The sequence below is a fragment of the Scyliorhinus torazame genome, chromosome 14 (assembly GCF_047496885.1).
Source record: "Scyliorhinus torazame isolate Kashiwa2021f chromosome 14, sScyTor2.1, whole genome shotgun sequence".
Lineage (NCBI taxonomy): Eukaryota > Metazoa > Chordata > Chondrichthyes > Carcharhiniformes > Scyliorhinidae > Scyliorhinus > Scyliorhinus torazame.
This window is the reverse complement of record NC_092720.1, coordinates 210929058-211001146: the sequence shown is the minus strand read 5'-3', so window position 1 is coordinate 211001146 and position 72089 is coordinate 210929058. Positions and strand designations below refer to the sequence as shown.

Sequence of the window (72089 nt, the reverse complement as noted above, 5' to 3'; positions counted from 1 at the left end):
ACACACACTCATCCTCTCACACACTCATCCTCACACACACTCATCCTCTCACACACTCATCCTCACACACACATCCTCTCACACACTCATCCTCACACACACACATTCATCCTCTCACACACTCATCCTCTCACACACTCATCCTCTCACACACACACATCCACTTACACTCTCACCCTCTCACACACTCATCCTCACACACACTCATCCTCTCACACACTCATCCTCTCACACACACACATCCACTTACACTCTCATCCTCTCACACACTCATCCTCACACACACTCATCCTCACACACACTCATCCTCTCACACACTCATCCTCACACACACTCATCCTCTCACACACTCATCCTCTCACACACACACATCCACTTACACTCTCATCCTCTCACACACTCATCCTCACACACACTCATCCTCACACACACTCATCCTTTCACACACTCATCCTCACACACACACATCCACTTACACTCTCATCCTCTCACACACTCATCCTCTCACACACTCATCCTCATACACACACATCCTCTCACACACTCATCCTCACACACACACATCCTCACACACACTCATCCTCACATACACTCATCCTCACACACTCATCCTCACACACACTCATCCTCACACACTCATCCTCACACACACTTATCCTCACACACACTCATCCTCACACACACTCATCCTCACACACACTCATCCTCACACACACTCATCCTCACACACACTCATCCTCACACACACTCATCCTCACACACACTCATCCTCACACACACACATCCTCACACACACTCATCCTCACACACACACTCATCCTCACGCACACTCATCCTCACACACACACATCCTCACACACACTCATCCTCACACACACACTCATCCTCACACACACTCATCATCTCACACACTCATCCTCACATACACTCATCCTCACATACACTCATCCTCACACACTCATCCTCACACACACTCATCCTCACACACACTCATCCTCACACACACTCATCCTCACACACACTTATCCTCACACACTCATCCTCACACACACTCATCCTCACATACACTCATCCTCACACACACTCATCCTCACACACCGTCATCCTCACACACACTCATCCTCACACACACTCATCCTCACACACACACTCATCCTCACACACACTTATCCTCTCACACACACCTCCTCACACACACACATCCTCACACACACACATCCTCACACACACACATCCTCACACACACTCATCCTCACACACACTCATCCTCACACACACTCATCCTCACACACACACATCCTCACACACACTCATCCTCACACACACTCATCCTCACACACACTCATCCTCACACACACTCATCCTTACACACACTCATCCTCTCACACACTCATCCTCTCACACACTCATCCTCACACACACTCATCCTCTTACACACTCATCCTCACACACACTCATCCTCTCACACACTCATCCTCACACACTCATCCTCACACACACTCATCCTCACGCACACACTTATCCTCACATACTCATCCTCTCACACACTCATCCTCTCACACACACATCCTCACACACACTCATCCTCACACACACTCATCCTCACACACACTCATCTTCTCACACGCTCATCCTCTCACACACTCATCCTCACACACACTCATCCTCACCCACATTCATCCTCACACATCCTCACACAAACTCATCCTCTCACACACTCATCCTCTCACACACTCATCCTCATACACACACATCCTCTCACACACTCATCCTCACACACACACATCCTCACACACACTCATCCTCACATACACTCATCCTCACACACTCATCCTCACACACACTCATCCTCACACACTCATCCTCACACACACTTATCCTCACACACACTCATCCTCACACACACTCATCCTCACACACACTCATCCTCACACACACTCATCCTCACACACACTCATCCTCACACACACTCATCCTCACACACACACATCCTCACACACACTCATCCTCACACACACACTCATCCTCACACACACTCATCCTCACACACACACATCCTCACACACACTCATCCTCACACACACACTCATCCTCACACACACTCATCATCTCACACACTCATCCTCACATACACTCATCCTCACATACACTCATCCTCACACACTCATCCTCACACACACTCATCCTCACACACACTCATCCTCACACACACTCATCCTCACACACACTTATCCTCACACACTCATCCTCACACACACTCATCCTCACATACACTCATCCTCACACACACTCATCCTCACACACCGTCATCCTCACACACACTCATCCTCACACACACTCATCCTCACACACACACTCATCCTCACACACACTTATCCTCTCACACACACCTCACACACACACATCCTCACACACACACATCCTCACACACTCATCCTCACACACACTCATCCTCACACACACTCATCCTCACACACACTCATCCTCACACACACACATCCTCACACACACTCATCCTCACACACACTCATCCTCACACACACTCATCCTTACACACACTCATCCTCTCACACACTCATCCTCTCACACACTCATCCTCACACACACTCATCCTCTTACACACTCATCCTCACACACACTCATCCTCTCACACACTCATCCTCACACACTCATCCTCACACACACTCATCCTCACGCACACACTTATCCTCACATACTCATCCTCTCACACACTCATCCTCTCACACACACATCCTCACACACACTCATCCTCACACACACTCATCCTCACACACACTCATCTTCTCACACGCTCATCCTCTCACACACTCATCCTCACACACACTCATCCTCACCCACATTCATCCTCACACATCCTCACACAAACTCATCCTCACACACACTCATCCTCTCACACACTCATCCTCACACACACTCATCCTCACACACACTCATCCTCACACACACTCATCCTCACCCACATTCATCCTCACACACATTCATCCTCACACACACTCATCCTCTCACACACTCATCCTCACACACACTCATTCTCACACACACTCATCCTCACACACACATATCCTCACACACACATATCCTCTCACAAACACTTATCCTCACGCACACTCATCCTCACACACACTCATCCTCACACACACTCATGCTCTCACACACTCATGCTCTCACACACTCATGCTCACACACTCATCCTCTCACACACTCATCCTCTCACACACTCATCCTCACACACACACTCATCCTCACAGAAACTCATCCTCACACACACTCATCCTCACACACACATATCCTCACACACACATATCCTCTCACAAACACTTATCCTCACGCACACTCATCCTCACACACACTCATTCTCACACACACTCATGCTCTCACACACTCATGCTCTCACACACTCATGCTCACACACTCATCCTCTCACACACTCATCCTCTCACACACTCATCCTCTCACACACTCATCCTCTCAAACACACACACACATCCTCTCACACACTCATCCTCACACACACTCATCCTCACACACACACTCATCCTCACAGAAACTCATCCTCACACACACTCATCCTCACGCACACATATCCTCACACACACATATCCTCTCACAAACACTTATCCTCACGCACACTCATCCTCACACACACTCATTCTCACACACACTCATGCTCTCACACACTCATGCTCTCACACACTCATGCTCACACACTCATCCACTCACACACTCATCCTCTCACACACTCATCCTCTCACACACTCATCCTCTCACACACTCATCCTCTCACACACTCATCCTCTCACACACTCATCCTCTCAAACACTCATCCTCACACACACTCATCCTCACACACACACTCATCCTCACAGAAACTCATCCTCACACACACTCATCCTCACGCACACATATCCTCACACACACATATCCTCTCACAAACACTTATCCTCACGCACACTCATCCTCACACACACTCATTCTCACACACACTCATGCTCTCACACACACATCCTCTCACACACTCATCCTCACACACACTCATTCTCACACACACTCATGCTCTCACACACTCATGCTCTCACACACTCATGCTCACACACTCATCCTCTCACACACTCATCCTCTCACTCACACTCATCCCCTCTCACATACACACTCATCCTCTAACACACTTTCATCCTCTCACACACACTCTCATCCTCTCACACACACACTCATCCTCTCACACACTCATCCTCACACACTCATCCTCACACACACTCATCCTCACGCACACACTTATCCTCACATACTCATCCTCTCACACACTCATCCTCTCACACACACATCCTCACACACACTCATCCTCACACACACTCATCCTCACACACACTCATCTTCTCACACACTCATCCTCTCACACACTCATCCTCACACACACTCATCCTCACCCACATTCATCCTCACACATCCTCACACAAACTCATCCTCACACACACTCATCCTCTCACACACTCATCCTCACACACACTCATCCTCACACACACTCATCCTCACACACACTCATCCTCACCCACATTCATCCTCACACACATTCATCCTCACACACACTCATCCTCTCACACACTCATCCTCACACACACTCATTCTCACACACACTCATCCTCACGCACACATATCCTCACACACACATATCCTCTCACAAACACTTATCCTCACGCACACTCATCCTCACACACACTCATTCTCACACACACTCATGCTCTCACACACTCATGCTCTCACACACTCATGCTCACACACTCATCCTCTCACACACTCATCCTCTCACACACTCATCCTCTCACACACTCATCCTCTCAAACACACACACACATCCTCTCACACACTCATCCTCACACACACTCATCCTCACACACACACTCATCCTCACAGAAACTCATCCTCACACACACTCATCCTCACGCACACATATCCTCACACACACATATCCTCTCACAAACACTTATCCTCACGCACACTCATCCTCACACACACGCATTCTCACACACACTCATGCTCTCACACACTCATGCTCTCACACACTCATGCTCACACACTCATCCTCTCACACACTCATCCTCTCACACACTCATCCTCTCACACACTCATCCTCTCACACACTCATCCTCTCACACACTCATCCTCACGCACACATATCCTCACACACACATATCCTCTCACAAACACTTATCCTCACGCACACTCATCCTCACACACACTCATTCTCACACACACTCATGCTCTCACACACTCATGCTCTCACACACTCATGCTCACACACTCATCCTCTCACACACTCATCCTCTCACACACTCATCCTCTCACACACTCATCCTCTCAAACACACACACACATCCTCTCACACACTCATCCTCACACACACTCATCCTCACACACACACTCATCCTCACAGAAACTCATCCTCACACACACTCATCCTCACGCACACATATCCTCACACACACATATCCTCTCACAAACACTTATCCTCACGCACACTCATCCTCACACACACGCATTCTCACACACACTCATGCTCTCACACACTCATGCTCTCACACACTCATGCTCACACACTCATCCTCTCACACACTCATCCTCTCACACACTCATCCTCTCACACACTCATCCTCTCACACACTCATCCTCTCACACACTCATCCTCTCAAACACACACACACATCCTCTCACACACTCATCCTCACACACACACTCATCCTCACACACACACTCATCCTCACAGAAACTCATCCTCACACACACTCATCCTCACGCACACATATCCTCACACACACATATCCTCTCACAAACACTTATCCTCACGCACACTCATCCTCACACACACTCATTCGCACACACACTCATGCTCTCACACACACATCCTCTCACACACTCATCCTCACACACACTCATTCTCACACACACTCATGCTCTCACACACTCATGCTCTCACACACTCATGCTCTCACACACTCATCCTCTCACTCACACTCATCCCCTCTCACATACACACTCATCCTCTAACACACTTTCATCCTCTCACACACACTCTCATCCTCACACACACTCAGCCTCTCACACACACTCATCCTCTCTCACACACTCATCCTCACACACACACTCATCCTCTCTCACACACGCACTCATCCTCTCTCACACACACACTCATCCTCACACACGCTCATCCTCTCACACACTCATCCTCTCACACACACACTCATCCTCACACACATACACACTCATCCTCTCTCACACACTCATCCTCTCACATGCACACTCATCCTCTCTCACACACTCATCCTCACACACACACTCATCCTCTCTCACACACGCACTCATCCTCTCTCACACACACACTCATCCTCACACACGCTCATCCTCTCACACACTCATCCTCTCACACACACATTCATCCTCTCACACACACTCTCATCCTCTCACACACTCATCCTCTCACACATTCATCCTCTCACACACACTCTCATCCTCTCACACACTCATCCTCTCACACACACTCTCATCCTCACACACACTCAGCCTCTCACACACACTCATCCTCTCTCACACTCTCATCCTCTCACACACGCACACATCCTCACACACACTCATTCTCTCTGCATCACACACATACACACTGTCACTGCTGTCTCTGTAACTTCACCATTTCTGACCAACTCGTCTCCTGCCGGCTCCCTCCAAACGTCTCTCTTTGCCGCGGGTCTTTATGCTCAGCAACTACCAGATTGAACAAATCAAATGGGCCAAACACAGTCAGCCTATCACCATCCAGAGCTCCCGGATGCCTTGCTCTGATGGGCCTACTTAAATTTATAATTATTTGAAACTTTGCTTGTTTTAACCGGCGTTTACCAGTCACTTGGCAGCCGCCAGCTCCACGGACCCACTGTGGACCCTTCACCGCAGTTTGGGAACTCCCTGGTCTCGGTCATTAATGTGCATCAGGAGGAACACTGACCCATAAGCGAGGCAAATGGAGAGAGAGGAAAGAAATGGACAGAAAGTCGATCCTAATATTAAAAAGCTGATTGTTATGTATACGATGCAGAGAAGGGGAGAGCACATTTGGCGACACAGTGCTTAGCACTGCTGCCTCACAGTGTCAGAGACCCAGGTTCGATTCCCCACTGGGTCACTGTGCGGAGTCTGCACATTCTCCCCGTATTTGCGTGGGTTTCCTCCGGGTGCTCCGGTTTCCTCCCACAGTCCAAAGATGTGCAGGTTCGGCGGATTGGACAGGCTAAATTGCCAGGAGAGCGATGTGAATGATCGATCTCGGTCTCCTCTGTAAGCCTTCAGTAAATTTGATTCACCTCCCCATCATATCAAGGAACAGCTGAAGGCACTCGAAGGAAAATGCTCTGGACCCTGACAAAATTCCAGCAATAATCCCAAAAACTGGTGCTCCAGAACTTGCCGCTTCCCTAAGCAAGCTTGTCCGCTACAACTATAACACTGGCATGTGGAAAGATTCCCAGCTCTGTGCTGCACACAAAAACAGGACAAATCCAACCCGGCCAATCAGTCAACCCTCCATTATCAGGAAAGTGATGGGAAAGGGTCACCAATAGAGCTATCAAGCACTACTTACTCAGCAATAACTGTGGTGATCTTTGTGAGGGTATCTCCAAGATGGAAGGCGTAGTGATCACAAAGACACTTGAAGCTCTTTTCATGAACTAAACTAATTTTATTTGCACTACTTAAATTAGAGTTTGACACTAATTCCAATAGTAAACAAATATATAATTAAACTACACCCACTAACACTATCTCTATATTCTATCTATAACTATACCCTATCTTCTCTAGCTCTACAATGCACTTAACTCCAGTATTCTCTTACTTTCCTCTCCTCTCTCCTTCTCCTCCCCTTCTCTCCCAGAATCCTAAGATGTGGAGATGCCGGCGTTGGACTGGGGTGAGCACAGTAAGAAGTCTTACAACACCAGGTTAAAGTCCAACAGGTTTGTTTCGATGTCACTAGCTTTCGGAGCGCTGCTCCTTCCTCAGGTGAATGAAGAGGTATGTTCCAGTAACATATATATAGACAAAGTCAAAGATGCCAGACAATACTTGGAATGCGAGCATTAGCAGGTGATTAAATCTTCACAGATCCAGAGATGGGGTAACCCCAGGTGGAAGAGGTGTGAATTGTGTCAAGCCAGGACAGTTGGTAGGATTTCGCAGGCCAGATGCTGGGGGATGAATGTAATGCGACATGAATCCCAGGTCCCGGTTGAGGCCGCACTCATGTGTGCGGAACTAAGAGTCATGAATCCTAAGAGTCAGTGACATTTATAATTTTGTCCCTTAGCTCCATCTAGTGGCTAGTTTTAACACAACGTTAACTCTTCACATGCTGTACATTTGTACAATGTCACAATAACCTGCTCATGAACAGCTTCACTTCTTCCTGATGTTCCTCACAGTGAAGTTTAATTTCCTTCTCTTTCGGATTCAGCTTTTATTTTTGAGCTTTCTCGACCACATTCACTAAGGCTCAATTTATACTGCGGTTTCTTTCCGGAAACTCCTCTCTACATTCCGGACAGGAGTTTTTCTCCTTTGGATTCCACCAGATTCACTCAGCTCCTGACCTCATTACAGCCTTAGTTCAAACATGGGCAACCGAGCTAATCGCCAGAGGTGAGGTGAGAGTGACTGCCCTGACATCAAGGCAGTATGGCATCAAGGAGCACTGGCAGTACTGGGGTCAATGGGAATCAGGGGGAACCTCTCCAGTGGTTGGAGTCATACCTGGCACAAAGGATTATGATTGTCGTGGTTTGAGGACAATCATCTCAGCTCCAGGACATTACTGCAGGAGTTCCTCAGGGTAGTGTCCTAGGCCCAACCATCTTCAACTGCTTCATCAATGACCACCCTTCCATCATAAGGTCAGAAGTGGGGGTGTTTGCGGATAACTTCACAATGGTCAGCACCCTTCACCAATCCTCAGATGATGAAGCAGTCCATGTTCAAATGCAGCAAGACCTGGACATTATCCAGGCTGCAGTTGACAAGTAGCAAGTTATATTCGTGCCACACAATCACCATCTCCTACAAGAGAGGGTCTAACCACCGCCCCATTACATTCAACGGCATTACCATTACTGAATCCCCCACAATCAACATCCTGGGGGTTACCATTGATCAGAAACTGAATTGGACTAGTGTAGAAAAGGGCCGACTGTAGAAGCCAGGTATTTCGAATACAACTAGTATAGGTAAAAGATAGCTGTTTAAGCATAAATGTTGAGCCCCAGTTTTAAATACCCATTTATACAGCATAATTCACTTTTACTGAGGTCCGTTGTTCTGGCAAATGCATATTTTCAAAGACAGTGTGACATTAAAACAGCACAGTTGCAAGATAATTTAACACTGTCTTGTGCTAATTGTCAAGGTCAAGGGATTGAATACACAGCAACATGAAGGCACCATTGTTCACAATGCAGATAACAGCTAGGTCAGAAAAGCTGATGTTGCACATTGAAGATGGACGGCTTGCCATCAAATCAAATGTGTTTGAGTCTAACCCAAACCAATCAGGATTATATTGGGGTGTAATTAGACGACTTAAGACAGATATGAAAGTGTATAACTGAAAAGTTTCTCCCGGCCATTTTAGGTTAGGTTTGGTTTTAGTGTTTAGTTTAGTCAGTTTTGTCCTTTATAGTCTCCATTTTAGGTTTTGGTTTTAGTGTTTAGTTTTTAGGTAATTGTCTTTGGGGGTTCTGTCAGTCTACCAGTCTGTGTCAGTGATGTTAGTCCACTTTTGACTTTGAGTTTGAGTTTAGCTGAAGATTAGCTTTCTCTCTCTCTTTATGTTTCATTGCCAGACTTTGACCTTTTAAAAGTTACTTTCGAGCTGTCTGCCTAAGCAAAAAAGATAATGTCTGTAATTCTCTAAAAGCTTCGAAATGTCTACGAATTGCCTTTTAAATGACTTTCAAATTGTAATCAAGCGACTACAAATAAAACAATTCTTTTTGGCACCTGAGGAGTTTATACTGCAAATTTCTGCTGAGTTCCAGTATTCGCAAAGTGCTACTGATATCCGAATAGCAGAGATGATATAAATTCCTTCAACTTTACACAGTCGAATAATACAAGGAATCGAACAACTTAACACAGTCTACAAATATTACAAATCTTACAACTTGTCGTATTGCGCCAGGACTTGATTCATCAACTAAGCTTCCCCCAAACTTGGCGTGGTTCGACAGGTTAAGATCCCTATAAATTAAAGTTTCCTTTAATTTTGGCGTAGTCAGGCAGTGGGGGGGAGTACTGAGGACGACCTTCGGAGGCCCAGGTGACGACGGAAAGCTTTGAAGATAATCGGAGGAGGTCGGGAACCTTCAGGAAGCTTTGGAGATAATCAGAGGAGGCCCAGAAGACAGCCGGAACCCACGGCTAGACTGGGGTAAGAAATATCTTTTTCACCCATTAAAAGTCTTAAAGCCGCATCAATCAGTACTTCGACCCTTGAAAAGAACATTTTTTATAAACTGTGTTAAATAAATCAAGTGCCAGTTGGTCAGACTATCAGACGTGACTGGAAGATTAGTCACTGCAGTAACTAAAATAAAACGGCAGTCAGCGATCAAGAAAAGTTATGGCTGATCCTAATCAAAGTGCAGATTCAGAGCCTTTAGCAGACAGAAAATTACTCCCCACTACATCCAAGGGGGGTACTGGAAAACCAGATGTTTCTGTTGAAGATATGTTGGGGGATTTTAGATCTTTCATTCGTAGACAATTTGGACTGTCTGAAGTTGCTACAAAAATTGAAACAAAATATGATATCCCCAAAGGACAGTGGTCCCTTGATAATATCAAGAAGGCATGGGGTAAGACCACACGGTTAAACGGTGGAAGACGTATGAAATGGTCTTTTGCAGTAATGGCACAGCTCCAAAAACATCAAGAGACAATTGCAAAAATTAAATTTGATCATGAGTATAGGTCTACTAAAAAGCAACTAATTGCAGTTGTTGAAGAATTGCAAGATGCAAAATCCAAACTTGAGTATTATGATGAAATTAAAACAGAATTGCGAGATGCAAAATCCAAACTTGAGCATTATGATGAAATTAAAACAGATTTGCAAGTTGCAAAATCCAAACTTGAGCATTATGATGAAATTAGAACAGATTTGCAAAACAAAACCTCTGAACTCCAGCAATTTCAAATCCAAGTTTTTAAAGTGGAGTCAAAATACCAACAGTTACAATTCAATACTGAGCGAAGTGATGATGAGTATAGGTCCACTAAAAAGCAACTAATTGCAGTTGTTGAAGAATTGCAAGATGCAAAATCCAAACTTGAGTATTATGATGAAATTAAAACAGAATTGCGAGTTGCAAAATCCAAACTTGAGCATTATGATGAAATTAAAACAGATTTGCAAAACAAAACCTCTGAACTCCAGCAGTTATCTTTTCAAATAACAGAATTCCAAAATCAAGTCTTTGAAGTGGAGTCAAAATACCGACAATTACAATTAAAAGCTGAGCGAATTGAACTTGAAAATTGCAAGATAATTGAAGAAAGATGTGTTTTAGCTGAACACTGCAAAATTTCTGTGCAGAAATTTGCACAAACTCAGAAAGCAGCCCAAGCACCCCACCTAGTGGCACAATCGGCAATTGCAGAGCCAAGAACAAATGTCACGAATAAATCAGTTACTTTGTCAGATGAATCAGACGAAGATAGTTTTGAAATCCAGCCCATGTTACCTGCTGCTCCAGCGGCGGCTGTTGCAGCACCTGCAGGAATATCAGCAGTAACTACAATTTCACCACCAGCGCCAGAGCACACATGTACCCTTGCTCCATTAAAATCATGTAAGAAAATACCACAATGTATTTTCTGTGGTAGAGTAGGACACTGGATGGCAAAATGCTATCAAAAACAACAGATAGATTCAAGAGTTGATAATGAAGTAGACAATGTTCACTACAATACATCTCCACCTCGTGGTCAACCATGTAACACGTACCAACAAGACACACCCAGTATGGCTTCTGGTCAACAACACTGGCTAAGCAACTACAACCATGGTTTGCTTTTACAGTTAATCAACAACAGTATCATAATAGCCCAACTGTTTACCACATGGCTTTACAGAATCATCTCAGGCAACTGCCTGTTCGGCCTTCCACCATTATCCAATATGAAGATGATGTTCTGATAACCTCCATCAATAAAGATGATCATGACAAAGACTTACGGGTGGTCTTGAACCACCTCAGTACTAACAGTCACAAAGCTAGCTTTCACAAAGCACAAACTGCCCAGAAAGATGTTTACTTGGGACAGAAAATTTCCAAACGAGAAAGGGAACTTACTCAGAAGAGAACGGCTGCCATCAAAGCAGCTAAAGAAACCTCAATGTATCGCTAAAAAGTTGCCAAGAACTGTCAACTTAAGAAAACTGTCATTATTCTGAACGTTGCTTTATTAATTTAAAGAAATTAAATTAATTTATCTTATTAGCTGTGTTTCCTTTAACAGAATCGACAAATTCATCTACAGAAAAATCAAGATAAAGCACAAGATTGGTTCAGTTATATATTTAATAAGTTATTGTATTTGATATTTTAAAATAAATGTTTAAAATTAGCCTGGAAATTAAAACTTCAAACAATGTGGAAGCTGGTTTAAAAAAAAAACAACAATCTTTGATTAAAAGCCAAAAGAACAGGTTGTTCAAAGAAATTTGATAACGGGAATTTGGCAGCAATCCAACTTTTACTCCCAGCAATCCAACTTTTACTCCCAGTCCATTTGAGTGACAAAAAAAAAGTTTAAAGATGCGAATGGCATCATTCCAAGCTATACGCCTCTTTTTGTCTCTGTAAGAAAATTAACCCTTTCAACAAGCTTTTGTGCATAATCCAGAGGATGTCCATTTTGATAATCATTTTACCATTTATTACTAGATCATATGTTCAACTTTTATTGTATAATAATTTTACATGAAGTTATTATTAATTACCAATGTGATCAAATTTGATTAATTTATTAATTATAATAATTATTTTGAAATGCCTGTTGCAATGTTAATTCCATTTTATTGTTTAAAACTGCAATGATTCTTTGCGCTTTTACCTATCCTATCGCATTAATGATGTATTTTAATCTTTTCTGATATATCTCAATTTTTCGATTTATCAAAGGGCCGACTGTAGAAGCCAAGTATTTCAAATACAACTAGTATCGGTAAAAGATAGCTGTTTAAGCATAAATGTTGAGCCCCAGTTTTAAATACCCATTTATACAGCATAGTTCACTTTTACTGAAGTCCGTTGTTCTGGCAAATGCATATTTTCAAGATAATTTGACACTGCTTGTGCTAATTGTCAAGGACAGGGACTGACTACACAGCAACATGAAGGCACCATTGTTCACAATGCAGATAACAGCTAGGTCAGAAAAGCTGATGTTGCACATTGAAGATGGACGGCTTGCCATCAAATCAAATGTGTTTGAGTCTAACCCAAACCAATTAGGATTATATTGGGGTGTGATTAGATGACTGAAGACAGATATGAAAGTGTATAACTGAAAAGTTTCCCCCGCCATTTTAGTTTAGTTTTTCGTGTGTTGTCTGTGGTTTTATTGTCTTTGAAGGTGTGTTGTGCTGTGTTGTCTTTCTGTTAGTTTAGTCAGTTTTTGCCTTTGATTCTAGTCTCCAGTTGTTTTTTGGTTTTAGTGTTTAGTTTTAGGTTTTGTTGTCTTTTAAGTGTGTTGTCTGTAGTGTATTGTCTTTGGGGGGGTGTGTGTTGAGGAGATGTCTTTGTGTTGTCTTTCTGTTAGTTTAGTCAGTTTTGTCCTTTATAGTCTCCATTTTAGGTTTAGTTTTTAGTGTGTTGTCTGTGGTGTATTGTCTTTGGGGGTGTGTTGTGCTGTGTTGTCTTTCTGTTCGTTTAGTCAGTTTTGTCCTTTATAGTCTCCATTTTAGGTATTGTCTTTGGGGGTTCTGTCAGCTTGTCAGCCTAACAGTCTGTGTCAGTGATGTTAGTCCACTTTTGACTTTGAGTTTGAGTTTAGCTGAAGATTAGCTTTCTCTCTCTCTTCATGTTTCATTGCCAGACTTTGACCTTTTAAAACTTACTTTCGAGCTGTCTGCCTAAGCAAAGAAAGATAATGTCTGTAATTCTCTGAAAGCTTCGAATTGTCTACGAATTGCCTTTTAAATGACTTTCAAATTGTAATCAAGCGACTACAAATAAAACAATTCTTTTTGGCACCTGAGGAGTTTATACTGCAAATTTCTGCTGAGTTCCAGTATTCGCAAAGTGCTACTGATAACCGAATAGCAGAGATTATATAAATTCCTTCAACTTTACACAGTCGAATAATACAAGGAATCGAACAACTTAACACAGTCTACAAATATTACAAATCTTACAACTTGTCGTATTGCGCCAGGACTTGATTCATCAACTAAGTTTCCCCCAAACTTGGCGTAGTTCGACAGGTTAAGATCCTTATAAATTAAAGATTCCTTCAACTAGCCATATTAATACTGTGGCTACAAGAGCAGGTCAGAGGCGAGTAACTCACCCCCTGGCTCCCAATGCCTGTCCACCATCTACACCGCACAAGTCAGAAGTGAAATGGAATACTCTCCACTTGCCTGGAAGTGTGCAGCTCCAACAACACTCAGTAAGCTCAACATCATCCAGGACAAAGCTACACTTGATTGCTACCCACATCCCATAATTTATTTTTAAACTTAAGGCTCTGACTTACTAAGTGTCTTTTATCTGAACCAGTGTCAGTGGGAATAATTCATTGAATACAGAGGCCTGTGTTATAGAATTTACACTGCAGAACGAGGCCATTCAGCCCATCGGGTCTGCACCGGCTCTTGGAAAGAGCACCCCATTTAAGCCCATACCTCCACCCCGTCCCTGTAACCCAGTAACCCCACCTAACGTAAAGGCAATTTAGCATGGCCAATCCAACAAACCTGCACATCTTTGGACTGTGGGAGGAAACCGGAGCACCCGGAGGAAACCCACGCAGACATGGGGAGAACGTACAGACTCCACACAGACAGTGACCCAAACAGGAATTGAGCTTGGGACCCTGGAGCTGTGATGCAACTGTGCTAACCACTGTGCTACCAAGGGACTTGGGAGTCATTGTTCACGATTCTCTCAAGGGTAACGTGCAGGTTCAGTCGGCAGTTAAGAAGGCAAATGCAATGTTGGCATTCATGTCAAAAGGGCTAGAATGCAAGACCAGGGATGTACTTCTGAGGCTTGGTCAGACCCAATTTGGAGTATTGTGAGCAGTTTTGGGCCCTGTATCTAAGGAAGGATGTGCTGACCTTGGAAAGGGTTCAGAGGAGGTTTACAAGAATGATCCCTGGAATAAAGAGCTTGTCGTATGAGGAACGGCTGAGGACTCTGGGTCTGTACTCGTTGGAGTTTAGAAGAATGAGAGGTGATCTTATTGAACCTTACAAGATACTGCGAGGCCGGGATAGAGTGGACGTGGAGTGGATGTTTCCATTTGTAGGAAAAACTAGAACCAGAGGACACAATCTCAGACTAAAGGGATGATCCTTTAAAACAGAGATGAGGAGGAATTTCTTCAGCCAGAGGGTGGTGAATCTGGAACTCTTTGCCGCAGAAGACTGCGAAGGCCAAATCACTGAGTGTCTTTAAGACAGTGATAGATAGGTTCTTGATTTATAAGGGTTATGGGGAGAAGGCAGGAGAATGGGCATGAGAAAATATCAGCCATGATTGAATGGCGGAGCAGACTCGATAGGCCGAGTGGCCTAATTCTGCTCCTCTGTCTTATGGTCTTATGGTGCTGCCCCCAAAGTTACAAAGTTCTCTGGGAGGTCACAGCATTGACAGAATATCCACTCCCACTGTGTCATCTCTACAGATTCCCTCTGCAAACAAACATTACAGAGATGGCTGGGAAGCTGGGTTGGCTCCAGTGGTAGATGGTAGCTGTGGTTCAGTGTTTGTGCTGTTAATCTCTAAATCAGGTCAGGTAATTAAGATCTGGACATATAATTCAGACGGACGCACCAGATTCTCGGATGAAACAGTACGCGATCGCCCAGTCTGGCCTGTCAGGCAGGGGTAAATAATAGCATGACATGATTCCAACATGAAAATGAGGATATTTTCCTCACATCGTGACTTAAATACCCCCTCAACAACCCCTGTAAACAGCTGGATGGTGTCATTTGTTTCTTTGCTGTGTTCAAGGTGACTAATGTATTTCCCAACATTAGCTGCTGCCACATTAGTGAATAATCGTCCTGTGGTGCCATTATTCCAGAAGTGAAACAGGGATGAACCAGGGAATTACAGACCAGTGAGTCTGACATCAACGGTAGAGAAATGGTTGGAAAAAATTCTGAGGGACAGAATTAATCTCCAGTTCAATTGAGAACGATTAATCAAGGATAGTCAGCATGACATTGTCAGGGGAGAAACATGTCAAAAAAATTTAACTGACTTTTTCGAGGAGGTAACTAGGAATGTAGATGAGGGAAGTGCAGTTGATGTAATCTACATGGACTTTCGACAAGGTTCCACACGGGAGGCTGATCAAGAAAGTAAGAGCCTGTGGGATCCAGGGAAATTTGGCAAATTGATCCAAAATTGGCTTAGTGGCAGGAGGCAGAGGGTGATGGTTGAAGGTTGGTTTTGTGACTGGCAGCCTGTGTCCAGTGGTCTACCCCAGGAATCGGTGCTGGGTCCCTTTCTGTTTGTAGTGAACATTAATGACCTGGATCCGAATGTGGGGGGTATGATCAGGAAGTTGGAAGGTGACATGAAAATTGATGGTGTGGTAAATAGCGAAGAGGAAACCATTAGATTACAGGGTAATATAGACGGGCTTGGCAGATCGGCAGAACAGTGGCAAATGGAATTTAACCAAAATAAGTGTGAGATGATGCAGTTTGGGGGACTAACAAGGCAAGGAAATACACAATGCACCAGAGGATACCAGGAAGTACAGAGGACCATAGGGCCCTTGGAGGTGCGTGTCCATAGATCCCTGAAGGCAGCAGGACGGGTAGATAAGGTGGTTAAAAAGGCTTTTGGGATAATGTCTTTATGAATAGAGGCATTGATTATAACAGGAGGGAGGTTATGATCGAACTGTATAACACGCTCGTTACGTCACAGCTAGAGGACTGTGTACAGTTCTGGTCATTACAGTAGGAAGGAGGTAATTGCACTAGAAAAGGTGCAGAGGAGATTCACCAGGGTGTTGCCTGGGCTGGAGCGTTTCTGCTACGAAGAGGGGCTGGTTAGGCTGGAGTTGTTCTCCTTCGAGCAGAGAAGGCTGAAGGACGACCTGATTGCGGTGTACAAAATAATGAAGGACATTAATGGGGGAGATAGGAAGAAACTTTTCCCCAGGGATCAATAACCAGGGGGTTTAAGGTAAGAGGCAGGAGGTTTAGAGGGGATTTGAAGAAAAGCTTTTTCACCCAGAGGGTGGTTGGAATCTGGAACTCGCTGTCTGAAAGGGTGGTAGAGGCGGAAACCCTCACAACATTTAAGAAGCATTTAGATGAGTGCTTGAAATGCCAAAGCACACAAGGCAACTGACCAAGTACTGGAAAATGGGGTTAGAATAGATAGGTGTTTGATGGACAGCGTGGGCCCGATGGGCTGAAGGGCCTCTTTCTATGCTGTAAACTCTATGTTGCTATGACAACAGCATCTCCACATTGGAAATACTTTGTGGCCTTTAACACATCTGGGACACACAGAGGTTGTGAAAGGCGCTATATGAATGCAAGACTACCTTGCAAATAAATTTGAACCTCACAGACCCAATCCCTGGAATGATCTTCTCTGTATCGATCATCGAGAATAACTCCGTGACTTTTCCGTCTCTTTGTGTTTCCGGCTGAGTGGCTGCGATCATGAACACGATTCAGTTTCTGGATCTGGATCTTAGCCTGTGTTTCACCAGAGGCTCTGTATTCGACAGCGAGTTCAGTCTGGGGCAGAGGGCAATGTAATATCAGTCCCCACCCTCCACCTCCTTCCTCCTACACTGCCAACACCCCATGGACCTTAACCTGGCAGCCAGGGTTCAATCCGCACTCCCTGTTTTAAACCGGGTTGTCCTTCAACAGAGTGCGGTTTTATTTCTGTCCGTGAAACAGTCACCAGGACAGTAAATAGTTTTTAATAATAATTATCGGAGTGTTCCAGTGAACCTCATCAGGAAATCGCGGAACTGGATGAGTTCAGGAATGCGGTAACATCCAAATTAAAACCAGTTTGGATCAGGAAGTGCTGAGTGTGAACATGGCTCTCAGACAGCAGGTTCAGAGTTTGACCGAGGAGACAATTTGTCCCATTTGTCTTGATTTCTTCACTGATCCGGTAATACTGGATTGTGGACACAACTTCTGCCGCTCCTGTATCTCCCAGTGTTGGGAAAAGAAGGAGGTACACTCCTGCCCGGAATGTAGAGAGGAGTTTCCGGAAAGAAACCTCAGGATAAATCGGGCCTTAGCGAATCTGACCGAGAAAGCTCGAAAATTAAATCTGAATCCGAAAGAGAAGGAAAGTAAACTTCACTGTGAGAAACATCAGGAAGAACTGAAGCTGTTTTGTCAATCTGACAAGAAATTGATCTGTGTGATTTGTAAAGATTCGCAGGAACACAGAGAGCACCGCTTCCTGCCCATCGATGAAGCTGTTGAATTCTACAAGGTAAAAGAGAAATTATTTTATAAACTGATATTTTCTCCCATTTCCAGCTATAACATTTTCATTTTGCTATTTTCTCTCCCAATCCCAGGATCAGCTGAAATCCTCCTTAGATTCTCTCACAGAGAAGAAATCGGCGGTTCTAGAAACGGAACAGAAACAGAAAGGGAAGATTTCTGAAGTTAGGGTAAGGTCTCCCTGTGCTGATTTTCTGGGATCTCCGCTAGTTTTGTTCCCTTTATCGCGGGACATTAATTATGTTTCACATTTCATTTGGTAGGAACAGTCGAGCAGTCTGCAGACCCACATCACATCCGAGTTCAGTAAAATGCACCAGATTCTCACTGAGAAAGAGCAGCGTTTACTCAGAGATCTCAGGGGAGAAGAGGAGAGGATTCTAGAACCAATGGAGAAAAACCTTCGAGAGATTCAGGAGAATTTAAATTCTATTGAGGAGAAACTCTCCAAGTTGCAGAAACAGATGGAGCAAAAAGACGAGCTGATATTTCTGAAGGTGAGGGAATATATTGCGGCCCAGTTCAGTGAAACTTCACAGCCACAAAATAACTGATGCTAATTCTGAAATAAATGTAGAATTTACTGAAAAAATACAGAATTAAACTGAAATTGTTTCCCTTCCTGAACTGTTCTGCTGTTGTCTCTGAACTAACGGCTCCCAAACTGTCTGCAGAACCCAGGGACCGAAATGTGTTGCCCTGATTTCCACACTCGTTTTGTGATTATTGCCGTGTTTCTCAAGTTTAATTTTCTCCTGGAACTCCCATTGTAATCCAGTTCCAGTTCCATGTTGTGAGTGTGTGGGTGTGTCTGGTACGGTGTGTGAGAGTCACTGTGTCTGTGAGCGGGGCTGATGCTCAGTTCCAGCATGTTGTGTGTGTGTCTGGTACGGTGTGTGAGAGTCACTGGGCGTGATTCTCCGACCCCCCGTCGGGTCGGAGAATCGCTGGGGGGCGGCATAAATCCCGCCCCCGCCGCCCGCCGAATTCTCCGAAGGGTGAAATGTCGGCGGGGCGTCAATCGCGCTGCCCACCTCGGAGAATGGCTGGGGCGGGCGTGAGACAATAGACTCCGGGGCTGCCCATATTCTCCCGGCCTGATGGGCCGAAGCCGACCCGTGGTTACGTCGGCGTAAATCAAAACACCTTTTTAACGGCGTCAACCAGCGCTGATGGTTGACACCGTCCAGCGTGGAGGTGGGTCACGGCCTGGGGGGTGGCCGCAGGACAGGTGATGGCGTGGCCGCAGTCTCTGTGTGCGGGGGAGAGGTGTGTGTGGGGCGGGGGTGGGGGGGGGTTGCGGGGGGCTTCGGGGGGGTATCAGGGAAGGGGGGTTGAGTGCCGGCGAGGGGGACGGGGGGTATGAGTGCCGGGTACGGGGGGGATGAGTGCCGGGTACGGGGGGGGTGAGTGCCGGGTACGGGGGGGATGAGTGCCGGGTACGGGGGGATGGGTGCCGGGTACGGGGGGGTGAGTGCCGGGTACGGGGGAGTGAGTGCCGGGGGGTGCTAGGGCAAGGGAGTTTGTCCGCCTGGCCAGGTGCCATCCTGCAACAGTCGTGCCCATGCAGCGCATGCCACCTGGCTGGGGGGAGGGGGGTACGGGCAATGATGACATGTCGTCATTTCCCCCCCCCCTGCAGGCCATCATGTTTTCTGATCAGCCAGCGATGTTGGCCGCCATGGCGGCAGCCGCTATTCTCCACGTTGCCCTGGGGGAGGAGGAGGAGGAGGAGCGTGCCAGAGAGGCGGCGCAGGCTGCCGCAGAGGAGCATGCCGCAGAGGGGCAGGCAGCAGCCGCCCAGGCTCGAGGGACACCCGCCCAACAGGATAAGAAGGAGGAGGAGCAGGGGGAGCACGTAGTGGAGGAGGAACACGAGGAGGGGGAGGTACACGACGTTGCGGCGCCACTACAACGGAGGCACCCGAGGAGGCCCCGTGTATACTGGCCTCGGCAGTCATACAAGGGCCTCACGGCTCGGGAATGCAGGAGGAGACTCCGGATGAGCCTGGAAACCGTGGCACACATCTGCCACCTGCTGGCACACCTGGCACCACGTGGCACTGGGGGGGGACACCCTCTCCCCGTGTCCGTCAAGGTTACGGTGGCCCTGAACATTTATGCCACGGGGTCATTCCAGACGCCAGGTGGGGACCTGTCCGGCATCTCGCAGACATCGGTGCACCGGTGCATCCGGGCAGTGACAGACGCCCTATATGCCATTGCGGAGTACATCCGCTTCCCTGTGGACCGGGACAGCCAAGATGCCCGGGCCATGGGCTTCTCTGCCGTTGCCGGGTTCCCCATGGTCCAGGGTGTGATCGATGGGATGCACGTCGCCGTGCGGCCACCTGCAGATAACAGGGCCGTGTTCACCAATAGGAACGGGACCTATCCCATGAACATCCAGGTGGTCTGCGATCACCGCATGATTATCCTGCACGTCTGCGCCCGCTACCCAGGAAGTCTTACATCCCCGGCATGTACGAGGGACTGGTTGCTGGGCGACAGGGGTTACCCGTTGCGGTCGTGGCTGATGATGCCTATACGGAGGCCACAGAATGACGCGGAGAACCGCTACAATGATGCCCATGCAGCGACAAGGGGTGTGATCGAGAGGTGCTTTGGCCTGCTCAAAATGCGTTTCAGGTGCCTGGACCTCTCTGGGGGCGCCCTCCAGTATCCGTCAGATAGGGTCGGCCGCACCATTGTGGTGTGCTGCGTCCTGCACAACATAGCCCAGCAGAGGGGCGATGTTCCGCAGGCAGAGGAGGGCGGAGTGGAGGAGCAGCAGGAAGAGGCGCAGTCCTCCCCAGATGAGTGGGATGGGGGCAATGGTCAGGACAGGCGGGGTAGACACGGGCGGGTGGCTGTCCACCGTTACCGGCTGGGCCAGCGGGCACGGGACAGGCTGATAGCCACCTGCTTCAGTGACTAGGGGGCATGGGAATCGGCGAGTATGGCCACATACCGCACACCATGCCAACACCCGAACACCTTCACCCCCCCCACCCATCCACCCACCCAGCACCCTCACCCCCCCCAACCACACCCACCCCACCCGCATGCACACCACCCCCCCATTGCCGATCCACCTACGGCACAACGGCCGGGCTCACACAGTTGCCGGTGGAAGCGTGTCTATTGCAGGCCATGGAGGATGATGATAACCCGCTCTGCGATGAGCTCCTGGCGCCACATCGTTGGACGATGTCTGACCCATGGCCACAGTACCACCATCCACCCGGACCATCCCTGCATGCGGCTGTGACACTGCAGCGCACGGTCTTGTCCTCTACCCGGGGGGGTGGTGAGGGCGGCCCAGGGGGAAGGGGGCAGACTCACCTGAGGCCGACGTAAGACCACCCCTCACACACACACTGGCGCTCAACATACATGACACCCCCGCACGCTTTGGACAGAGCACAAAGCCAGCTACTGTAGGTGTTAAAGTGATTTAAATAACAAACAGTGCATACACGTACCCGAGCCCCTAAAACTTGTCTGTGCCCTGCATCCGTGCGAACTTACTCAGTGTCTAATTGTTTGGCCTTATTTGCCCTTTGACTACGCCTAGGTGGTTTCTCAGACGGTACAGCAGAACTGGAGGTGGACTCCTGCGATTCCTGCCCTCTGACTCTGGATCCCTTTGGCGGCTGTTTCCTGGGGCGTCCTGGCCTAGATGGGCCAGGCTGCGGCCCGGGTGACTGGGATGGCGAGCTGCCAGCCTGTCCTGCCCGTTGCCCACCTGATGCACCTGGGACAGAAGGGGGGAGTCCGAGGTGCTGCAGTGTTCCTGGACCTCCCCTACATGGGGACCAGGGACGGGCGCAAGCAACTCCTCCACCCTCGGGGTGCCCAATGGCCCCCAGGCCTCTACATGGTGCCCAATGGCGCCCAGGCCATCCGACGCCCCTCCGACACTTGGCGCCGCCAGTCCTGGAGGCCCGTGCTGGTATCGTGCAGGTTTGCAGCCATGGAGCTCAGGGAGTTGGCCATCCCTGCCTGTGACTGTGCGACGCCGGCTAGCACATGGGCAATGGCGCCGAAGCCCTCAGCGATGGCCTGCTGAGACTGGGCCATGGCCTGCTGAGACTGGGCCATGGCCTGCAGGGATTGGGCCATTGCCTGCTGAGACTGGGCCATGGCCTGCTGAGACTGGGTCATGGCCTGCAGGGATTGGGCCATGGCCTGCTGAGACTGGGCCATGGCCTGCTGAGACTGGGCCATGGCCTGCTGAGACAGGGCCACGGCATTGAGCGCCTCTGCCATCTGCCGCTGGCTCATGGCCTCCTGTGAGAGGGCAGCCATGTCCTGGGCCACAGACGCCGCCTGCACGGAAAGCCCCAGGCCTCGCATACTCCTCCCCATGTCTGACACCGTCGCACCCATTGCCTCCACCGCGGACTCCACTCGTGCGGTGTCGGCCTGGGTGGCACGCATGACCGGCACCACTCCCAGCTCCTGGACGCGGGTGCACTCCTCCACCTGCGACTGCAGCCGCCGCAAGCCGCCCGTCACCTTCTTCGCTCGTCCCAGGTTCGGTGGTTGCATCGGGGCTATGGGTGAGTGTGGTAACTCCAGGAACCCGGGATCCATCTGGGCGGCAGATGTTTGCTTGCGCCAGGATGCCCTCCGATCTCCCGGCCCCTCTGCTGCTCCTACCTCCACCTGCTGTACCGGGACAGCTGTGTTTTGCGCACCAGTGAGTGTACCAGGCGCCTCATCACTAAAGTGCCCAACCGAGGGGAGTGCTTCTGCGATGGTGGAGGGTGTTGGAGACAGCAGTGGCGTTGTGTCGTGCGCATCGTCCGACTCTGAGTCCATGGTACTTTGGGGTGGCGGTTCGTCTCCACCCATCCACTCTGTGTCACTGTCCTGTATTTCGGTTTCCTGGGTAGGGGTCTCTGGGGTAGGGGTTTCCTGGGTAGGAGTCTCCTGGGTAGGGGTCTCCTGGGTAGGGGTCTCCTGGGGAGGAGTGTCCTGGGTAGGAGTGTCCTGGGTAGGAGTGTCCTGGGTAGGAGTGCCCTGGGTAGGAGTGCCCTGGGTAGGAGTGCCCTGGGTAGGAGTGTCCTGGGTAGGGGTCTCCTGGGTAGGGGTCTCCTGGGTAGGGGTCTCCTGGGTAGGGGTGTCCTGGGTAGTGGTGTCGTGAGTAGGGCTGTCCTGTGTAGGGGTCTCCTGGGTAGGAGTCTCCTGGGTAGGAGTCTCCTGGGTAGGAGTCTCCTGGGTAGGGGTCTCCTGGGTAGGGGTCTCCTGGGTAGGAGTGTCCTGGGTAGGGGTCTCCTGGGTAGGGGTCTCCTGGGTAGGGGTCTCCTGGGTAGGGGTCTCCTGGGTAGGAGTGGCCTGGGTAGGGCTGTCCTGGGTAGGGCTGTCCTGGGTAGGGCTGTCCTGGGTAGGGCTGTCCTGGGTAGTGGTTTCGTGGCTCGGCTGCGACGGGGGCCTGTGGCTGCCCCGCTCGTCGCTGGGTGGCACACGCCTGCATCGCCGCACCCACACAAGACTGGGTCGGCGTCTCCCTATTGCTCCGGGTCTCTCCGTCTCCCGTGGTCGCCCTGGGGCAGCCTGCGGGCAGTCGGCATCTGCGGGGATGGATGCCACGACGTTTGCTCCTGCGATACACAATGAAGCATGCATGGTTAGACACGCAGGCGGTGATCAGGTGATATTGGGGAGGGGGGATATGGGGGAGGGGGATATGGGGGAAATGGGGTTGGGTGGATATGGGGAGGGGGATATGGGGAGGGGGATATGGGGGCGTGGGGGAGGGGGGATATGGGGGAGGGGGGATATGGGGGAGGGAGGATATGGGGGAGGGAGGATATGGGGGAGGGGGGATATGGGGGAGGGGGGATATGGGGGAGGGGGGATATGGGGGAGGGAGGATATGGGGGAGGGGGGATATGGGGGAGGGAGGATATGGGGAGGGGGATATGGGGGAGGGAGGACATGGGGAGAGGGGATATGGGGGAGGGGGGATATGGGGGAGGGAGGATATGGGGGATATGGGGGAGAGGAGATATGGGGACAGGCTGTCGGTGGCTCACATGCTGGTGGGCCATCAACCTCTGCATCGGCAACCTCCCGGTCCTCAGGTCCGCCAGCCAGTTCCAGGGTCCTTTCCTCATGTACGGTGAGTGGCCTCTCATGAGCGGGCCCTCCTCCAGTCCTCTCATGCTCCCTATTGTTGTGAGCGCGCTTCTCCTGTGGGGGGCGGGTGGGTGGCAGGGGTAAAAGGCAACAGTGTTAGACAGGTATATGAATGCACGCCATCGGTTGCGCGTATAATGCAGAGGTTAGGGTTAGGGTTGGTTTCACCTGGGGGTGTGCCGCACATCGGGCAGGGAGGGGGGGGGGGGGACTCATCCTGGCTGCCCTGACGAGGTCGTTCACCTTCTTGTGGCACTGGGTGCCTGTCCGTGGTGTCAGAGCCACAGCGCTGACGGCCTCTGCCACCTCCCTCCACAGACGCTGGCTGAGGCGTGGGGCGACCCTGCGGCTGTGTCCGGGGTACAGGGCCTCCCTCTTCTCCTCCACTTCATCCAGGAGCGCCTCGATGTCGCGGTCCTGGAACCTCGGCGCTGCGCGGCGGGCGGCCATCTTGTCGGGTCTTCCGGGGTGGGGGGGCCCGTCTTTTGAGCCGTCACGCCATGCGGCATCCACGTCGGGTGACGCCATCGCGAATGGCGTCACGCCGCTGCTAGCCCATTCGGGGCCAGAGAATTTGCGTTGATTGGGGGGGTCCGACGCCGGAGTGATCCTCGCCGTTTTTGGCGCCGGGTCCCGGAAATCGCGCCAGTTTTCGGAGAGTCCCTCCCACTGTGTCTGTGAGCGGGGCTAATGCTCAGTTCCATGTTGTGAGTGTGTGGGTGTCTGGTACGGTGTGTGAGAGTCACTGTGTCTGTGAGCGGGGCTGATGCTCAGTTCCAGTTCCATGTTGTGAGTGTGTGGGTGTGTCTGGTACGGTGTGTGAGAGTCACTGTGTCTGTGTGCGCGGCTGATGCTCAGTTCCAGCATGTTGTGAGTGTGTGGGTGTGTCTGGTACGGTGTGTGAGAGTCACTGTGTCTGTGTGCGGGGCTGATGCTCAGTTCCAGCATGTTGTGAGTGTGTGGGTGTGTCTGGTACGGTGTGTGAGAGTCACTGTGTCTGTGAGCGGGACTGATGCTCAGTTCCATTATGTTGTGAGTGTGTGTGTGTGTCAGGTACGGTGTGTGAGAGTCACTGTGTCAGTGAGCGGGACTGATGCTCAGTTCCATGTTGTGAGTGTGTGGGTGTGTCTGGTACGGTGTGTGAGAGTCACTGTGTCAGTGAGCGGGACTGATGCTCAGTTCCATGTTGTGAGTGTGTGGGTGTGTCTGGTACGGTGTGTGAGAGTCACTGTGTCTGTGAGCGGGGCTGATGCTCAGTTCCAGTCTATTTGACTCTCCACAATCTTCCTTCCAAAATCCATCACTTTACACCTCCGTGTGAAATCTCATCTACTCTGAGTCTGCTCATTTCACCAGCCTGTCTAACTTCTCCTGAAATCTGTTACTGACATCCTCACTGTTCCTCATTCATTTCTTTCAGGAGGAAGCTTGTCGGAAGAGAAGGTAGGACATGTTCTTTACTGAAACTCTGCAGTTTGATAAAATAATTCAGTCAATTGTTGTTCTGGATTTATCTCTTGGTTGTTGTCACAACTTTAAATGGTCGTCCATCGGGCCATGAAAACTCGGCGTATTGTTCACTGGCGAGTATTTTACAATAACAAACGTTATGACCGTGATTAAACAGTATTAGATTTTCTATAACTGTTCTACAATATTGTATAAATGACAAGATGTCAGGTAAATAATACAACCTGATTCCCAGGCTGCAGGTTATCACTTGCCTGATGGTGGCTGTTAGTGTCTGTGACCTTCCGGCTGACCCTGAGAGAGCCGCACGGTCCATGTATCCAAGGAGTGGGTCATCCATGTCCCTGCATGGAGCCTGAGCAACCCGAGAAAGTCAGACGTTAAAGGGGAACGGGTTCTATTTTTATTCTGTAATACAAACTGGCTCCATGTCCTTAACAACCACAACAGCAAAGACTTGTATTTATTTAGCACCTTTAATGTAATATAAAGTCTAAAGGAGGTTCACAGGAGCGTTAAAAAACACAAATTGACCCAGAGACACATCAGGAAATATTAATCCGGATGATGGAGGTGGAGTTTAGAGAGAGTGATTGAGGAAGAAAGAGAGACAGAGAGAGTGAGAGGATCAGGGAGGGAATTCCAGAGCTCAGGACCTCGGCAGCTGAAGGTCCAGCTCCCAATGGGGGAGTGACTAAAATCAGAGATATTCAAGATGCCAGTAGAGGAGAGCAGGATTCTCGGCAGGTTGTGGGGATCAGTTATTACAGAGTTGAACATTAAGTTCCAGATGTTTTAGGGGCAGCATGGTGGTGCAGTGGTGAGCACTGCTGCCTCACGGCGCCAAGGTCCCAGGTTCGATCCCGGCTCTGGGTCACTGTTCATGTGGAGTTTGCACATTCTCCCCGTGTTTGCGTGGGTTTCGTCCCCACAACCCAAAGATGTGCCGGGCAGGTGGATTGGCCATGCTAAATTGCCACTTGATTGGGAAAAATGAATTGGATACTCTAAATTAATTTTTTATAAGTTCCAGGTGTTTTCAGCCTTTGTCTTTGTTCTACAAACTTTGTTTGTAAAACAGCAAGTGGACAGGCTAAATGTTTCTCTTCTCCTGTGATTTGTGATATCCCGGTTACTAATCTGTTATCAGACTGTGAACCTTTTTCAGGACATGGGGGTTTCCATTCTCTGCCTTTGAGTTTCCAAGTTATCCCTTTCTCAGTTATAGATACGTGATTAATATTTCACTTTCTACATTTTCTCTCTCATCAGAATTGCTGAAAACCTGACCATTTACATATGTTCTAAAATCTTCTAACAGACAAATTTATTGCATTTTTTTAACATACAGGATTAGTGATGAGACTCGCTCACTCTCAGTATCTGCTGCCGCCCTGACTATCGGGAAGTTCAATGGCCCTTTACAGTACACAGCGTGGAGAGAAATGATAAACTCCATTAACCCCGGTAAAACTCTTCTATTCATTTTTCTGATTTTAAATCCAGTTGTGATGGGACTAAAGGGTCTCCAAGGTCCCAGATTAAATATTCACTTTGCCGGTTGTTAATCCTCGGGAGCCTCTCCATTCTCATATTTTACTCTCTGTGGGTTCCTCTGGGTGAGTGTCTGAAGCCATCAGCACCGTGTGTCAAAGCAGTGAAGGGATCTGTCTAACCAGAGGAATAGAGCACCAATCTCAGGATGGGAAACCCAATTTGTCGAGGAGACTGGACTGGTCCTGTCTGACATTCTGGGGAACATTTTTTATCATTGTCTATCGGGAAGACATTCAGACATTAGAGAGCAAGTGTTAAACGGCAGAGAATCCGGTTGGTGGAATTGAACTCCTGGATTGGATTGGATTTGTTTATTGTCACGTGTACCGAGGAACAGTGAAAAGTATTTTTCTGCGAGCAGCTCAACAGATCATTAAGTACATGGGAAGAAAAGGGAAGAAAAGAAAATACATAATAGGGCAACACAAGATATACAATGTAACTACATAAGCACTGGCATCGGATGGAGCATACAGGGTGTAGTGTTAATGAGGTCAGTCCATAAGAGGGTCATTTAGGAGTCTGGTGACAGTGGGGAAGAAGCTGTTTTTGTGTCTGTTCGTGCGTGTTCTCAGACTTCTGTATCTCCTGCCCGATGGAAGAAGTTGGAAGAGTGAGTAAGCCGGGTGGGAGGGATCTTTGATTATACTGCCCGCTTTCCCCAGGCAGCGGGAGGTGTAGATGGAGTCAATGGATGGGAGGCAGGTTCGTGTGATGGACTGGGCAGTATTCACGACTCTCTGAAGTTTCTTGCGGTCCTGGGCCGAGCAGTTGCCATACCAGGCTGTGATGCAGCCAGATAGGATGCTTTCTATGGTGCATCTGTAAAAGTTGGTAAGGGTTAATGTGGACATGCCAAATTTCCTTAGTTTCCTGAGGAAGTGTAGGTGCTGTTGTGCTTTCTTGGTGGTAGCGTTGACGTTGGTTGATCAGGACGGATTTTTGGAGATGTGCACCCCTAGGAATTTGAAACTGCGAACCATCTCCACCTCGGCACCGTTGATGCTGACAGGGGTGCGTGCAGTACTTTGCTTCCTGAAGTCAATGACCAGCTCTTTAGTTTTGCTGGCATTGAGGGAGAGATTGTTGTTGCTACACCACTCCACTAGGTTCTCTATCTCCCTCCTGTATTCTGACTCGTCGTTATTCGACATCCGGCCCACTATGGTCGTATCATCAGCAAACTTGTAGATGGAGTTGGAACCAAGTTTTGCGACGCAGTCATGTGTGTACAGGGAGTAGAGTAGGGGGCTAAGTACGCAGCCTTGCGGGCCCCGGTATTGAGGACTATTGTGGAGGAGGTGTTGTTGTTCACTCTTACTGATTGTGGTCTGTTGGTCAGAAAATCAAGGATCCAGTTGCAGAGGGAGGAGCCAAGTCTTAGGTTTTGGAACTTTGATATGATCTTTGCTGGGATTATGGTGTTGAAGGCGGAGCTGTAGTCAATAAATAGGAGTCTAATGTAGGAGTCCTTGTTTTCGAGATGCTCTAGGGATGGGTGTAGGGCCACGGAAGTGGCGTCTGATGTGGACCGATTGCAACGGTATGCAAATTGCAGTGGATCAAGGCGTTCTGGGAGTATAGAGGTGATGCGCTTCATGATCAACCTCTCGAAGCACTTCATTGCGACTGACGTCAGGGCCACCAAACGGTAGTCATTGAGGCACGTTGCCTGGTTCTTTTTTGGTACCGGGATGATGGTGGTCTTCTTGAAGCAGGAGAGGACCTCGGAGTGGAGTAGGAGTGGAGGAGGTTACCTTCATCAAGAGGAGGGGCTGCAGAAACTGCGAGTCTGCAATGGATAAGGGAGGGAGTGTGGTGATCTTATTGAAATGTTCACGGTTCAAAACAGAAGGGAGAATGTAAAAATCCACAGGTTTAACACAGTCACAGAGTCCAGATCAAAGTCGGTATAGTTTTAAATCTAGAATAGGGAGTTTGGATTGAGTGAGGTTGATTTTTTGAGTGACTCCATTGATGGAGCAGGTGGTGAACCAGTGAAGCCACTGCTCACTCTGTGAATTTGCTCAGAGGCCCAGTCCATTCTGAGGGCTGATCTTCAGAACAATATCACTGTCCACTTTCCCACGGGGTTGCAGTGTGGGAAGATGTTCTGTGATTCCTGAGGAGGGGACAAGAGACAGGAAATCCTCCTCTGACTCCGGTGAGGGGAGTGGGGTGACATGTATATACAGCGGGGGTGAGAGAGGGAAAAGAGCGGCGAGCAGCAGTAAGAAAAATCCCACCTCCTGGTCACAGAGAAATCATTGCAAAATAGGGAAAAATAGATATTGAACTGGAAAACTGCCCTCATTCCGGCACTGTGACCCCAAACGCTTCATAACCAGTGGAATATTGTTGAGGAACAGTCACTGTTGTAATGTAGGAAATTAGAAAACCAATTTGTGAACAGCAAGGTCCCAGAAACAGTATTGGCCAATCATGGAGTTTTCTGTTTTGATGACGTTGTTGTGATGTTATAAATATTGGGCAGGACTCAGAGAGAATGAACTCCGAACATAATTTCCGATGGAGCTTCCGGAGGTCACTTTCAGACTAGTGATTCAACCATTCTACAGACTGTTCCTCTGGGTGGGGCATCACCATCCAGTGGAGGATCAAGAGTGTATTGACTCCCCATCTGAATCAAAGGTCTCCAGTTTGTGGAGACAATGAGGCTTCTTCTTGTGTTCAGTGTGGGAACACTGGATACCTGCAGCTGCTACATAACTGCAGAGTGTTTGGTGACATTAGTGGGAGTTGGGTAGTAAGTACTGAGAGTGATTTTGGTTTCCTAACGGCTCCGTTTACTGAGTAAATCTGGAAGATTCTGAAATGTAAATCACTCCAAATACTTTATGTGGAGGGTGTCAATAGTAAGGGATGAGTTTTAGCCTGAAGAATCTGGGTCATTGCCTGTGAGGCAGGATTGGATTTGGACCAGCAAACGGCAGGTCAGAATGACCTTGAAGGTGGATGGTAAGGGAGCAATCCCCACCCTCCCTCCAGCTTTGTTCTCAGGGGAAGCCAGGGTTACCTTGTCTTCACTGGACAGCGCAGACTTTGTTGAATCTGTGGAAAATTGGGCCTGATCATTCCCATGTTCACCACACCACATTCCCACCTGTCTCCCGCGTGCCCCTGACAGACACCTTGAACATCCGTAATTGCAGACAACCGAGTTGTAGGGGTGGGGAGCGGGTGGTGCGGGGGGGCGGGGGAGAGAGGGCGACGGGCAACGTGAAATTGGTGACCCCAGAGGACATCAAGGAACTCAAACGGGATTACAAAAAGGTGGGTGCCTTTGAAACTCCTCTTTGAGGTCCTGGTGCCTGGGGAAGCAGTCAAGTGGAAAATTGAGATGTTGTTTATCCTTAGAGGTGTTCAGAGGGTGAGAGAGACAAAAGGAAATGTCCTGACTCGAGAAAAGCAAATAGAATCTGTTCCTGCTGCTGATGATCGGGATCATTGATTCGTAAGTTTGCAGACGACACAAAGGCTGGTGGAATTGCGGATAGCGAAGAGGATTGTCAGAGGATACAGCAGGATTTAGATTGTTTGGAGACTTGGGCGGATAGATGGCAGATGGAGTTTAATCCGGACAAATGTGAGGTCATGCATTTTGGAAGGTCTAATGCAGGTTGGGAATATACAGTGAATGGTAGAACCCTCAAGAGTACTGAAAGAGATCTAGGTGTACAGGTCCACAGGTCACTGAAAGGGACAACACAGGTGGAGAAGGTAGTCAAGAAGGCATACAGCATGCTTGCCTTCATTGGCCGGGGCATTGAGTATAAGAATTAGCAAGTCATGTTGCAGCTGTATAGAACCTTAGGCCACACTTGGAGTATAGTGTTCAATTCTGGTCATCACACTACCAGAAGGATGTGGAGGCTTTAGAAAGGGTGCAGAAGAGATTTACCAGGATGTTGCCTGGTATAGAGGGCTTTAGCTATGAGGAGAGGTTGAATAAACTTGGTTTGTCTCACTGGAACGTCGGAGGTTAAGAGGCAAATTGATAGAGGTCTACAAAATTATGAGGGGCATAGACAGAGTGAATAGTCAGAGACTTTTTCCCAGGTTTCATAGGGGGCATAGGTTTAAGGTGCAAGGGGCAATGTTTAGAGACGATGTACGAGGTAAGTCTTTTACACAGAGGGTAGTGGGTGCCTGGAACCCGCAACCGGAGGAGGTGGTGGAAGGAGGGACATAGTGACGTTTAAGGGCCATCATGACAAATACATGAATAGGATGGGAATAGAGGGATACGGACCCCGGAAGTGTGGAAGATTTTAGTTTAGACGGGCAGCATGGTCGGCACAGGCTTGGAGGGCCGAAGGGCCAGTTCCTTTGCTGTACTGTTGTTTGTTCTTTGTTCTTCATGACTCACTCTTCGCTGCAGAGGCTCCAAGATTATCATTCATTCCAGACTCCGCTCACGTTTCATCTTCCACAGGTTGCAGAGAGAGAGAGACGGGGACAGAGAGAGAGAGACAGGGAGAGAGAGAGATAGAGACAGATAGAGAGAGACAGTGAGAGAGAGCCAGAGAGAGAGACAGTGAGAGAGAGACAGTGAGAGAGAGACAGTGAGAGAGAGCCAGAGAGAGAGACAGAGAGAGAGAGACAGTGAGAGAGAGAGAGATCGAGAGATCTGTGATCATCAGCCTGAAGGAAGAAGTTGGTTCAGTGACATCATCGCAGTCTGACATACTGAGGATCAGCAAATCATTTTGTGCCAGATTGTGTGACATGAAGCCCACAGAGCTCCTCCACCCCCTGACTGACTGTCCTCTGTCACAGAAATCTTAGATGACCGAGAAAATACACTAATTTTGGTCGAGTTGACACAAACTGCCAGCTCCTTGAGAGGAAGTGACAGTTCATCAGGTCATTTGTGTTTGACTCTGTGAGACTGGATCAGGCCAGTGGGTGAGAGTTTGATTCTGACTGATAAGATTTTAGAATCCATGAGGAAAGGCTTCCTCACCTTCACCTACAAGTGGAAGGGGACAGAGAGGATTTAGAAATTGGTGACATTTCACTGCTTAACATGGACAACAGAATTCTGTCCAAGGTCATCAATCGAGTCAAGTCTGCTCTAGAGTTGGTGATCTACTTTGATCAGACCTCTGCTGTATCCGGAAGGAAGCTCTCTGATAGCCGTGTGCTCCTCAGGGATTGTAGGATTCGATTGTGCCAGTTGAGGGATTTTGAAAGCATTCAGGTTACCAGCTGCACTTGCGATTACTGGAACTCAGTAGAAATTTAAGTTAAAACTTCTCAGGTGCAAATAAGAATTGTTTTATTTGTCTTCTATTGATTACAATTTGAAAGTCATTTAAAAGGCAATTCGTAGACAATTTGAAGCTTTCAAAGAATCACAGAAATATCTTCTAGCTTAGGCAAAACTTTAAAAGTCAAAGTCAAAAACTAACTGAAGCTACCTCCCCAAAAAACTAACCTAAAACTAACAAAAAATGGCGGAATGAAACTCCTCAGTTATACTGTTTCATATCTGTCTTAAGTCATCTGATCACACCCCAATATAATCCTAATTGATTTGGGTTAGACTCAAACACATCTGATTTGACGGCAAGCCGTCCATCTTCAAAATGTAACATTACTTCTAATTGTTGTGTATCTGCATACTTGTGTATGTTAAAGAATGCGATATTGTGCTTTATCAAAGCCAGCAAAAACTGGTTTTATGCTGGCTTGGCTATTGTAACAATGGAGACTTCATGTTATCTCGTCATGCCATGCTGGACAATGACTTGAAAAATGTAAACCAAACTGTCTGTTTTAATCTAGTAAAGTGAATTATGCTGTTTCTATGAAATTGTCATGTTTTGAGAATGTTGGAATCAAATATATTTGATTTGATGTTCTAACTCCATTTATTAAAAACAAACCAGCAATAGTCTAGAATGTTTCAGCCTGTATAAGTTATGGAATGTGGTTCAGGCGGTTATCACTAATGGTCTTAAATGAGAACAATAGAGCCTTTAAGTTACTGGGCTGGATTCAGCCCTTGTCCTTGGAGAAATGTAATGAAAAGTATTTTATCTTATCAGACTTCTGTGTTATTTTAAAACTATGTAAATGAATTTGCAGAATATGTGTTTTTTAATCCTTAATTTAAAACTGGGGCTTAATATTTACGCTTAAACAGCTATCTTTTACCTATATTCGGTGTATTAGAAATACCTGGCTTCTACAGGGATATAATCACCTATATCTGGGACAGAATGTAGACACCTGCCTCATCAGCTTGGACCAGGAGAAGACCTGTAACAGAATATCACACACCCACATGGTCAATATGTTCTCCAAAATGAAGTTTGAGGAGTAAATCTGCAAATGGATCCAACTGCTCTCTCCAAACGGAAATACCGCAATTTCAATCAATGTGTTGAAACTGAAAAGTTTTCCAGTTAAATCCGGAGTCAGACAGGGCTGTGTTCTCTCTCCGATCTTGTTCCTGTGCTGTCACCTCCTGTTAAATTCCTGTTCAGAGTTTTAAGACCCATGTTAAAATCCCCAAACTCGATCCCTCTGTATTTATAATTGTTCTCTGACCTTACATTCTTCTACAAAGTCTTCCAGATATGAGCACTTCTGAAATAAATGTCCAATTTTCCTGCACATGGATATTTGAACCACAGCAACCAGATTTTCATCCCGAACACAGCGCAGAATGGTCCTAATAAATGACACACATAACGAGTATAATACATTATCCCTCCTCATCCCTCTGAACCTCTCTGCAAACATTGACATGGTCAACACCACCATTCTCCTCCAAACTATCTCCTCTATTGCCCGACTCTGTGGCACTGTCTTTATTTGGTTCCACACTTGCCGATTCTATCACAGCCAGAGTATCTCCAGCAATAGTTTCACTTCTCACCCCCATAGTGCTCCCTCGGAGACTCTCAAGCATTTTATCCTTGATTGTCTCCTTTTCCTGATCTACTTGCTGCCACTTAGTAACTTCACCCACAGAAAGAGGGACAGTTTTCAGATGACACCCAGTTCGATCTCTCCATTACCTCTCTTGACCCCCCCACTGCCAGTGTCTTGTCAGCTTATCTGCAGCTCCAACAACGCTGAAGAAGTTGAACACCATCCAGGACAAAGTCGCCCGTTTGATCGCTCCCCCTTCCACAAACATGCAATCCCTCTAACAAGGACGAACAATGTTAGCCGTGTGTACTGTCTACAAGATGCTCTTCAGAAACTCGCCAAGGCTTCTTTCCAAACCCACAACCGCTACCATCTCGGAGGACAAGAGCAGCAGATGTCTGGACACACCACCACCTGGAAGTTCCCCTCTCAGCCACACACTATGCTGACTTGGAAATATATTCCCATTCCTTCATTGTCACTGGGTCAAGATCCTGGAATTCTCTCCCTAACAGCACTATGGGTGTACCTACACCACATAGACTGCAGAAGTTAAGAAAGTAACGCACCATCACTGTCTCCCTCCCCTGCTTTCTCCCCACCCCCAGCCTATTTAGACCCTTCCCCTCTCCATTCCTCTATTCCTCTCCCCTTCTGCTCCCTAATTCTCTGCCCTCCCACTCATCCAGAAGTTGCTGCCAGCCACCCCCCTTTCGCTGCAGTTTTCTCTCTCACCTCCCATTCCTCTGCCCTCTCTCCCCTCCATCTACACCCCTTCTGCCCACGACCCACAGCTCTCTCCTCGCCATCTCACACATGCTCTGCTCCCTGTACATCCTCTCTCCCACTTCCCTCATCCCCCATCCCATCACTCTCCCCATTCTGCTGTTCCACACCCCTCAATCCCACACTTTCTCCTACTCCCACACACTGTTCCCCACAATCTCCCTTCCTTCACTTCCAGCTTCCCTAACCGTCTCTCCCTCCCCTCCAGCATATGCCCTGTCCCCTCTAGCTCACGCGATCCTCCCTCAGTCCATTCACACTCTCCCCGACTCCAAAGTGATGTTCATCACAGAATTTACAGTGCAGAAGAGGCCATTGGCCCATCGAGTCTGTACTGGCCCTTGGAAAGAGCACCCTACTTAAGCCCAGGCTTCCACCCTATCGCTGTAACCCAGTAACCCAACCTAATCTTTTGGACACTAAGGGGCAATTTAGCACGGCCAATCCACCTCACCTGCACATCTTTGGACTGTGGGAGGAAACCGGAGCACCCGGAGGAAACCCACACACAGGGAGAAAGTGCAAACTCCACACAGACAGTCGCCCAAGGCCGGAATTGAACCTGGGACCCTGGAGCTGTGAGGCAGCAGTGCTAACCACTGTGCCACCGTGCCGTGTGTTGATAGTTCAGTTAGTAGATGGAGTATAAGTGGGAAAAGGCAGGAAGAATATAAAGAGAATATATTAATTACATGGAGAGGGTGAGGAAATATATATATTCTGGAGATTGTCTTGTGTTGGTTTTAAGTGTGGAACACCTGTGGGAGTGACCTTTGAGTTGACTGGAGATTGTAACGTTTCAGGTTCAGAATGTCCCGAGGGTTGACACATTCAGATCCTGTCTCAGGGCAGGAGGCTGAACCCTGATGTGAGGTCACAGGTCAGAGGTCAGCTCAAGGGTCAGTGAACAACAGTTTGTGTTCAGTTGTTTTTATGATGTGGAGATGCCGGCGTTGGACTGGGGTGAGCACAGTAAGAAGTTTTACAACACCAGGTTAAAGTCCAACAGGTTTGTTTCAATGTCAGTAGCTTTCGGAGCGCTGCTCCTTCCTCAGGTGAATAAGACCATAAGACATAGGAGCGGAAGTAAGGCCATTCGGCCCATCGAGTCCACTCCACCATTCAATCATGGCTGATTTCAACTCCATTTACCCGTTCTCTCTCCATAGCCCTTAATTCCTCGAGAAATCAAGAATTTGTCAACTTCTGTCTTAAAGACACTCAACGTCCCGGCCTCCACCGCCCTCTGTGGCAATGAATTCCACAGACCCACCACTCTCTGGCTGAAGAAATTTCTCCTCATCTCTGTTCTAAAGCGACTCCCTTTTATTCTAAGGCTGTGCCCCCGGGTCCTAGTCTCCCCTGCTAATGAAAACAACTTCCCTACATCCACCCTATCTAAGCCATTCATTATCTTGTAAGTTTCTATTAGATCTCTCCTCAACCTCCTAAACTCCAATGAATATAATCCCAGGATCCTCAGACGTTCATCGTATGTTAGGCCCACCATTCCTGGGATCATCCGTGTGAATCTCCGCTGGACCCGCTCCAGTGCCAGTATGTCCTTCCTGAGGTGTGGGGCTCAAAATTGCTCACAGTATTCTAAATGGGGCCTAACTAATGCTTTATAAAGAGGAATGAAGAGGTATGTTCCAGAAACATATATATGGACAGATTCAAAGATGCCAGACAAAGCTTGGAATGCGAGCATTAGCAGGTGATTAAATCTTTACAGATCCAGAGATGGGGTAACCCCAGGTTAAAGAGGTGTGAATTGTGTCAAGCCAGGACAGTTGGTAGGATTTTGCAGGCCAGATGGTGGGGGATGAATGTAATGCGACATGAATCCCAGGTCCCGGTTGAGGCCGCACTCATGTGTGCGGAACTTGGCTCTAAGCTTCTGCTCGGCGATTCTGCGTTGTCGCGCGTCCTGAAGACCGCCTTGGAGAACGCTTACCCGGAGATCAGAGGATGAATGCCCTTGACTGCTGAAATGTTCCCCGACTGGAAGGGAACATTCCTGCCTGGTGATTGTCGCGCGATGTCCGTTTTTAGTTTAAGGAGCTGGGAGCAGCAGTTGTTGGCAGCAGCTCAGCTGAGGAGCTGGGACTGTGGGACCGACAGGGCCAGGGGTGAGGGGATGGGGGGGAGATGCGGGGGTGGATCCCGCAGTGTCAACCGGGGCCACCGTGTAGCCCTGTGGACCTGGTTGGGCACGGGGGGGGGGGGGGGGGGGGTGCGCAACATGCTAACGTGTCGACCTTTCACCCCTGCAGACAATGGATATTGGAATTCAACCAACAATGGTGGCCTTCCTGCTGGTCGCCGCAGCCCTGGGGGATGCCCTGCGGCTGTACGAGCGGGAGCTCCTCGAGGAGGAGGAGGATGCTGCAGCAGCGGAGCAGGCAGCAGCGGTGCGAGCAGCAGAGGGGCAGAGGGCAGCCGCCCAGGTTGGAGAGCTGGCTGTCCAACAGGCCGAGGAGGGGGAGGTGCCAAGGAGGCGCCACATGAGGCCTCGTGTGTACCGGCACCACCTGTCATTCGAGGAGCTGCCGGACCGGGCATGCTGTCGAAGACTCCCGATGATGGCACACCTGGCACCGCGGGGGTATGGGGGAGGACACCCACTCCCAAGGTGACGGTTGCCTTGAATGTTTATGCCACAGGGTCCTTCCTGGCTCCGAGTGGGGACCTGGATTTCACAGACCTCGGTGCACAGGTGCATCAATACCGTCACGGAGGTCCAATATGCCCAGGCGGGTCAATACATCCACTTCGATGTGGACCGAGCCCACCAGGATGCCCGGCAGGCGCGGGATCCTGGGCCTACGTGCACTGGATGGTCAGATCGCCTCCAGGTTCACCGACTGGGAGGCAGGGGGGGGGGGGGGGGGGGGTGGGGGGGTGGGGGGTGGGGGGGACTGGCCAGGGGCACGGACACTGCATCCCAACCGCACCCCCCTCACTTCCCATCCCAGCCACCACCCCCCCCCCCCCCCCCGCCACCTGCAACCCCCTCCGTGATACGTACCTGCCGCACTGTGGGGTGGGGACCCTGGGATGGAGGATGATGACAACCCGCTCAGTGATGATCTCTGCTGCTCTGCATCGTATGACAATGTCTGACTCCTGCCCACGGTGGCACTTTCCACCGTCCACCTGGGTGATCCCTGCATGCGGGCTGGTCATTCCAACTCGCGGTCCCATCGAACCCCTGGCGTGGCGGTGGTCGGGGCGGTCGGGGTGAGGTGAGGAGGGTGGGGATCACGGGCCACCCACAGGGTCCACACCATTCCCCAGATCCTCCCCAACATTCACCCATTCCCCCCTCCCCCACCCCCTCCCCCCGGCCAGCCCAGACCAGCCCACCCCTCACACCCATCAGACGGAGCACCGAGGCAGGTTGTAACCATGGTAACAGGACGTCACCTGAGGCCCTCCCCCGATGCTCTGCCCCCAATTGGCCACTTCCTGATGGCGTGGGCCGCGTTTGCTCACAGTTTTCGGGGACCTCGCAGGGCAGCTGCGGACTGTGTCCAGCGCTTCCACAGTCGGGGGACGGGGAGCCGTTCCGCTGGCCTGTGGGGCTTAGGCGGGGACTGGGTAAACTGGTCCGGGGGCGGCGAGAGGGTTAAAGGGGACGCTATTTGGCCGGGTCTGCACGTGGCCGGCGCCATGTTGTACGGCGCGTATACGCGTCGCCGGACCCGGCAATTCTCCATCTGTATATCCGTATCTACAGGTAAAGCCGGGGGCTTTACGTGGCGCGGCTGCTGACCCCCCACTGGGTGGGGCATCAGTGCGGGGGCGGCTCAGGCATTTTGGTCGTAAGATGCTTCCTCCGGACATGGCCTAAAAATTGTAGAATCCAGCCCTCAGTCTCGGAGAATCCCGCCCAGTTACAGCAAAGATTTCTTGTTAATCAGGTTTACCTATTTTTTAAATATTAAAGAATAAGATAGCGAGTATTAACTGTTTGCTTTGATTTTTAAAAATTTTTTAGAGTACCCAATTATTTTCTTCCAATTAAGGGGCAATTTAGTGTGGCCAATCCACCTAACCTGCACATCTTTGGGTTGTGGGGTGAAACCCACGCAGACATGGGGCGAATGTGCAAATTCCACACAGACAGTGGCCCAGGGCCAGGATTCAAACCCGGGTCCTCAGCGCCGCAGTCTCAGTGCTAACCACTGCACCACATGCTGCCCCCAACTATTTGCTTTGATGACCCATGATGGGAAATTTCTTCTGGTGGTTTCAAATCCTGGAACCTTATGACATTTATTCTCTTACTAGGTCAACTAATAAAAGATTTAATGGTCCTTAACCAAAAAAAACCCCAAATTTGGGGGTTATTGTTCAGGACTGTTATGAATTTGGGATCTGCTCTGGTATCGGGTCAAGAGAAACTGCAGAACTGCAAATGGATCTGGCTGTCCTGGTGCAAGATTTACAAAACGTTAGTCCACAGATACAGCAAGTGATCAGGAAAGTAAATGAGATGTTGGGCGGGATTCTCCCATCGCGTGACTAAGTGTTGACGCCGGCGTAAAACGAGAGTGTTTTACTCTGGCGTCAACAGGCCTTTTGGTGCCTGATTCTCCGGGGTACAGGGGGCCAGCATGGCACTGGAGCGGTCCACACTGCTCCAGCAGCTGACCCTGGCGTCAACTGGGTCCGCGCATGCGCAGTGGCTCCCTTCTCCGTGCCGGCCCCAACGCCAAATGGCAACAGGGGCCGGCGCGGAAGGAAAGAGCCCGAGAGGCCGGCCCGCCGATCGGTGGGCCCCGATCGCGTGGGCCAGGCCACAACGGAGGCCCCCTCCCCCGGCGTCGGGGCGGCATAGCGCGATTTGTGCGGCCCCCCGGCGATTCCCCGACCCGGCCGGGGTTGTAGAATCCCGCTCATTGTTCATTGTAATAAAATATAAAAATATATAATTGTTGTTGCAGCAATCCATGGCCTTAATGCGGTCACATCTGGAGTATTCTGTACCATTTTGGTCTCATTTATTAAATTATATAATTACATTAGAAGCAGTTCAGAGAAGGTTCAGTCGCCTAATTCCTGGGATGAAGGGGTTATCTTATGATGAAAGGTTGAGCAGGTTGGGCCGATACCCATTGGGGTTTAGGAGAATGAGAGGTGATCTTATTGAAACATATAGAACGCTGAGGTGACTTGAGAGGGTGGATGCTGAGAGGATGTTTCCCTTGTGGAGGAGTCGAGCATGAAGGGACAGTTTAAAATGAGGGATCTGACATTTGAGACTGAGATGAGGAGAATTTGTTTGCTGTCAGAGGGTTGTTAGTGTTTGGGATTCTCTTCCCCAGTGAGCAGTGGTGACTGGGTCAGGAAATATATTCAATCAGATCAGCCATGATCTTACTGAATGGTGGGGCAGGCTCGAGGGGCCGAATGGCCTCCTCCTGCTCCTAATTCTTGTATTCTTGTCATGTAATTTTTGTCTGGTATCTTACACGCTCGGATTGTGTACAACCTGTGCAGTGACATCGAAACGCTGCTTAGCGGAAACATTACTTCCCACCCGCTCTCTCTCCAGCTCTTTCTCTCCTTCCCTCTCCCTCTCTCCACAAACTTGTCTTTCCCCTCCAACTCTCCTTCTCACAATCTCTCCTCCTTCTCTCACATTTTCTCTCTCCCCACTGCCCTGCTATCTCACTGTGTCCACTCCTGTCCCTCACACTCTGACTGGCTCGTGTCACTCCCTCTTCTCCCCCTTCCTTCCCTCCATCTGCACTTTCCCTCTCCCCTGTTCTTCACAGCCTATTACTCCCACACTCTCTCTCTCTGTTTCATATCCACTCTCCTTACTTCTGCCCTTCCCACAATCTCTCTCTCCCTGCCATGCACTCACACTCTCCCCTCTGCTCAATCTAACATCTTTCCCTCCCACTCTCTATCTCCTTTCCCCCTCCCACCCTCTCTCTCAGCCCTTCCATTCTCTCTTCCACCTAACCACACTCTCGCTTCCATTTCTCTCCTTCCCTCTTCCTTCATCATTCCGCTATACCTCTCCATCCACCCTCCCCTCCTCCCACTCTCTCCCTCCCCCCTCGCAATCCCCCCATCCCTTCACTTTCTTTCTCATCCCATCTTGTACATTCTCTCCCCCACTCTCTCTCTTACTCTCCCATTTCCCTCCCACCTTCCTATTGTTGCGAACACCCCCTCTCTTTTTCACTCTCCAACTTTTGCACTCATTCCTCGGCACTCTCTCTCACCCTCACACTCTCCCTGCTAACCTGCTGTCTCTACTCCTCCACCTCGGTCTCTCACACACTCCTACACTCCCTGTCACTTCCTGTTCTCCCTGCCACACCCTCTATTTCCCAACCCTCTCCCAATCTCTCCGTAATCCGGCTCCCACACTCTCAAACCCTCCAGCTTTCCGTCACCCACTTCTGCCTCACTTTCACTCCATTCTCACACTCCCTCTCTCCTTTCCTGCTCTCTCCCTTCACCCACTCCCTGGCTCTGCTGCTCTGATTTCTCTCCCCCTCCCCCTCCCTCACTATCCTCTCCCTCACCTACCCCATTTACCCCTCTCTACCCCTCCCTCTCTCTTCCCCCCCCCCCCCCCCCCTCCCTCTCTCTTCCCTCCCCCTCCCTCTCTAAATCACTGACTGTGTTATTTTAACTTTCCCCCAGCTCCAGCCTCTCTGACTCTGGATCCGAACACAGCGAATCCCTGGCTCATCCTGTCTGAGGACCGGACCAGTGTGAGACCCGGAGACAAACAGCAGCCGCTGCCTGACACCCCGGAGAGGTTTCATTCCTGGCTCTGTGTCCTGGGATCAGAGGGATTCACATCAGGGAGACATTACTGGGAGGTGGGGGTGGGGGTGGGGGAGAAGATTTGCTGGATGCTGGGAGTGGCCCGAGAGTCTGTGACCAGGAAAGGGGGAATCTCCCTGATCCCTGAGTCTGGATTCTGGGTTTTGTGGCTGGAGCCCGAATTTGGTTATTTTGCCGCCACCTCCCCCTCACCGACCCCCCTCACCCCGAGTGTGAATCCCGGGAAGATCGGGGTTTTCCTGGACTATGAGGGGGGACAGGTGTCATTTTACAATGCGGACAACATGTCCCATCTCCACACTTTCACCCTCACTTTCACTGAGAGAATCTTTCCCATCTTCTGTCCGGGATGGATTAGTGACGGGAAAGACTCGGCCCCGCTGACAATCTGCGGGATTAAAGGTCACTAACAGATCCATCCCATAATTTCACACCATCCCCCTGCCTCCTGCCAGCTGTCAGCTGCTGGGTGTGGGTCTCAGTCACAGGGGGTGCGGATGGTTCCAATGGTTCCTGAGCTCAGGGTGATTCCAGCTGAGTGACAATAATGTTTTGGAGATTTTGTTTTTTGTTTCCTTACTCGGTGAGGAGCAACAAACCCGCGGCAACTTTTCCAGAGATTCCTGGAAAATAGATGAAAATCCCCAAGATAATGGAGAATAATCAAAGCGCAGAGACGATGGAGAATTAAAACACAGACAGAAATAAACTCAGGGTCTCCGAGACTCCGGGTGGGAAATTGAACGTTCAGAGGGGCAGGGAAGAGGAACTAGGGTGAGATTGATCACCAATGGCAAGGAAATGACAAAGGAGAAAATCCAAGAGCAGGAAAATTAAATAATACCCAGGGAAGTACAAAGGAAAATTCACAAGTACATAGAAGCAAAACCAATAGGGAACAGGCAGGAGAATCAGAAACACTCACAAACCAGGGGTTGGAAATGAACAAAACATTCGACAGCCTGGAGTGTTTAAAGGTGTGGGGAGAGAAACCAGGTTAACATTCCGGGTATAAACCCTGTGTGGGAACTGGGAACTGAAAGATCAGCAAGGACCTCTGTAGGGCTGGAGGAAGGAGGAGGGAGAGAGAAGAAACAAATAGAAGCTCAATTGTAGAGAGGAACTTACTGGGTAGAATGAGCTGCGAACTGCAGGAAGCCGGTCACCTTCCGACCTGTAATGTTGCTCCACAGGCGGAAGGTGGCCTGTGTTTGAGATGAATCAGTTCAGTGATTCTCAAACTGGGGTCGGGCAGCTTTCCAGGGGGTTTAAAAATAATTTCTCCAGAGAGCGAGAGAGAGAGAAACACAAGAGGAAGAGGAAATTAAGAGGAAAAAAATCTCAATTTATCCGGTTTGTCTAAATTCCCAGGAGTTAGTGTTAGTTGTGCATTGAGCAGCTGTCAATATTCCCACCCAAACCTCCCGAATCCTCTCCCTTCTTCACGGTGATGGACATTTCACTGTCATGGTTTTCAGCGGTGAGTCTCACATTGACTTTCAGTGGGAGGGGAGGGGAGGTGGGAGACCAGCTGCTCCTGTGATACTCGCTGTCTTCAGCTTGGGCTCAGGCAGTGAGTAAGTGCCGTGATCGAGCTGCCCGGCCTGCTGAGTATTTCCATCATTCTCTGTTTATATTAATCTCCAGTTAGTTTCTGTCTTGACATTGTGATAAATCTGTCAGTTTGACTCACTTCAAACTCTCACCGACTTTCAATAATGTAACTTCCTTGTGTGATTAAATAACACTGACAAACTGGACTGGGGTTGTACAGGTCTGTAAATATTGTCCAGAATGTCTTTGTTCCAGTGGGTAATCTGTAATAAAATTGGAATAACGGAAAATCGTGTTTCTGGGAGTTTTTATTTTACATTAAAACAGGAAGCTGCCTTGAGACAGTTGAAAGATGTAAATGATGTGACACTGCTGTGAACACTGATTTGTCAGTCTGTCTGTATTGAACATGATGTGTGAACTGATGGGGTTTGTATGACATTAACAGACAATGTTTAACCAGGTGAAAAGCAGTTCAGTTGCTGTACTAGAATGTTGGTGGAGTCACAGTTATCATTTATCTCTGGTTTGTCTGCTCTGTCTCATCACTGTCCACATCAGTGAAATAATCCTGAAATCACTGGTATGTAATTACCTGTTTTATTAAAACATTATTAATGTTCTCTGTAAATGGAACCTGTTCATATTGTGGTTATTATATAGAATTGTAATTTACATTGGAGGGTACATGGTTACATTTGTAAAATCATTCTTTTTTTAAAAAATAATTTTTATTAAAGGTTTTCATAAAATATCAAGAACAAAATGAGAAAGAAAAAAGAACCCAACAGGGTTGAGTACAAAACACAATCTAAAAAAGCAACCCCCCAAACCCCTCCCCCCGTACCTAAATAATAAAGTAACATTAACACCCCGACTTAAGACAACAGGAGTATACACCCCCTCAGACCCTTCCAGTGTAAATAACATAAACAAAAATAAAGTAAACCCGCCCCCCCCTCCCCCACCCCCCGAGCTGCTGCTGCCATTGACCAATGTCTAGCGTTCTGCCAGAAAGTCTAAGAACGGTTGCCACCGCCTAAAGAACCCTTGTACCGACCCTCTCAAGGCGAATTTCACCCTCTCCAATTTAATGAACCCTGCCATGTCGCTGATCCAGGAGTCCACGCTTGGGGGCCTCGCATCCTTCCACTGAAGGAGAATCCTTCGCCAGGCTACCAGAATACCGGCCTCTTTCGCCTCCTGCACTCCCGGCTCCTCTGCCACCCCAAATATTGCGAGCCCCCAGCCCGGTTTGACCTGGATCCTACCACCCTCGACACCGTCTTCGCTACCACATTTTGAGGGCCGCCACCACCACCGGGCTCGTGGTATACCTCCCTCAGTGGCAGCGGTGCCGTTGCCAGCGCCCCCAGACTCGTACCCACACAGGACGCCCACACAAACCCCATTATACTCCTGTTAACCCGCCTGAAAAAAGCCTTCGGGATAAACACGGGGAGGCGCTGGGACAGGAACAAAAACCTTGGGAACACCGTCATTTTGATTGCACCCGACCCGCCAGGGACAGCGGCAACGCGTCCCACCTCTTGAACTCCTCCTCCATTTGCTCCACCAGCCTTGTAGAATTAAGCCTATGCAGGGCCCCCCAGCGCCTGGCCACCTGGACCCCCAAATATCTGAAACTCCTCTCCGCCCTTTTTAGTGGGAGCTCGCCAATCCCCCTCTCCTGGTCCCCTAGCTGAACTACGAACAGCTCGCTCTTCCCCATATTGAGCTTGTACCCCAAAAAGTCCCCGAATTCCCTAAGCATCCTCATTACCTCTGGCATTCCTCCCACCGGGTCCGCCACATACAGCAGCAGGTCGTCCGCACAAAGCGACACCCTATGCTCCTCCCCACCCCGCACCAACCCCCTCCAGTTCCTCGACTCTCTCAGTGCCATAGCCAGTGGTTCAATCGCCAGTGCGAAGAGCGGGGGGGACAGGGGACACCCCTGTCTCGTCCCTCGGTGCAACCGAAAGTACTCGGACCTCCTCCTATTTGTGGCCACACTCGCAATCGGGACCTCGTACAACAGCCTAACCCACCTGACAAACCCCTCCCCAAACCCGAATCTCTTCAGCACCTCCCACAGGTACCCCCACTCTACCCTATCGAAGGCTTTCTCAGCGTCCATCGCCAACTCTATCTCCGCCTCCCCCTCCCTTGCCGGCATCATGATAACGTTCAAAAGCCTCCGCACATTCGCGTTCAACTGTCTCCCCTTCACAAACCCCGTCTGGTCTTCTTGGATGATCTGCGGCACACAATCCTCAATCCTCGTGGCTAAGACCTTCGCCAGCACCTTGGCATCTACATTTAGCAAGGAAATCGGTCTGTAAGACCCACATTGCAGGGGATCCTTGTCCCGCTTCAGGATCAAGGAGCTCAGTGCCCGGGACATCGTCGGGGGTAAAGCCCCCCCCCCCTTGCCTCATTAAAGGTCCTAACTAACAGCGGGCCCAACAGGTCCATATATTTTTTATAGAACTCGACCGGGAAACGGTCCGGCACCATTGCCTTCCCCGCCTGCATGCTTCCTATCCCTTTGATCAGCTCCTCCAGCCCAATCGGGGCCCCCAGTCCCGCCACCAGTCCCTCTTCCACCTTTGGAAACCTCAATTGGTCCAGGAAACGGCCCATCCCTCCCTCCTCCCGTGGGGGCTCGGATCGGTACAATTCCTCGTAGAAGTCCCTGAAGACCCCATTGATGCCAACCCCACTCCGCACCACGTTCCCTCCCCTGTCCTTAACTCCCCCGATCTCCCTAGCTGCGTCCCGCTTCCGAAGCTGATGAGCCAGCATCCGGCTTGCCTTTTCCCCATACTCGTAGACCGCCCCCTGGGCCTTCCTCAACTGCACCTCCGCCTTCCTGGTGGTCACCAGGTCGAATTTGGCCTGGAGGCTGTGCCTCTTCCTCAACAATCCTTCCTCAGGTTCTTCCGCATACCTCCTGTCTACCCTCACCATCTCCCCCACCAGCCTCTCCCTCTCCCCCCGCTCCCTCCGCTCCTTGTGGGCCCTGATGGAGATCAGCTCTCCCTCACCACCGCCTTCAGTGCCTCCCATACCATCCCCACTCGGACCTCCCCGTTGTCGTTGGTCTCCAAGTACCTCTCTATACTTCCTCGGACCCGCTCAATCACCTCCTCGTCCGCCAACAGCCCCACCTCCAAGCGCCACAGCGGGCGCTGGTCCCTCTCCTCTCCCATCTCCAAGTCCACCCAATGCGGGGCGTGGTCCGAAATGGCTATTGCCGAATACTCGGTATCCTCCACTCTCGCTATCAGCGCCCTACTCAAAATGAAAACGTTGATTCGAGAATAAGCCTTATGGACATGTGAGAAGAATGAAAATTCCTAGCCCCCGGCCTTGCAAGTCTCCAAGGGTCCACCCCTCCCATTTGGTCCATAAATCCCCTCAACACTCTAGCCGCCACCGGCTTCCTACCCGTCCTAGACCTGGAGTGATCCAGTGCCGGATCCAACACCGCGTTAAAGTCTCCCCCCATTATCAGGCCCCCCACTTCGAAGTCTGGGATCCGACCCAACATACGCCGCATAAAACCCGCATCGTCCCAGTTCGGAGCATCCACATTGACCAGTACCACCCTCTCTCCCTGCAACTTACCACTTACCATTATGTACCTACCGCCATTATCTGCCACAATACTCAAAGCCTCGAATAACACCTTCTTTCCCACCAAGATCGCCACCCCTCGATTTTAGGCATCTAGCCCCGAGTGAAACACCTGACCTACCAACCCTGTCCTCAGTCTTACCTGGTCTGCCACCTTCAGGTGTGTCTCCTGGAGCATAACCACATCCGCCTTGAGCCCCTTCAGGTGCGCGAACACGCGGGCCCGCTTGACCGGCCCATTCAGTCCCCTTACATTCCAGGTTATCAGCCGGATTAGGGGGCTACCCGCCCCCTCCTCGGCCAGCCACGCGCCCGCACCCCACACCCGGCCCGTTCCCCACAGCGGCATACCCCGTCTCAACCCACCCCACTCGCTCCAGCTCATCCTTGATCTTAGCAGCAGCAACTCGATCCCCCCCCCCCCCCCGGCTAGGACCCATCCTAGCTGGTTTACTCCCCCCATTGCACTTCCGCAAGTCAGCTGACTCCTGCTGACCCCGGCCACTCCCGCCTCCCCTTCGACTCCTCCCATTGTGTGGCACACCCTCCTCTCCCGCTCCCCATTCACAGGCTCTCCCCCTCCGTTCTAAGCGCGGGAAACAATCCTCGCTTCCCCGCCCCGGTCCCGCTCCCCCAGTCTTCGCCGCGGGAAAATAATCCCGAGCTCTCCACCTACCAGGCCCCGCCACCAACCAAAACAGTGCACAACCCGCCCCATCCACCCTCCTCAACCCGAAAGAGAAAAACACAGAGAAAAAGAAACCCAAAACAATGCAAAGGCCCCCCCCCCCCCCCGAACCAAAAATAGGCATAACATATCCGCAGTCCCCAATCGCCCATCCCGACCCTCAGTCTGTGTCCAGCTTTTCAGCCTGAACAAAGGCCCACGCCTCCTCCGGAGACTCAAAATAATGCTGCCGTTCCTTGTAGGTAACCCACAATCATGCCGGCTGCAACATGCCAAACTTCACCCCCTTCCTGTGCAGCACCGCCTTCGCTCGATTGTACCCGGCCCTCCTCTTCGCCACCTCCGCACTCCAGTCCTGATATATCTGAACCTCCGCGTTCTCCCACCTGCTGCTCCTCTCCTTCTTGGCCCACCTGAGCACACACTCCCGATCGACGAACCGATGGAACCGCACCAGCACCGCCCGCGGAGGCTCGTTAGCCATGGGCCTCCTCGCCAACACTCTATGGGCCCCTTCCAGCTCCAGGGGCCCCTGGAAGGACCCCGCTCCCATCAGCGGGTTTAACATGGTGACCACATAGGCCCCCACGTCCGACCCCTCCAGCCCCTCCGGGAGGCCCAGAATCCGCAGATTCTTCCGCCTCGACCGATTCTCCATCTCCTCGAACCGCTCCTGCCATTTCTTGTGGAGCGCCTCGTGCACCTCCACCTTTACCGCCAGGGCTAAGATCTCGTCCTCATTGTCAGAGATCTTTTGTTGAGCCTCTCGGATCGCCACCCCCTGGGCCGTCTGTGTCTCCAGCAGCTTATCAATAGAAGCCTTCATCGGCTCTAGCAGGTCCGTTTTAATCTCTCTGAGGCAGCGCTGGATACCCTCCTGTTGCTCCTCCGCCCACTGCCTCCACGCTGCCTGGTCTCCGCCCGCCGCCATTTTGTCCTTCTTCCCTCCCTTCTTCTGGTCCACCACCACCTTTTTTGTCACCCCGCTCCTAGTTAAAGCCATATACTGACGGGGAACTATTAGTAACTCCTTCCCACACCGGGAAACGTCGAAAAAGTGCCCTTGGGGGCCCTGAAAAGAGCCCAAAAGTCTCGAGAGGGAATCCTTTTGGCAGTGTTCTCTTCACCAATCTGCCCCAAAATGTCTGTGGAAACTCCTGAAAAAGGTCTAAGTGTCCATTCCAGACGGGAATTGCCGAATGCGTGACCTACTCTTCCATGGCCGCCACCGGAAGCCTCGTCCCCGCTTCTTCAGTGGCCCTAGTGAGATCTTTTCACAGTTGTTCCCTCTGCTGTTAGAATTCACTTTTGATAAAGGTCCTCAGGTCAGTTTGCAGCTTTAAGCTTGCCCTTCCCCCACTTGCATGCTGGGCCCTGTTTATCCTGATGCAGCCAAATCTTCCACTCCTTCTGCCGGGCCTGGCAGCCAAAAGACACAACATTCCTGGGGGACACCGTCAGGGGAGTGCTGCAGTCCTCTTCCCACACCGGGAAATGTCAAACAAATGCCGTGGGGGCCCTGCAAAAGAGCCCAAAAGTCCGTTCCAAGCGGGAGCTACCGAATATGCGACCTAGCTCTGCATAGCCGCACCCGGAAGTCGTAAAATGATTCTTTAAACAACACAAAACAATCTGAGAACCACTAGAATAGAAACAGTTTTTCTCAAACTTTACACAGTTCATTATTAAATCCAAGAAGCAGAAACTGAACATGTTGTTTGTGTCGTCACTGAGTGAGGGGGCGGGATTCCTGAAGATGGACAAGCGGATTGGGCAGAGCGCCTGTCACTCAGAGTGAGGGAGGTGGTTTCCGGTCACTAGGAAAGCTGATTGGTTGATATTCCAGACACTGAGCAAGTGAGGTGGGTTAATGCGGATTGTTGAAGTGGATTCGTCGCTCGTCCTGCCACTCAGACTAAGGGAGGCGGGTTTCCGGAGAATGCGGAAGTGGATTGGTCAAAGTGCCACTCACAAAGAGGGACCGAGAAACCGAGCGTGGTACGGGAAGTGGATTGGTCAGTTATTCGGCCGCTCACAATGAGGGCGGCGGCTCTTCTGGCAACGTAGAAGCCGATTGGCTAACCGACCTGTCACTCAGAGCGGGGAAGGCGAATCCTGGCAGATGGGGAAATGAATTGGTCGGAGCCCCTGTCACTCAGAGTGATGACGTCCTGTTGCTCTCAGCAGAGGTCAGTGTGAGGTCAGTGAAAGTCAGACCTCACCACAGCCTGAAGGCCCCACCCAGCAAGAGCGGTTACTGGGAGATCAAATTGGGAGCCGTCAATGGGAGAAGGAGGCATTGTCCACCCGGTAACAGGCCCAGGTAAGAGGGGCTTCCTTTTCATTGAGGGTGTGTGGGGAAGGGGAAGGGGGAATGTCTTTCTCACAAGACCTGAATCTTAAAGAACACATTCTTTAGGAATTTTCACTGCCCTGAACTGAACAGAATATTGTGTCAGAACTGATGTGTTGGGTAAGCTGGGTCTGCGAGGACTGCGTTTACTGCAGCAGTGAGAGAGACAGGCTTCCAACACTTGAAGAAATGCAACTCGATTTTATTTAACTCTTAACTATCATACATACTTAAACTGTGGGTTGACACTATGCTGACTTGACTGGAGACCTGAGGCTAACCTGACCAGACTATCTTACTACCACATGGTGTGTGTTCTAGTTGCTGCTCAAGGGCTCTGACTGTCTCAGAGGCTGGGTCCCGAGAGAGTGGGAAAACTAGTGCCCTCTGGATTTATAGTAGTCGTGTCCTGTCTGGTGATTGGCTGCTGTGTTCTGTGTGTTCACTGGTCATCCTGTGTGTCAATCACTGCCTGTCTGTGCACCATCATATACCTGTGTGTACATTATGACAAGAAGAATTCAGTGTCGTTTACACTCATGGGGTTTGAGGCAAAATTCTCCTTTAAAAGAAATGAAGAAATACAATGGACAGAATTAGCCTGAGAAAGTGGATTAAAATTATTTTCTGTTGTTTCTTGTTCCACCTCCACTAAAGGCTCAATGTCTGTGACATGAAACAGACTGATTGCAACTCAGAAAACCCAAATTTGATTTTTCCTGAGCTGATGTACGACAGTTAGCCTCAGTATCCCTAGTTTGAGAATGGGAACATTTAGCCATGATCCCCACTCCTAATAGTGATTCAGTGCCTTGCTGTCAAGTGCCCTGTAATGGACTTAAAGGTAACACATGGTGTTCATAAAGAGCAACCCCTTCCCCCTGCCCCCAGCGTGAATGTTGCAGCCAGTGCACCGCCCTCTCTGTGCATAGAAGCCCAAACTCCCTTCTTCCTCCTTGCCAGCAATTCTGGTGTCTGATTGAGTGTTGGCGGTCCACCTCTAAGGTGGTGTCTGCCAACCTCCGCCTCCCTGTGCCTTACCCTCTAACGATTAGCTTCAGTGTGTCCCATAGCGTGGAAGGGGAAATCTCTTCACTCCGATTAAAGCTCAAATATTCCTCGATGACAGTGAAAGCAGAGAGTTGTGATCAATGGCTTTTTTAAGTTTGGAGGAAGGTTTTTAGTGGAGATCTCCAGGGGTCTGTGTTGAGACCCTTGCTCTTTCTGATATATATGTGAATGACTGAGACACTAGTGTCCAGGGCTTATTTTCATAATTTAGAGATAACATAAAGATTTGAAGCATTGCCGACTGTGATGAGGATAGTCTTGAACTTCAAAAGGAACATTGATATATTTGATTGGGCAGACAAGTGACAAATTAAGTTCAATTCAGAGAAGTGTGAAGTAAATCATTTTGTTAAGAATCATCATAGAATCATCATAGAATCATCATCGAGTCATCATAGAATTTACAGTGCAGAAGGTGGCCATTCGGCCCACCGAGCCTGCACCGGCCCTTGGAAAGAGCACCCTACCTAAGGCCATATCTCCATGCTATCCCCACACCTCCACCCTTTCCCACCTGTCCTTTTTTTGGACACTTAAGGGCAATTTAGCACAGCCAATCCACCTGACCTGCACATCTTTGGACTGTGGGAGGAAACCGGAGCACCCGGAGGAAACCCACGAATATAGATAGACAGTCTAAACTACAGGGAGAAACTGTAAAGGAAGTTTAGGAACAGAGGGACCTTGGTGTCCATGTAAGTAAGTGATTGAAGCTGCAGGGACACGTTTGAAAGAGCAGTTAAGAAATTATTTTGAAATCCAAGTTCTAAACTGGGGGCAGGCTGACTTTACTAGGATCAGAAATGATTTGTTCAGAGTGGACTTGGACTGGACACGTTTATATTAATCTGTGACTGAACAGTGGGACACCTTCAAGAAGGAAATAGGGAGAGTGCAGGGCCAACATGTTCCAACAAAGAAAAAGGGTAAACCCTGGATCTCAAGGGATATAGAATTAATCTGTATTTGGAGCGGCCTTGGGCAAAAATAAATAGGGAGGCTTATGACCGATAGCGAGAGCTCAGAACAGCAGACGCCCTCAAGGTGTACAGAATGTGCAAAAAGGATCTTGATAGGTGAGAGAATATGAAAGGACAGTGGCAGGTAAAACAAAAGGAAAATCCTGAGTTGCTTTACAAGTCCATTTAAGGGTAAAAGGGTAACTAGGGAAAGAATTAAGGACCTGAGTGGTAATTTGTATGTGGAGCGGGAGGACATAGGTAGGGTTCTAAATGAAAACTTTGAGTCCGTGTTTGCTCGTGAAAGTGACGTGTGGGTACAGAAATCAGGAAGAACAAATGTGATTAAAATCAAAGAAGTTAACATCGATTCTGAGTGGTCTGGCAGACTTAGAAATTGTCAAATCTCCAGAGCCAGATGAAATGTTTCCCAGACTTTTGAATGAGGCAAGAGAGGAAATAGGGGCGCTGGCAATAATTTTCAATTCCGCTCTGGCAACAGGAGAGGTGCCAGAGGACTGGAGGATAGTCAATGTGGTACCATTATTCAACAAGGGAGGAATGGATAAACCAGGAAACTACAGACCAGCCAGTCTATCATACTGGAGGTAATTCTGAGAGACAGAATGAATCTGTATTTGGAGAGGTAGGAATTAATCAAGAAAGTCAGCATGGTTTTGTTAAGGGCAGGTCATGTCTGACCAACTTCATTGAATTTTTCAAAGAGGGCAATACATCTGATGTAATCTACTTGGACTTCAGCAAGGACTTTGATAAGATTCCAGATGAGAGACTGATAATGAAGGTAAGAACGAAGAACAATACAGCACAGGAACAGGCCCTTCTGCCCTCCAAGCCTGCGCCGACCATGGTACCTGCCTAAACTAAAACCGTCTGCACTTAGGGAGTCCGTATCCTTCCATTCCCACCCTTTCATATATTTGTCTAGATGTCCCTAAAATGCTGCTATCGTACCTGCTCCCACCACCTCCCCAGGCAGCGCATTCCACGTATTAACCACCCTCTGTGTAAAAGAAGCTTGCCTCGGACATCTGATCTAAACTTTTCCCCACACACTTTAAAACCTATGTCCCCGAGTACTTGACTCTCCTACCCTAGAAAAGAGCATCTGACTATCCACTCTGACCATGCCACTCATAATCTTGTAGACATCTATCAGGTCGCCTCTCAACCCCCGTCATTCCAGTGAGAGCAGACCAAGTTCATCTAACCTCTCCTCATAGCTAATGCCCTCCATACCAGGCAACGTCCTAGTAAACCGCTTCTGTACCCTCTCCAAAGCATCCACATCCTTCTGGTAGTGTGGCGACCAGAATTGTACACAATATTCCAAATGAGGCCTAACTAAGGTCCTGTACAGCTGCAACATGACTTGCCAATTTTTATATTGAAACCACGACCGACGAAGTCCGGCATGCCGTATGACTTCTTCACCACTTTATCCACGTGCCTTGCCACTTCCAGTGATCGCTGGACATGCACGCCTAGATCTCTCTGCCTGTCAGTACTCGCAAGAGTTCTTCCATTTATTGTGTAAGAACCCATGGGATCCAAGGAAATTTTGCAAATTGAATCCAGAATTGGCTGAGTGGCAGGAAGCAGAGGATGATGGGCGAGGAGTATTTTCCTGACTGGAATCCTGTGTCCAGTAGGGTCCGAAGGGATCAGTGTTGAGGCCGTTGCTGTTTGTGGTTTGCATATAGATTTAGACTTGAATGTAGGAGGGTTGATCAATAAGTTTGCGGATATTACGGAAATTAGTGGGGCAGTAATTAGTGAGAAGGATAGCCTTAGATTACTGGAGGATATAGTGGACTGGTCAGATGGGCTGATCAGTGGCAAATGGAGTTCAGTCCGGATAAGTGTGAGGTGATGCACTTGGGCAGGGCAAACAAGGCAATGGAATACAGGATAAATGGCAGGACCCTGGGAAGTACTGAGGATCAGAGGGCCCTTGGTGTGCATGTACACCGGTTTCTTAAGGTAGGAGGGCAGGCGGATACAGTGGTTAAGAAGGCATATGTCTTATCGGGCGAATTTTAGAGTTTAATAGGCAGGGAGGCTATGCTGGAACTGTATAAAACATTGATTAGGCCACAGTTAGAGTATTGTGTGCAGTTCTCAAGTCCACATTGCAGAAGGAACATGATCGCACTGGAAAGGGTGCAGAGGAGATTTCCCAGCCTGTTGCCTGGGCTGGAGAGTTTTAGCTATGAAGAGAGATTGCATAGACTGGGGTTGTTTTCCTTGGAATGGAGGGGACTGAGGGGGAACGTAATTGAGATGTATAAAATTCTGAAGGGGATGGGTGGAGTGGACAGGAAGCACCTTTTCCCTTCGTTGAGGGATCAGTGACCAGGGGGCATAGCTTTAAGGTAATTGGCAGAAGGTTCAGAGGGGATGTGAGGAAAACCTTTCCACCCAGAGGCTGTTGCGAGTCTGGAACTCACTGCTTGAAAACATGGTGGAGGCAGAGACCAATAACATTTACAAAGTATTTAGATGTGCAGTTGTGATGCCAACAGCAATGTCGACACAAGGAGAACACTCGGGACCCTGTTAACCGTGTTCACATCAGCGGTGAGCTGTTAACGGAGCTTCTTGAAGTTGTAGCTTATAAAATTCACCAGTGATCGACTGTGGGAGAGGACAGACTGTCTTCACTGGTCATCCTGTCTGTCAAAAATGATGTGACTCCAGTATCTTGATGAACAAGGTTTTATTTTTATCATTATTGTTATTTATTAGTTCAGTGTTTACTGTTCTGATTATTTGCCACTGAGCTGAAATGTTATTCTTATTCTTTATAATTTTGATCATAAACTTCTGAGATTAGTTTCATTTCTGAAACATTCACTAAATATTCCTACAAACAACTCAAAAGGGCATCAAAATACAAATTTCTCCTGAAAGAACATAAGAACAGCAGCGGGAGGTATTTAACCCTCAAACCTGTTCTGTCTTTCAGTGAGACACTCACTGAGCTACGATCGAACTCCAGATACTCGCCTTTCCCATTAACCTTTGCTTGACAAACATCTCTCTGTCTCAGATTTGAAACTCAATTCGATCCAGCATCAGTTGCCATCTGGGGAAGGGAGTTGCAGACTTCGACCACCCTCTTTAACTTGAAATATTTCCTAATTTCACTCCTGTGAGGTCTGGCTCTCATTTCCTGAATAATCTTCACCTTTTCTTACTTTGTCATTTACTCCTTCCGGCTCCTCTAGTACCTTTTGTCATTTATCTTCAATGTGCACAGACCTGTCTTCAGGTAACTAACTCCATCATCATTCCCACACTCATCACTACCCACAGGCAGAATCTTCCTGCACCTTCCCAACTCCATCTTTATCCTAACCACGTTCTCTGGGTTCTGAACTATCCCCTCCATGATAGGGTCTCTTCATTTAATAGAATTATGGGACAGGCTCAGGGGGCTGAATGGCCTCCTCCTGTTCCTGTAGTTTCACATTGTTGTGCCCGTCTCACTGTCTTTACAAGTGTTCTTCCTGGTGTCAGTACATCCTCTATTATTTTCTGTGTTTGGTTTTCCCCAGCACTTATTCCTGTTTCTTGCTGACCCTGTGCCTGTCGGTAAAAATCCCTGTCACAGTTCTCCAGTGATTCGCCCTCAATATTGAGCACCAGCCCGTCCACTTCACTGAACCTTTACTCGATTATTCCTGTTTTATTCACTCACCTTTTCTAATTCGCTTTCCAATCGCTTCTTTCCATTAATTCACATCCACTCCTGTCCAAGAACCAAAACTTTCCCTTCAGCTTCTTGGCAGCTGAGATCAGCAATTTGCTGAACATTTTACTATTGACTCGTCTTCTTTCAGGCTAGAAAGTCGAGGATTTCTTACTCTATTTGTAGACGGCCATCAGTTTACTGTGTGTTAACATTTGTGTTTTTGTTTATTTCAGGAGAGTACATCCAACGGCACGTTTTCCAAAAATAACTGAGCAACATTATAAAGTAACAGATTGAAGTGTTTGTTTTATTTTCTGCTATTAAATATGTTAGAGATGTGAGGCCAGAATGTCTCCATCAATCTGATGTCTGTGGTTGACTGATACATTTTCACCAAAAGGAAGGATGACAGTGTCACAGGTTTGGTTTAGGGAAATACATCCTGTCACACAGAGGAAATCTTTCGAGGGGAGGGAAATGTGAGATTCGGTTTTGTCTGCAAGGAAGCAAAGAACAAAGTTTCTTTCCTCGCTCCTGGGGTCATGGAGCTGATTTGAGATCAGCGAGATCCCTCCAATTCCGGTTATGTGCTGAAGTGTGGATTGGGATCGATCCCACTCTCTTCTCACTCAGCGATAAGGGCGCTGCCACTGAACTACAACTGACACTGACCAGACGAGCCCAGGCAGTTTCCCACACGTTTCTGGAATGTTTCTCTGCCTAGCAGGTCTGGGGAGATGATGCAATGGATTTCTTGTTGTGGCCGGATCCTCCCAGACAATTCCATAACACAGGAAGAAAAGTCAAATACTGTGGGAGCTGGAAAACTGAAATTAAAAACAAAGATGCTGGAAATACTCAGCAGGTCAGGCAGCATCTGTGGAGACAAATAGAATTAATGTTTCAGCTTTCAAAACACTGATGAAAGGCCACCTTGACCTTCAGTTCCGAAAAATGTGGAATTCTCTCCACCCGCAGCCTGTGGATACTGGGATAATTGGAGCTTCCCAGAGTATGAAGGGTTATGGAGCTACGGTGGGTAAATGGAGTTGGGATAAACTCAATCATAATTCACATTGCAGAATAGAGCTTGAATTGTAACAGGCAGTTTCTCTGCCGGAAACTGGCCTCTCAATGATACATTGTGTCCTTGTAATTTCTGTTACACTTTTCAGACGCAGTCTGATTTGAAGACTTCAGCTTCCTGAATACAATTGAGGATCTGTGCACCGCTTCAAACGTCTCCTTCATTGGTAAGATGTCAACGGTTACTTTGCTGTTGTGTGGAGCTCTGAGCTGTGACAAGCACTCACTATGTTCCGGTTCTGAGCAGCATTCTGCAGTGCTTACATATGTCAGGCCCTCCTTCAGGGTTTTGTATCCTTGAGACCCGGCTCGGTAAACCCAGCCCCCTTTCTCTGTCCCCATTGATTCAAATCTATAACTGTCCTCAAAGATCCCGTTAGCTGCGCCTTCCTGTGGAACAGCCACGATGAATTTTATAGCTGCTTTCTCTGTGCCCCACCTGGCCGAGTGACCACAATTCATGTCTGTCTGGGTGGATGGTAAGAAAATGTAATTTGTCCAGGGAGACAAATAAATATCGGGGAATAGTCCCGAATCTGAAATCCTCGATGTGTGAACGAACCCCCACAGCAGGTCCCGGGCCAGGCCTGTGTCTCCACAGCTTTAACTACCCCGGAGCTGTTTGGTTCAGTGTCTGTAAGAGCTTCACCCTGTCAATCTACGGCAGTCAGTGCGGACTCGGTCCCATAAGCTCCAAACCGGAGCCCCTTCCCGACTTCTCTCGACACCCAAGAGAAGGCGCTGTTCAGTTTGAATAATTAGACTGAGGTGACTACCGAGTTTGCATTTCCAAATATTCCCCAATCTCTCCCAGGGTGATTATTTTATATCTTATTCGGGATTCCGGAGCAATCCGGTACGTGTAACCCTCAATGAGTCCCTGGATCTGGACTGTATCCATTCTATAGCTTTGGGTGGTCGCTGCATTTGGAATGTAACATTTCCAATAACCCAGAAACATTGTGTGTTACCCCTAAGGACACCATTGTCACATCATGTAGTAAGCTTTTAGCCTTCCCAATCCTCGCTAACCCAACTGGGGGAAGCTCGAGCATTTTTGGACATTGGGTAGGTTTTTTTATAGCCACACGTGCTAAGATTATAACATCTAACATCAATACAATCCAGTCTATCTATTACCCGAGGACATCATTCCTGACAATAAAGACCGTCTAGTCCGGCTTCCCACACAAAAGGGGGAAGATGGGTCTATCCGGCTGTTATGTTTAATCGAGGACCGACCAACCAATATGATCCATCCGATTCTGTGACATCACATGAATATGTCCATAAGCCTCGTCCTGTATTTGAGTCAGATATTCCTTTCAGACCTAAATTACCCTCTGAATCTACCTCGACTCGCAGTCCCAGTTCAGAGGGTTCAATGAACAGGTTTCCCCTTCTCAAGCCCTTTTCAAATCGCCAACCTCTCGGAGAAAACATAGTGCCAGGTTCCCAGGCTGTAGTCCCGTCCCAGCTCCTCTTACCCCAATCACAGCCCGGAGCCGCAATTCCAATTGGCAGGCCTGCTCTCTCTCGGGACACGGAAACCCCTCTCTCCATATTGCTTGCTCCCCATGGTGACAGGATTACTTGTGTCCGATGACTGGTGGGAGTCACTCAATCCCATATCCAGATATTGGGTTTATTGATTCATTCTCCTCTTCCTCCAGTTGGGAAGTGAACAGACTGTCCGGGATGTAGGTCCCTGCTGTTCCCTACATTCCCAGTCGCTGCTTCCCATGGTCCCAGGAATGGAATGGGAGTCAGTAGGTTCCTGTGAAACATTTAACAATGGTCCCCACCCTTTTCCAGTTTTAGTTGAGTAAAGTGTTGCCACCCACTCCCTGTCTCCGGATCAATAATTTGGCTGTCTCACTGTCACACTGAGCTGCTCCGGTCCCTGTCACCGCGGCTGCAAACCGCTCCCTTCCCGCCCCACTTTTCCCATTCCCCTCTCACCGAGCTGAGCTACTATTGGTGTTTCCCATTTCTCCTCTCGCTCTATATCCTGCACTGCTTGTCCATCTCTAACTTCTTTCCCAATCATGTGGAATTGTTGCTGAATTCCCTCCCATATTCCCGGATCCTCTCCCTGAGGGGTCCCGCCTCGGCTCCTCCCGGAATAACCCCTCTAATAATTGCAAGTCTCGGCCCGTCATTAACTCGAAGGGTGGAAATCCGGGATTTGGGTTTGGAGTGGCCGGTAGGTACATCAGAATTCCCGGAGAGACTGTTGCCCAGCCTTCCCCGGTTTCCCGAATTTCCTTTGCTGTCCATGTTTTAAGATTCATTCTCGCAACCATTCCACAGCTTTGTGGGTGATGGGATTTGTGGAATTTCTGCTCGATCCCCATCGGTTTGCTCACTTCCCTGACAATATTCCCGGGGAAATGAGTGCCCGGGTCTGGCTCCATTTCAGTTGGAACTCCCCATTTTGGGATTCTTTCTCCCTCGAGTATTTTAGCCGCAGTCAAGGCAGAGCAGCCCCGGGTGGGGAATGCTTCCATCCATCTGGCGAACTGATCTATTATTACTAAACAATCCCTCTTTCCCTCTGATGGGGGGAATGGGCCGGTGAAATCGGTTTGTGTTTGTTCCCAGGGTCCCTAGGACGGGGTTGGTGGTGAAGTTTTATTCCCGTTGCTTTTCCAGGGTTATATTGGGCACAGGTAATAACTGGGCTGTGTCCCTTCCTAACCCCTCCCACCACCAGCACCGGCCCATCAGGCCCAACATGTTATTCCGGCCGGTGTGTTGTGTCCCGTGGGAAACTCCCAGTAACAGTTTCTGATACTTTTCGGGGCAACGACCTTTCCCTCTTTCCTCCAGACCCCATCACTATCTGGGATTGCTCCCCATTCCCCCCACTCTGCCTTTGAACTATTGTGTCCATTCAGTATATTCACTTCTGTCAGGCTGGAGACAGCTACACTGTCCTCTCCCTCCGCTTCTTCCTGTGCCGCTGTCTCTGAGGCTGCTCTGTCTGTCTGATCATCTCCTGTCTGTTCAGGGCTTTGCATTCTCCTGTGGCCTTTGATTTTAATAACTGCCGCCTCCTCTGTCTCTTGAATGTTTGGGTAAGTTCTCGATCAGTGTTTCCTGTGGGAGCGGCTGCCCACCAGAGCTGACGTCCCCTCGCCCACTCCGGGCTCCCGCACAGTCATGTCCTGCACCAAAGGCACAGCGGCTCTCGGTGGAGATATTGACTCGCCCGCCCCTGGATAGTCTCAATGCTTCTATCAGGGCCGCTAACTCTGCTCCTTGGGCTGATTTACTGGCCGCTACCCGGCCGCTTGCCTTTGAACCTGCCTTGGGCCACTGCCCATCCTGTTCCCGGGTCCCCGGCTGTTATTTTCCGGGATCCATCCACAAATAACGTTATCTCCGCCCCTTCCAGGGGTTCCTGCCTCACTCTGTCCACTTCCTCATCCCCTGTCTCTATATCGCAAACATGATCCTCGCCTTCAACATTCAGATATCCTGGGGGTTACTCCCATCATCCCTGACTGTGGTCATCCGGCCATTGGGGGGCAGTAGCAGACTCGCACATTGAGCTCTTCTGACATCAGACCCGGGCTTCAGCCTCCCCAGATTCACCATTTGCACTATGCCTGTTCCGTGTGTCAGACTATTTCCCCCAGCACCGTGAGCGGTTCTCTCCCTTTCACTGGGCAGGCTGCACAGTCCATTGCTGGAATGGATCTGCTCAGCCCCACAGCGACTGCTAATCGCGGGTTAGAGTAATAAGCTGCAGCTCGCTCCCAGTGTCCGTGTAGCTGCCTCACTGCAGCAGTGTAGTCATTCCTGTTGTTGGGACAGTATCAATGGAATGGGCCACTCAAATCTGGCAGCACTAACGCTGGAGCTGTTGCCATTCGCTGTTTAATGGGGTAAATGTCCCCTCACACTCCTCTGTCCATTCTGCCCTTTGTCATTCCTCACTTGAAGCTCGGCCCCCCTTTCCCAGATTGGGAATGGGACTGACTATTCCCGCACAGTTGTCTATAAAGTTCGGGCAATAGTTAAACAGTCCCAGTATCTGCCGGAGCCCTCGGACAGTCCGGGGAATTGGAAGGGCCGAATGGCCTGTTTCCGTTCAGGGGGCAATGTCTTGGATCCCTGAGAAATGAGCTAACCCGGGTAGGTGACTGTTGCTTGTCCCACTTGAGCCTTTGTAGGGTTAATTTTTAGTCCTGCTTCCTCGCTGACTCGCAGTAATTGTATTAACTCCAGAGTGTGGCTCCTATGGCCATCGGAGGTCTAAAGGAGGTCATCCACATTTTGCAGTAAAACTCCCCCTGTCCCTGTAAAATCTATTTCCTCAATGGCTTTGGCCATATTTGGGTGGAATCTCCCCGGACTGGTCTGAAACTCCTGTGGGACTCGGGTCCAGGTAAATTGTCTTTCCCCTGTTGTAAAGGTGAATGTAGATCGGGAACCACGTCAAGAGGCATTGCCCAGAATCCGTTGGAAATATCCAACCCGATGAAAATCCTGGGCGAAATTCTCCCCCAACGGCGGGATGCCCGCCGACTGGCGCCAAAGCCGGCGCAAATCAGACGGGCATCGCGCCGGCAAAAAGGTGCGGAAGTCTCCGCATCTTTGGGGGCCAAGCCCCAACATTGAGGGGCTAGGCCGACGCCGGAGGGATTTCCGCCCCGCCAGCTGGCGGAAATGGCGTTTGTTGCCCCGCCAGCTGGTACGGAAATGTGGCGCATGCGCGGGAGCGTCAGCGGCCGCTGTCAGTTTCCCAGCGCATGCGCGGGAACGTCAGCGGCCGCTGTCAGGTCCCGCGCATGCGCAGTGGGGAGAGTCACTTCCGCCTCCGCCATGGTGGAGGCCGTGGCGGAGGCGGAAGGGAAAGAGTGCCCCCACGGCACAGGCCCGCCCGCGGATCGGTGGGCCCCGATCGCGGGCCAGGCCACCGTGGGGGCACCCCCCCGGGGCCAGATCGCCCCGCGCCCCCCCCAGGACCCCGGAGCCCACCCACGCCACCTGGTCCCGCCGGTAAATACCAGGTTTGATTTACGCCGGCGGGACAGGCAATTCCTGGGCGGGACTTCGGCCCATCCGGGCCGGAGAATCCAGCGGGGGGTCCCGCCAACCGGCGCGGCCGGATTCCCGCCCCCGCCCAATCTCCGGGAGCGGAGACTTTGGCGGGGGCGGGGGCGGGATTCACGGCGGCCAACGCCCATTCTCCGACCCAGCGTGTATCGTGGATGAAGGGAATTCAATCTGGAAGATGTGCTTCTCCCAATTGGATGAATGCGGGGGGTGACTACATTCAAAATGGTTTAGTCAATGGTCAGTCTGTCCGACACATCAGCATTTCCCCCCTGGCCAAATAGGTGAGTTGGTGCAGGAGATTGTTTCTAAACTATTCCCTGTTCCTCTAAATCCCCTATTATATCCCAACAGCCCTGAGGGATTCTGCAGCAATGGGATATTGTCGCTCAGCCTGACGTAAAGGGCCAGATATCATAGAATCCCTGCAGTGCAGAAGGAGGCCATTCAGCTCATTGAGTCTGCACTGCCCCTTCGAAAGAACACCCACCAGGCACAATCCCCCGCCCAATCCCTGGAACCCCATCCAACCTTTGGACATTTAGGAGCAATTTAGTACTAACCTGCACATCTTTGGACTATGTAAGATTAAAATTGTCACACAGAGTTCTATGTTGGTTTAATCATACAATGAAATAAATGCAAACATCTCTGTCAGACACAAACCCATTCAAGCACTTGGTGGTCTTTGAACAAGGAGGTTTTGATATACGTTTAAAGTATATTCCTACTGATGTTTGCCTGCCCAACTTTGTAGACTTGGCTTGAGGAATATCTACACTGGAAAAACCAGCACCTGTGAACAAGAGAAAATATTTGGCTGTTTCTATTTTAGTTGAAGTGCAGTAAGAATCTGCCACCTCGGGTACACTGTGGAAAAGCACATCCCCTGACTGCTTCCCCTGTCTCTGCATTTGCTTAATACCTGTTACCTCACCAATCTTACACAGCACTGGGAACAAAATGAAATGGCTGGGGAAAGATAGTGAAATTAACTCTTGTCTGTCTCTCTCTCCGAAAGATGCTATTGGGTATTTCCAGCATCTGTTTAATTCCAGACATTTCCTACAAATGGAATGTCGTACTGGCCATTGCGGTGGATGCCTTCAGGTAGGAAAATGCAGCAGCCATTTAACACTCAGCGAGGATCTACAAATAGTGAATGAAATTAACGATCTGTTAATCATTTTCTTCAATGGGACAAGGTGAGGGATGAAGAGAATTGTTTTGCTCCGTTTTGGTTCCAAACCTGAAACATTCACTTGAGCCGAACGTGGCATTGATTGAATTGCCAGGAGCAGAATCTATAGCGCAGTCTCAATCAATGGGTGGGAATCAGAAAAGTTCCAGATCAAATCCGGAGTCAGGCAGGGCTGCCCTCTCTCCTCTGCCCTGTTTGTGTGCTGCATAGAACCTTTTGCCGAGTCCATCAGGAAGGATCCGGGTATTAGAGGAGTGACAATCCCAGGCAGTGGAGGCATGCAAGTCAAGGCCTCCCTGTACATGGACGACATTCCCGTCTTCTGCTCGGATCCTGCGTCTGTACGCAGGCTCTTGACCACCTGCGACCAGTTTGAACTGGCCTCGGGAGCCAAGGTAAACCGTGGCAAGAGCGAGGCCATGTTCTTTGGGAACTGGGCCGACCAGTCCTTTGTCCCCTTCACTGTCAGGTCAGATTACCTGAAGGTGCTGGGAATATGGTTTAGAGCTGGTGGGGCGTGCACCAAAAACTGGCAGGAGCGCATAGCAAAGGCAAGGCATAAACTGGGCTGGTGGGAGCAACGCTCCCTCTCCATTGCGGGCAAAACCCTGGTCATCAGGTGTGAGGTACTCTCGGTGCTACTGCACGTGGCGAAGGTCTGGCCCATAACCCGACCCTACGCCGCAGCAGTCACCCGGGCCATCTTCAAATTCATCTGGAGATCCAAGATGGACCGTGTGCGTGGACCCCCAGTATGCAAACACCAAGTGTCACTACATACTGAGGTTCTACCTGTCCCCGGTGTTACGAAGGATGTGCCTGGCCTCATTGCCGCGGAACGCTCCAAGTAGTTGGACCGTACCGTACCACCTGTCCGTAGTGGAAAAGTTTTTGAAGAAAAACACCTTTGACCACAAGGCAATGAAGCAGTGGTCAGCACGTAATGTCCTCGAGGCCCTCAGGGAAAAGGAGACCGTGGAGGACGTTGGATGGCTCCCTGAGCAGACTGCCAGAGTCATCTGGCAGAACGCCTCATCACCACAACTTACAAACAAGCACCAAGACCTAGCTTGGCTGGTGGTGAGAAGGGCCCTCCCTGTCAGATTCTTCATGCACACCCGAAGGCTCTGCACCAATGCACGCTGCCCTCGGAGTGGCTGTGGGGGAAATGAGATGGTCACACACCTCCTTGTGGAATGTGCCTTTGCAAAGAAGGTCTGGAGAGAGATGCAGTGGTATTTGGCAAGGTTCATCCCGAGCAGCTCTGTGACACAGGACTCTGTGCTCTACGGACTGTTTCCAGGGACACACACTGAGACAAATATCAACTGCTGCTGGAAGGTCATCAACTCGGTGAAAGTCGCTCTTTGGTCTGCCCGAAACTTGCTGATCTTCCAGTGCAAAGAGCTGTCCTCGACCGAGTGTTGCAGACTGGCACATTCCAAGGTCCAGGACTACGTGCTGAGGGACGCACTCAAGCTTGGGGCAGCTGCCGCCAAGGCGCAATGGGGAAAGACCACTGTGTAAGGTTTTCCCAGCAAATGCACACCGAGGGGCGGGTAACAGTGCAAACCCCCCTCGGTCTGGGCCACCAACACTCCAATGTATAAAACAAACATGACAAGGTAAATATTTAAGAAGGAATTGTAATGTAAAGAGTGATATGTGTATAATACAAACATGACAAGGTAACTATTTAAGAAGGAATTGTAATGTAAAGAGTGATATGTGTATAATAATATCAAAATTGAATGGAAGTCAAGGCAATGTGTAGCTCTGACGGAAATGTACAGTCAAGACAATTCGAAATGCTCTGTAATGCTTATGATACATTTTATGGACTTCCGGGTGCGGCGATGACCAGCTGAGTCGTACGTTTCGGCAGCTCCCGGTGAAACGGACTTTTGGGCTCTTGATAGGAGCCCCAACGGCAATTTTGACGGCTAAAAACACTTGCGGTAAACCAGAAGGGAATCCCCCCTGGATACGGATGAAAAAAGGAGGAGAAAGTGGCCGGATTGCAGTGGATCCTTTAGAACAGCGGCAAGGAAGGCAAGCAAAAACCAAGATGGCGTCGGAAGGTGGCAGTTTAACATGGGGCCCTGAACAACAAGAGTTCTTGAAATGCTGTGTGGAAGAGCTCAAAAAGGAAATGAAGAAAGAGCTGTTGGCCCCGATACTACAGGCGATCGAAGGGCTAAAGGAGGAACAAAAGACCCAGGAGCGGGAGCTTCGGGTCGTGAAGGCAAAGGCAGCCGAGAATGAGGATGACATACAGGGCCTGGTGGTGAAGACGGAGACGCACGAGGCACATCAGAAACGATGTGTGGAAAGGTTGGAGGCACTGGAGAACAACGCAAGGAGGAACAACCTGAGGATTCTTGGTCTTCCTGAGGGTGTGGAGGGAGCCGCACCCGGAAGGGGCATATGTGAGCACGATGCTGCACTCGTTAATGGGAGCGGAGGCCCCGGCGGGTCCGTTGGAGGTGGAGGGAGCATACCGAGTGATGGCGCGAGGACCGAGAGCAGGAGAAATTCCCAGAGCCATAGTGGTGAGATTCCTCCGTTTTAAGGATAAAGAAATGGTCCTTAGATGGGCAAAGAAAACTCGGAGCAGTAAATGGGAGAACGCGGTGATCCGCGTTTATCAAGACTGGAGTGCGGAGGTGGCGAGAAGGAGGGCGAGCTTTAATCGGGCCAAGGCGGTGCTTCATAAAAAGAAGATAAAATTTGGAATGCTGCAACCGGCAAGACTGTGGGTCACATATCGAGGAAGGCACCACTACTTTGAGACGGCGGATGAAGCGTGGACTTTTATTGTGGAAGAAAAACTGGAATGAGCGGGTTATTAAAAAGAACGTTTGAACAAAGTGGTGGGGCGAATGCGGGGGGCGAAGAGGGGGGTTAAAAAGGGGGGAAAGAGGAGTTTTATGTACTAATCCTGCGATGTGGTAACTTTTCTCTCTTCCACAGGTGGTGATTGGGGGAGGAGATGGGGCGTTGGCCATTGGGGGCGGGGCCAAGGGAGAAGCGCGGGCTTGGTTCCCGCGCTATGATAATCATGGCGGGAATTGAGAAGCAGGAAGGAGGGGGCGTCGCACGGTGCGAGCCGAGGTCACGGGGGGAAGCCGAGGTCGGCCAGAGTTTGCTGACTTCTGGGAGCAACATGGGGGGAGTAATTACGCTAGCGGGGGATCTAGCGGGGGGGGGTGGGAGGGGGGAATTACTGGGTTGCTGCTGCTGGGGAGAGGGGGGAGCTGGTATGGGAGGGGATGGGTGGGGGGGGCACCGCCTGGGGGAGATACAGCTGCGTGGGAACCGGGTGAGGAGCTGGAAAAGGGGGATGGCTAATCGACAAGGGGGGGGGGGTAGGAAGCCCCCCAACCCAGCTGATCACGTGGAACGTGAGAGGGCTGAAAGGGGCCATAAAGAGGGCACGGGTACTCGCACACCTTAAGAAACTTAAGGCAGATGTGGTTATGTTACAGGAAACGCACCTGAAACTGATAGACCAGGTTAGGCTACGCAAAGGATGGGTGGGGCAGGTGTTCCATTCGGGGCTAGATGCGAAAAACAGGGGGGTGGTTATATTAGTGGGGAAGCGGGTAATGTTCGAGGCAAAGACTATAGTGGCGGATAACGGGGGCAGATACGTGATGGTGAGTGGCAAACTACAGGGGGAGACGGTGGTTTTGGTAAAACTTTGAGAAACAATAATTCAGGACAAAGTTAATATTCACTTGGGAAGTTTAATGGATTAATGAAGAAAACAAGCATGGGTATATGAGAAAATATGACCACGACAGGCTGATGGTGACCCCCAGGAATTTAAAGCTATTGACCAATGTTATAGCTCATGGAATAAAAGGGACAGTAGTAACATGGCTGGAAATTTAGCTGAGTGGTAGGAAACAGATTTGTGGTTAATGTATGTTTTTTGAAGAGCAGGGTGATTTTTGGTGGAGCTCCCAGGGTTCAGTGTTAGGGCCCTAGTTTCCCCTGATAGATATTACTGACCTAGGCCTTGGTGTACGGGCTCAATTTCAAAACTTGCAGTAGATACACAATGTAGAACCATTGTGACTTGTGAACAGGGTAAAAATACTCAAGGACATAGACTGGTTGGTGGAAGAGGCAGTGGTGTGTGAAATTCAGTGCAGAGAAGTGTGAATAGCAGGAAGCTACGAACAGGAGCAAGTTACTCAGACTTTTCAGTCTTTTGAGTAGATCGGGTGTGGTCTGTATCTCAAACCCATTTACGCACTTTCACTTCAATTCACCGTCACCTATATCAATGCCATGTGGAGTACTGAGAATTATTTGTTACTTTGGTCATGGGAAAACTTTGAGAAACAATAATTCAGGACAAAGTTAATATTCACTTGGGAAGATTAATGGATCAATGAAGAAAACAAGGACGGGTATATGAGAAAATATGACCAGGACAGACTGATGGCGATGGTGACCCCCAGGGATTTAAAGCTATGGACCAATGTTATAGCTCATGGAATAAAAGGGACAGTAGTAACATGGCTGGAAATTTAGCTGAGTGGTAGGAAACAGGCTCATGGTTAATGTATGTTTTATGAACAGCAGGGTGATTTTTGGTGGAGCTCCCAGGGTTCAGTGTTGGGACGCTAGTTTCCCCTGATAGATATGACTGACCTAGGCTTTGGTGTACGGGCTCAATTTCAAAACTTGCAGTAGATACACAATGTAGAATCATTGTGACTTGTGAACGGGGTAAAATTTCTCCAGGACATAGACTGGTTGGTGGAAGAGGCAGTGGTGTGTGAAATTCAGTGCAGAGAAGTGTGAAGTGATTCGCTTTGGTAGGAAGAATATGAAGATACAATATAAAATAAGGGGTCCAATTGTAGTGTTGCTACAGGAGCAGAGGGACCTGGGCACATATGTAGATAAGGGAATGTGACAAGAGAGTTTGATAGAGCCATTAATAAAACATACATAACCCGAGGCTTTATCATTGGGTCATAGAAGAGCAAGTGAAATATGATACATTTCTATAGAAGATTGGTTCTTCCTCAACTGGAGCATTGTGTGGAGCATTAAGAGACTCACACTTCATGAAACATATGTGATGATATTTGAGGGAGAGAGTGCGGATAAGATTCACGAGATTGGGTCCGGAGTGAGGCGCTTCCCTGACATTGATTGATTGGAAAATAAGGTGACTGTTTTCCTGAGACAAGAGGTTTGGAGAATATTTGCTGCAGGTCACAGAATCACCGAATCCTGACAGTGCAGAATGAGGCCATTCAGCCCATCAAGTCTGCACCAACCCTCTGAAAGAGCACCCTAGCCAGGCACACTGGCCCGTCCCGTTCTGTAACCCACTTTTGTGAGGGCCATGTTTTTGTAGAGTCAGACAGAAAGTAACTTTATTTACACCAATATGTACACAGTGCCTCACGGTGCTGAGGACCGGGGTTCGATCCCGGCCCTGGGTCCCTGTCTGTGTGGAGCTTGCACATTCTCCTCGTATCTGCATGGATTTCATCCGCACAACCCAAAGATGCGTAGGGTAGGTGGATTGGCCACGCTAAATTGCCCCTTATTTGGAAAACATTTACTTTAAAAAAACAATATCTTCAGAGTACCAGCAGTTCACTACTGATTCCTTCTCCAGCCAGTACCACCCTGGCCAGCTCTATTTATAGAGCTCTACTGCTAATGATTGCCCCCACCGTCCCCTCATTGGGGGAGATCATATTCCCCAAGGATTATGGGATAAATGAAAATGAAAAAAAATGAAATGAAAATCGCTTATTGTCACAAGTAGGCTTCAAATGAAGTTACTGTGAAAAGCCCCTAGTCGCCACATTCTGGCGCCTGTTCGGGGAGGCTGTTACGGGAATTGAACCGTGCTGCTGGCCTGCCTTGGTCTGCGTTCAAAGCCAGCGATTTTGCCCTGTGCACGGTGGGGTTTCCTGTACGGGCTGCTGCTGTACACCATCCACCTCCTTGCCCTTGCCCGCCATTTAGAAATGCCTTGGCGTGCCTCGTTGCGTCTGGCAGCGGAGGTCCCCACTGGAAGTCCCTCTACGGAGGTGTCCTCCCCCTCAATCTTGGTGACCTGTGGTGGAGGGTGATGCATGCAACAATACCCTGTAACCACCATTAGCACCATTTCACAGATGCCCAAGGGCCCTGCCATTTTTGCAGTCTTGTGGAATCTTTGAGCCACGTCAATGTTGAATGTTCCAGGCTGCACTCTTTTTTGGTTTCATGACAAACCTTTCATTGTAATTTTGTTTGCACTTCAGCCCCACACCCCTAATCTACGGGTACCCGGTACGGAGAGGAGGGGGGAAGATGGAGGACCTCATCATAAACCTGCTCCTGGGCCTGGCCAAACTCGCCATTATTAATAGGTCCTGGCGGCAAGCAACCACGGGGGTCGTCTGCCCCTCTTCAGCGGCTTCATTCGCAGCAGGGTGCCCTGGATAGGGAGCATGCGGTGTCCATGGGCACACTTGAGGCCTTCCGTGCCTCTGGGCACCACAGGGGTTGGATTGCTTCATCAACCCGTCTCTGCACATTATGATTTGTCGATCTGAAGTTTCCGTTGGTCTTTGTTGTTCTCAGACAGTGCCCCTACCAGCAACGGCCCCTTTTAATTTGTCCCTAAGTTAATTTTTGTTATTCTATTAAGTTTATTGGACCCTAAAATATATCATAGGATAACTAATTGGATCCAACCAATAGGATCCGGGCAGATTATAATACCCACCTAACCTTTCGACCCTAAAGTGCAATTTAGCATGGCCAATCCACCGGACCTGCACATCTTTGGACTGTTCAAAATCCTGAGGGATCCGGACTGAGGAGTTTGGAAAACTGTTCCCATTGGTGAAAGGTTCGAGAACAAGACGGCAGAGAGTTCAGTTAATTGGGAAAAGAAACAGTGAAGACCTGAGAAAAAAATTATCTGCAACCAAACAAATCTGGAACTGGAATGTTCTCCAACATCACATTGCAGATTCTATTTACACACTAGTTGCTGTCAATTTCTACATTGAATGATTTTTCTCCAAGTATTACATTGTGTTTTAAAGCGATTTGGATTGTCTGGAAATGTCAAAACCGCACTAGAACAGGGGCAGCCTTCCAGGGAACATCCTTGTGGGAGAGGATTAGCCAGAACACCTATCACTCAGACTGAGGGAGGTGGGTTTTTTGGACGGTAGGGATGTGGATTGGCCAGAACACCTGTCACTCAGACTGAGGGAGGTGGGTTTTTTGGACGGTAGGGATGTGGATTGGCCAGAACACCTGTCACTCAGACTGAGGGAGGTGGGTTTTTTCAGACGGTACGGATGTGGATTGGCCAGAACACCTGTCACTCAGACTGAGGGAGGTGGGTTTTTGGACGGTGGGGATGTGGATTCGTCGGAACACCTGTCACTCAGACTGAGGGAGGTGGGTTTTTTGGACGGTAGGGATGTGGATTGGCCAGAACACCTGTCACTCAGACTGAGGGAGGTGGGTTTTTAGGACGGTAGGGATGTGGATTGGCCAGAACACCTGTCACTCAGACTGAGGGAGGTGGGTTTTTTCAGACGGTACGGATGTGGATTGGCCAGAACACCTGTCACTCAGACTGAGGGAGGTGGGTTTTTGGACGGTAGGGATGTGGATTCGTCGGAACACCTGTCACTCAGACTGAGGGAGGTGGGTTTTTTGGACGGTAGGGATGTGGATTGGCCAGAACACCTGTCACTCAGACTGAGGGAGGTGGGTTTTTTGGACGGTAGGGATGTGGATTGGCCAGAACACCTGTCACTCAGACTGAGGGAGGTGGGTTTTTTGGACGGTAGGGATGTGGATTGGCCAGAACACCTGTCACTCAGACTGAGGGAGGTGGGTTTTTTGGACGGTAGGGATGTGGATTGGCCAGAACACCTGTCACTCAGACTGAGGGAGGTGGGTTTTTTCAGACGGTAGGGATGTGGATTGGCCAGAACACCTGTCACTCAGACTGAGGGAGGTGGGTTTTTTGGACGGTAGGGATGTGGATTGGCCAGAACACCTGTCACTCAGACTGAGGGAGGTGGGTTTTTTGGACGGTAGGGATGTGGATTGGCCAGAACACCTGTCACTCAGACTGAGGGAGGTGGGTTTTTTCAGACGGTAGGGATGTGGATTGGCCAGAACACCTGTCACTCAGACTGAGGGAGGTGGGTTTTTTGGACGGTAGGGATGTGGATTGGCCAGAACACCTGTCACTCAGACTGAGGGA

The 72089-nt window shown here is 49.5% G+C and overlaps 1 protein-coding gene and 1 long non-coding RNA gene across 2 annotated transcripts; both read left to right on the top strand.

Moving 5' to 3' along the window:
* The first annotated feature begins 17830 nt into the window (after window positions 1-17830).
* On the top strand, window positions 17831-44672 carry LOC140390452 (zinc-binding protein A33-like). The gene is made up of 6 exons (XM_072475601.1): window positions 17831-18788; window positions 18877-18972; window positions 19066-19299; window positions 26370-26392; window positions 27771-27886; window positions 42341-44672. The coding sequence occupies exons 1-6, from the start codon at window positions 18378-18380 to the stop codon at window positions 42895-42897; spliced, it is 1437 nt and encodes a 478-aa protein (XP_072331702.1). The 5' UTR covers window positions 17831-18377; the 3' UTR covers window positions 42898-44672.
* A 5872-nt stretch (window positions 44673-50544) lies between these two features.
* Window positions 50545-56838, top strand: LOC140390463 (uncharacterized). The gene is made up of 2 exons (XR_011934645.1): window positions 50545-50694; window positions 56706-56838. It is a non-coding gene; the product is annotated as an uncharacterized lncRNA (long non-coding RNA).
* Window positions 56839-72089: the final 15251 nt, after the last annotated feature.

Excerpts from the sequence above, each read along its gene's own strand:
- LOC140390452 (XM_072475601.1), top strand. The coding sequence starts at position 18,378 with ATGGCTCTCAGACAGCAGGTTCAGAGTTTGACCGAGGAGACAATTTGT. Across the intron at positions 18,973-19,065 it reads GGAAGATTTCTGAAGTTAGG|GAACAGTCGAGCAGTCTGCA; the intron begins GTAAGGTCTCCC and ends TTCATTTGGTAG. Across the intron at positions 27,887-42,340 it reads GATAAACTCCATTAACCCCG|CTCCAGCCTCTCTGACTCTG; the intron begins GTAAAACTCTTC and ends ACTTTCCCCCAG.